This window comes from Apus apus, chromosome 9 (genome assembly GCF_020740795.1).
Source record: "Apus apus isolate bApuApu2 chromosome 9, bApuApu2.pri.cur, whole genome shotgun sequence".
Classification (NCBI taxonomy): domain Eukaryota; kingdom Metazoa; phylum Chordata; class Aves; order Apodiformes; family Apodidae; genus Apus; species Apus apus.
The window spans coordinates 20,463,280-20,534,683 of record NC_067290.1 but is presented as its reverse complement, the minus strand read 5'-3'; the positions used below and the strand labels follow the sequence as shown (position 1 = coordinate 20,534,683).

Below are 71,404 nucleotides of genomic sequence, written 5' to 3'. Positions count from 1 at the left end.
GGGAGAGTGTAACCACCCTGCAGAGGCTGCGGGGGGACGTGAGGATATTTAAAGATGAATTTGTAGTGCAAATCTAACTACTGTGTCACATGCAATCCAGTAATGGAAATGTACACTCAGTACTGGGGATGAGAAGGAATAATCAGAAAGGTAAATGCCACTTGTGGCTTTTTTTTCTACTTGTGACATTTGCAGTAGCTCGTGTTCTTCCTCCAGCTCAAACATCCCATTAGGGCAGGAGAAGTGGATGGATATTCTACGTGTTCATACTGCCAGAGCCTCCCAGGAATTCTGGGGGAATGAATGAGGGGGGGTCACTGCAGATGAGCAAAACATTAAAAATGCAAAGGACAAAGCCTGGAGATTCAGCAGGACCAGTGGATTCTGGGGGGAGCCAACTCCGCCTCGTGTGTCAGATGTCCTGGCAGCACAACCCTGTTTGTCCCTCCTCAGTTCTCAACAGCCATTCACATCTCTGTGTCACACTCATCAAACCGGTCTTTGAGATCTTCTCCTTTTGTCTACATCTTCTCTTATAATCAGTTCCTAGGGCTCTGGGGAGGCAAAGTTTCTGGCAGAAAAGGTAAAACCTGTTTCTTGTACTGACCTTTCTGATTAATAGATGGAGTTAGGTATAAGATCAAAACATAATGACTTGCAAGACAACAAAAGGGCATTTCAATTTTTTATCAAACTTTTAGTGAGAGCATAATCCCCCAAGGTGAACTTCTTGGACAGCCCAAGTAGCCAGGAATGAATAAATATCTTATAACTTCGCTGTTAATGGAGAACTGACTCACAAACCAGCAGGGATCATTTGAAGGAGCCAGTCACTTCTTATCCTTTACTTTGGAGAGCAGCGGCTGGCAGGAACCTGTGCAGGAAGTAAATGAAGTCAGAGGCCAGCCCCATGTGAAGATTTGTTGGGCATTAAGGCAGGAGATGTTTCAGTTTGTATGCCAAACCATTTGGGCAAACTCAGAAACACTCTGGATTATAGTTTATAACAATGTTATCAACTATACCTCCACTGGACTTCATATTCTGAAATTTTTCACTTGAACCTAATTAAGCAGACATTAATTAGCTCACGGTACTGTCTGGCTGTGCATTAGCCTCTAAAATACGCCAGCAACCTTCCATTCTTCCCACACTATTGCATGAAACCTGTTTCCCATCGTTTATCAGGTAGACAAATTCCCAGTGAAAGCACAGAATCGACTTCTACAGACACCAGATTAAATACTTAGAAGATTCAATCATCATTTAATAATCCAACACACATAAAAGTTTGCCTGAGTTATAAGAACACTTTCACTTTTCCACTCTCTCATTGGATCACTGAGCACTCCCTACGTATTGCCAGCTCCCCAGCTGTGCTCACAGTAAGGAGGGAAAGCAGATCACCACGGGCAAGGTGTGGGACAGAGGGAGAGGCAGGGGAGGCAGCCACAGGCCACCAGTCCCCACCTTGTGACCCTCAGGCACCACTGAGCTCTGTGCCAGCACAGGCTGGACTGGGAGCTGTAAAACATGGGTAGAGAACAGGCTTATACTGCATTAACCAGTTACCATCCTTTTGCTGACCTAAGGACACCCTGCACGGCATTTCCCTTCCACAGGGAGATGGCCCAGGCTGGGCTGGAAAAAAAGCCCCAGGAAAGGACCAATCTGTGATGTTGTTTCACTCTGGGAGAAGTTGGGCAATTATTCAGAGACAAGTAGAATGTCACGGTCCCCAAACACGGCGCAGTTCAGCTCAGCAATAACGATTCTTGTAAAATATGGACCAACCTTGAAAGTATCCAAAACTGCACATCTTCTATCACGTTGGCTGCTATTACAGTAAATTGAAAAGGACAAAAGAAAGCATCCAAAGCAATTCTGCTGCCAACAAGCCCTGATACCACCATCCCTGTGCAAGGGACCTGAAGACAAATTCCCCAACAACAAAACCTGGACCGGTTTTTCTGCAGACCTTCCCAGGCTAAGGAGGGGATTCTCTTGAGGAGAGAGAAGAAATGAGTTGTATTTTTAACCAAACATTAATCTCTGAGCTCCCACCAAGCTACATGAAGTCTCTTGTTTGTGTCCAATGAGCCAACACGCTTCACCAACCCAACCCACAATTAAGAGCGATCCATCCTCAGAAACACACCAATTAGCACATCAGGACCCAGCTCCTGGCACCTGATCCTCCACATCAGGAGCAATGCCTTCTCTTTGCTCCTTTGCAGCACACAGCAGACACTTCATCCTGATTTAAAAGTTATCCAAAACTCACACTTCTGACCCCAGACCTACCAGGCAGAGGTTTCTAGCTGAAGAAGGGCTGTGGGTACAGAGGTACTGAATTCTCCCAGACATGGGAAAACTCACTGTCTGTCTGAGACCTAATTACCTTCCATTTCAATGCATCATGATGATATGAACAGAAGTGCACAGATACAGCCATGTAAGGCTTCACAAGGTGACAATATTTTAAGGCAAGAGAAGCCTTTTAATGTTTCTAAAAGGCACAGCATGGCTGAGATCCCAGGCTGTCAGAAGAAAGCCAGCTCCTTCACTCAGCACAGGGCTGGAAAGGGCATCACGTCAGACGGCGTTTTGCCGCCTTCATACCCATCAGCCTTCTAAAAACAGCGAGAGCAGATGATGTGGAAAGCAGATATAAACCAAGGGCTTCCTACATGGTCCGTAGGTGGAGAAGGGTGGGAAGAGGCTGCAGTATCTGGGGCACCCCTGGGGGTTTGGCTCCCGAGGGTTTGCTCCCCGGAGCTGGTGCTGGGCAGCCAGGGAGCTGCTGCTTCTCCTCCAGCTTCCAGCGCTCACCCACTCAGGGGCATAATTATGACAACTTTGGAAATCATTCCTCTCCGTGCATAATTTCAAACAAGCCTCCCAGGCAACCAGCGAGAAGAGCTCCACGGAGAACAGTGGCAAGCTTTGAAGTTTGAGTCTCTGTTCTGGTTCCAGATAGATTTTGATTTAATGATAGCTGCTATACCCTGCCAGGAAAGAAATTCCGTAATGGAGAGCAAGTTACCCAGGTATGAACATCATACAGGTCCAGAGCTGCAGTGCAGAGCAGTCCCCAGGGAGCAGACAGGACTTTGGTCCAGGGTAGGTTTAGACTGGACATTAGGGAAGTTTTTTTACAGGAAGAGTGGTCAGACACTGGAACAGGCTGCCCAGGGAGGTGGTTGAGTCACCATCCCTGGGTGTGTTGAAGGGTCGTTTGGATGTGGTGGTGGTGGAGATGGTTTAGGGGAGAACTTTGAAGAGTAAGGAAGATGGTTGGACTCAATGATCCCAAGGGGCTTTTCCAACCTGAACGGTTCTATGATTCTATGATTTCGTGGAAGCCCAGGTGAGCTCAAGGATGGGCTCGGCCACCCCCTGGGGCTAGACAATCTTCTCTTGGCTTATTTTCCATGGCTATAAGGGTAATAAAGACAGTAAGAACCTGAGCACAGTTGTGAACCCGAAGGTTTGCCTGAGCTGTGGGAAGCACAGGTTGATGCCAGTGGTCATGCAGCATCTGGCCTGAGCTGGAACCACTGGTTTGCACAAGTTTTATTCCTTGCTGGGGACCTCATACATACACCTCAGCTAGTCAGAACGTGGGATTGCCTGTAAGATGTCAGCAAACCATTTCATGGGTATTGTAAGCTACTTTTTATTACTGCTTCAGTAACTGTAAATTCCATTTGGTAACATCAATTATATTAATATAAGCACCCTCTGTTTACTCATTATAACTAAAGCAACTCCTACACAACTAACTTAAGAAGAAAATTCCCTTCTTACCCGAAGTAAAGCGGAGGGTCTGGGTTTGTTTTGCCTCTCCCTAGACAGTCAGTCACTTTATTAAGCCATAGCAAAGTACGCCGGACTAATTAGGAAAGCAGTAGTTCTGAGAGGCACAGCTCTCCACTAATTTAAAACACACCGAGCGATCAGAGACAACAGAGACTTCGCCTTTACTAAAGGCATTTTGCAGCCACCGGGCAGATCCCAACAAAAGGTGCTAAATGGGTGATTTGGGAAGTGATTGGCAGGCGGTGGCTTTACCTGGAAAACAGGGTTTCAGCCCATCATTATTTAGATCATGTTTATATTAAGAGCTTTTCTGTTCCCTTTCTAGGAGACAGTTTGGGACCATCATCTTCTTTTAAAGAGATAATTATGAAGGAAACAAAAAGTGCTGGTAGGACTTGCAATGTCCAAACTAAGCAAGGGTTAGCCAGGCTTTGCTGAAGAGCTACTCACAGATTACAGAGCAACTGAACAGGCATAAAGCCAAGAAAATGAAGCCAGATCTTTCCCTCTTCTGCCAAGGATTTCGACAGTATTAGAAAAAGATCCCCAGATGATGCAGGGAAAAAATACTAATAATATCAGTATTCTTCACATGAGCATCAGTACCTCCTGATTTCAATAACAGCTGAAGACGAAGCTGTCAGACCAGGGCTTTATAAAGGAAATGGTATTTTGTGGCAGTGGGCCAGGCCAGCATTGCTCCTTTCACACTCCGTTTTAATCACCTTTGATCCGCGGAGAGTAGAAAGCTTCTTTTTTGGAGAAATAGCCTAAGAAACTGCTGCAAAGGGGCATCATGAGCTGCCAGGAACTGGCTGGGAAAGAAACTCCCGATCCCCCCTTTTTCTCCATGCACAACTGTGTGCAGCTGTGATTGCGCTCGAGCTGTGACAGCGCAAAACACACTTTCCTGGTCTTTAAAGATGTATCTTCAGGTTCATGCTTGTGGTGCTGATACATATCTTAAATAAGCAACCTGAACCCACCATGACTTTCTCTTTTCAGATACAATGCTCTTGTCCGCAGCAGAGAGCTTAAGTGTTCTTTCTTTTCACACCTATTAGGCTGGAACAAGCTTTATAAACTAAATAACCTTCCCTATAGCAAAATGAAAGACCTTATAATAGCCTGGCATTAGTTTTTCTAATCTATTTACAAGCAAAAAGGTCAAACTTGAATTTGACACTGAGGAAAGGAGGCAGGACTCATTATCTCCAGGAAGACTCAGGAAAATGGATGAGCATAAACATGATAGTATTGGAACTTAAATCCATGTCCTAGCTTCTAATTAAAAATTATCCAGCAAAGCGCTGCACTGCAAACACCATTAGCAACAGGAAAAATGAAATCCCTCAGTATTCAGCAAAAATGTTTTGATCTCAACAATTTATTTAATTCAAAATTCATCTCAGCTGCTCCAAAAAATGCCTCCCGTTCCTTCCCCTCCTAGTTAAGATTTTGCATTATCGTTTCAGCACCAAAGGGTCAGCAGGACATCCCCCCCCACACAGAGCATGGCATTTCCCAGACATTGCATGGAGTGACCCCCACAATCCTAATCTTCCTGCCATGAATCCCCCCCATCCCTCCCTGGCCGAATCCCAGCCATGGACCCCTGGGGAACCAAAGCCAAAGCCCTGCCAAGATGGTCCAGCTGGAACACACAGGGCAGAGGGAGAGGAGGACACCGCACACAAACTGCCTTTGCTGAGTGCCCAGAAAGGGCATTTTTTGCCAAACGAATCTCACCCCAGAGCTTTGGGAAAGGGCTGGTTTTTGCTTTCACGTTGATGTAAAAATCTTTATGAATGTAATTTTTAAGTAACTTAAGGAACAAAAATAAGTAACTGATGTAACTCACCTTTTGACAAGACAGTGGGATAGAAGGGATGCACAGTCCTAAAACCAGGCACTAGAAACTTCAGCTGGCCAATTGCCCAAGAAGCTTGGCTGTATTGCATGGATCAGCTAAAAAACTGCCCTTTAGGTGAACTTGACTAATTTAATATGAAAACCACACCTCCAGAAGTTAAGAACCCTAACTCATTCCCAGTCAGGTCTGGGGAGAAGAGCTCTGCAAACACACCACGGAAAGGTCTGAAACACAAAACACTGAAACACAAAACCACTGAAAAGTCCTAAAATATTCTATGGACAGGGAAAAAAAAAAAAATCATTTCATGAATATTACTCATTTTATTCAACCACTGGTTAATAATATTGAATTTTGCCCTGCCTACAGCCTTCCCAGCTGCTTAAGAATAACACACATTCTTAAATACACAAGAAAGTGCTTGAGGCATTGGCCACTAATAGCCAATGACTGTAATAAGTCTGGGATAACCCAGCAACCAAAGAAAACAAACCCTCCTTGTAATAACCCATCTCCCAAAAAGCACCACTTGACACAAATAGCTGCATTCATATTCCTTGAGCAGCAGGCCACACTCCTTGGACATCAGAGGGACCCAACGGGCAGGAAGACTGTATTTATTCTGTGTGTTAACTGTATTTGTATGTGTTTATTGCATTTATGTGTCTACTTAATGTACTTATTTAACTGCCTGAAAAATGTGCCAGGAGATTTTTCCATTCGTATCCATCTTCACCAAAGGTAAATAAAACCACCCTCATGATGAGCCCTGCTTAGAGCAGCTTCCACTCCTACTGAGAATTGATGCTGCCGATATTGATGGCATCTTATTCCTGCCACAAGAATCAAACTAAATGATGTTGCCTAACAAAGCAAGGAATAAACGGGGTAGGAAAACAGTGTCCAGCGCCCCCAGAATTGGCAGTACAGCCCCTGCAGAGCCAAATACACGGTTGGATACAGTCCCTACTATAAGAAATATGCAAGATGTCACTTATTTTTATGAGCTATTTCTTACCGGTGTCAGGCAGAAGGAAGGGGCTACTGGGAGCACCCAGGATGCGAGTGCATCTCATAGTGCACTGCATCCTGCAAACCATCTAGGCAATCATATAGTAATGCAAACCAGGTGCCTTTTTTTTGTATTCTCCTTTTTAACACAAATATTCACTTTCTATGCATTTGAACAGCTGATCTTTGAAAAGGATGGGACAGGATGGCTGGGTCTCCACCGCCCTTTGCCCGAGGAGCTGAAATAAAGACCATGAAGCAAGAACTTCTCCAGCTCCAGCCGTGAGATCCTCTGCCCTGTCACTCGGCAGGGATCGATATCACCCCTCGCTGGAAAACGCAGCCACAGGCAGCAAATTCCTCATCTGCCCAGCTTCTTCCCAAACCCACATTGCTGCTCTGGGTGTTGTGGGGGGAGCTGAACTGCACAGAACGGACTACAAGTGCACTGATCTCCAAAGAGAAGCAAAACATAAACCACCCATTTTATTACAGCCTATGGTCTCCCTCCTCCTGCCTTTCTCAGGCTCTTATTCCCAGAGAATTTAAGTACCTGGAGAAAGAGATGAGGAGCTCAGTAATTAGTCCTTTGGCAGCCGCATCGGGTTTTGTTCTAAAGAGCTCTTGTGATTCCTTAACACCAAAGAAAGGAGGAGGGGGGGAGTAAAAGTAAAAGGGGGGAGGGAGGGGGAGGAAGAAAAAGGAAAGAAAAAAAAAGAAACCCAGGAATCGTGCAGACTTTTATGTCCCAGCCTAAATAAACAGGCAAGGATTAGAGACACTGCTGAGCCGAAGAGGTTTCCTGTCTGAGGCAGGGAAGGAAAGCAAGGTGAGAAAACTGTCCTACAGCACATCCCCTGGCCTGAGTCGGAGCGGCTTTCAGGTGCAATCTGTTTTTTCGGGCATCACACACCTCTGGAGGACTGAGTCTGGCCCCACCGCTGCTTTGCTGGACACAGAAATGGGACTATCGAGCTACCAGGCAGGTGTCTGGATCTACCGGAGAAATTGTACTTGCGAAAACTGCATTCCCGCTGCGGGCATAATCAAGGGCTAATTAGGACTTAGTGAAGCCTACAGCCTTTCTGCTCTCCCTCTTTCTGTATTTCATGAGAGGGAGAAGATAAGAGCTTGCACAGCATGCCAAGCTCTTTTCCTTTGTTCCTATCACCTTGCTAAATACTCTGTGGTTTCCAAACCAGGCTACAGAGAAAGGCTCCTTTGCCACCTCCTCCCCACTCCCCCCCTCCCGGAGCAGAGTAAAACTGCAGCACATTTCTTACGATGATCACTTTTTCACTTTCTAACGCGATCGCCACTAAATGGCTCTCAGTAACTCTTTGAAAGCATTTTCAAAATTTACTTTTAAATAAGATTTATAAAGCCCATAAAATTCCTTTACAAAATCCGGGCATCATTTGTGAAAGAAAACAAGTCGCTTCTGAAATAGCCCGTTACCACTATTTACACCGGTTTTTTTGCTTCACAGCTCCTTTTTTGACTTCTCTCCCATGCCAACCGAGAGAACCAAGCCCAGCAAGCAGGGCCAGATGCTGTGGGGCCAAAGGAAGCCAGAGGACCCAAATCCCCATCCCAGAGGAGCACAGAGCATCCTGGAGCAAAGGCAGAACTGTTACCCGAGCAGCGCATGCATCTCTACACGTGTCCTTTCCAGCAATCCTCTCTGCTGTTCCGGGCTGTTAGGATGGCTTACATGGTGTTTCAACAGTTTGCCTGGGCCCTCTGGAAAATTGTAATGAGCTACAGCCTACCAGCCCCCCCTCTCCATAATGGGATTCTGCTCATGCTGACTTATCTGACTGCAGCACTTGTTCTGTCTCCTGGGAATATTTACAAGGAGCAAGGGACCTCTTGCGAAAACAGAAGGAAAAAAAAACAAACAGAAAAGCAGCAGCCGGTGGTGGCTGCTGGATTGCTATCCCATCTCCCTGCCGACTTGCCATCCCATCTCCCTGCCGACCTGCCATCTCCTGCAGCCTGGGAAAACCCACTCCAAGTCACAGCAGCGCGCCCTGCAGCAACACATCTGCCGGTTACAGCAAGTAATTTACTGTAAAGATCCTTTCGGGATTGCAAATCCTGAATGTAAAGTGACTATGAATGTGAACTGTTTGCCTCTTAGAAGCCTGAGCTCTCCGTGTCTGCAAGTCACTTCCCTGGCAGCCGCCGTGCCCAGGCCGGGGAGGGTTTGCAGTCCTTTTCCCCTCCTGCTTATCTGCACTGCTTTGCAGCAGAGGATTTTTCCCTCTGGTTTTCCCGCGGTGGCTGCTCCATCCGCAGGCTCTGGAGCTGGGATTGCCTCCTTCCCCTGGGCGGGGAGGGCCAGGGCTGGCCCCTCTCCACAGCCCGACCCAAGGCACCGGCTGCAGCATCTCCCAGCCCTGGGGAAACGTGCAGCTTCCTCCCGCCCCAGGCAGAGAACAGACTTTATGAGGATCCTTCCTGGATGGGTGGTTGTGCTGCAGGAATGGGGCTCCAGAGGCACTAGGAATCATGTGATTCCTGCAGGGATGAGATAGCATGAGGACTTTGCTCCCACCCAGGCACCACTGCTTTGGGAGGAAACTGGTTTGATGGAAGAATCATTCAACCTACATTCAGAAACATACCAGCAGGCTCCAGTACTGGTTAAGATGATTTGGACGTGGTTTTCCCACAGTGGGCCACCTGCTCTTAGCCAGGGACTCAGAAGAGACAAGAAAATGTGCTGTGGAGTAAATTAGCTGGCCAGGACCAAGACAGGGCACAGAGATCCTTTTACAAGAGCAGGGAACACCAAAGGACATGTACAGTGCTGCAGGACCAGCAAGCAGCTCAGCCCATGCAGTGGTGGAACCCATGATTATTATTTTTCTAGAAGTAAGGGTAGGCATGACATACAGCTGGGGACAGGATGGCATCCTGCAAAGTGCAACAGCACCATTAATGGATTTGGCTGACGAGGCACTAAGAAATAATTCATCAACATTCCCTATCCCCATCCTCCTTGGCCAGCTATAATGACTATATTACTATAGCATAAAGAGCAATCCCACAGATGTATGATATATGAAGCACAAAATGTGTTTTCCCAAACATCTGCAAGGCAGGCAAGCAACAAATTAACTTGTAATTAAGTCTGATAATGCAATAATTTGAGCATGACCTTTGTAAAAAGGGCAAAAAAAGTACCACTGTTCATTAATGTTAATAAAGCAGTTGAGCTCTTTACTAAATAGATGTCCATCAATGGTACATTGCCTAATTGCTACACAGGTAATCTTAATTAGTGTCTAGCAGGGCAGGTCATGCTACACAGGGGCTATGTAGTCAAGCAGAGCTCAGTTTGAGGCATTAAGGATTGTTTTGGTATCTGACCCAAGATGAGAGATTCACCAGCTTGGCACCCAAGTCCAGGTGGAAATGGCTGGGGTCACCCTCTGCAAACACCCCCAGGACAAATCTGAAGGAGACAAAGGGAGAGCTGCAGCTGAGGAATGGGCAGTAATTGGTGAGGGGACCAGAGTAGGGTTTATGGAGGTAGCATCATCCATCAAGTGACCAAGCACAGCCAACACCAACCCTAGGCAATACAGAGCTGCTCAGATCCAACAGAGATGTCTCTGCGGGAAGTCTTCACATTTTCCTTCTTGAAAAGCAGATGGGATGTGGCTCATTTGTGCCACAGAGCATTTTAAGAAGAGCACAGAAGCTACCCAGACCTCTCCCAGCTGCCACCCCCAGTGGAAGGTGCTGTGTCTTGGGCAGGGACTCTCCACATTGTCTGGAGACCACAGAGGACCACACAGAGAGGGGGGGAAGACAAACCAGCAACATGTTACTCCTGTGGGAGCCATGAGACAACCAAAACTGGTCTGAAACACCTGAAGTCACACCAGCAAGGCACCACTTCACCCCAAAGCTGGGTCTTGATACTTCTCTCTGCCCTTCTCTGCCAAGTTATAGCACAACACTTGCCAGCACAGCAAGAAAACCAGACAGTAAAAAAAATAAAAGCCATTTCTGAAGCATTGCTTCCCAGCTCAGGTCCTCAGGTCCAGTGCCCAGGGCTGTACCAGGGACCAACCTTCCCCTTTGCAGCCAGAAACCACGGATGGCAAATACTTGGGCACCAGCCAGAGAGAGCACAGGCTGGCTTAATTGGCAGCAACATCCTCTCTGCGTTACTCAATTCTGTGGGACCAAGGTGTGACTTAAATGACGTTTAAGGGGTGAAGAACTGAGGAGAACTACAGAGCTATTAAAGACACCAACCCGTGCCCAGTGGTGCCGCAGCATCACTGCCCGCAGCGAGCGCAACGTGCTGGGGAAGCACAGCTGTGCTGAGAAACAACAAAAAGGGGCACATGAAATCCCACCTGTGCTGCCAAGGGGTGCAGCAGGCTTGGAAAGCCTGGTTTCTGGAAAAATAACTTTGGCTGATAGAGCAGAAGGGCAGCCATGAGCCCCCTTGGTAGGAAAGTTCTCCCCGGTCAGAGCAAGCGAATATTTGTTACTCTCTTTCCCCCCCTCATTTTCCTGTGGCATTTCAGTGGCCAGCCAGGGCTATAAACAATAACAGGGGTTTTATGGCCCAGCTTCAGAGATCTCTCGCCTTCCTTATTGCTGACTCTTTTATTTTTTTCCTACTGGAGAGGGAAGGAAATGAAAGTGGTGGCATTTACAACACAAACACAGCACTAAATTCACCAGAGAAACGCACCTGCCGGGATCCTGGGCTGGAGTCACAAGTGCTGGAAAGTAAGAATGAGGCAACTAAAACAGCAAATGAAAATAATTATTTGTGCTCAAAATGAGAGGAAAGGCATTCTCTAGAAATTTAATAGGTTCACAACCTCAGGTGCAAAACAAAAACAACTTTTAAAAGGGTGCTTCGATGCATACACAGAAAATATATCTAAATAATTCTTAATGATTGGAATCACTACTGTATTTTACTGTGTTAATGCAAACCATACCTTACCCTAGAAGGCTCCTTAGAGCTCGAAGTAAGCTGAGTTTTGTTATTCATTATTTTAGAGCAGTAACAAGCATCTGCTTTTCCTTTTCCACAGCCAAAACCCAACTGAGGCACAGAGGCGGCTGCCTGGGAAGTCCTGGAGCAGCTGGGGCTCCTGGCTGCCTCCCTGGGACCGAGCCCTGCCATGGGGGGAGCACGAGGACCCTGGGGGGACACGGGGATGCAGATTGCTCTTTCCAATTCCAAAGCAAACCAGGCTTCGGCTGGTGTTCTCAGCCACTTCCCAGCCCCGCGGGAATGCTCAGCTCCCGCCGTGCCTGGATTGGAGAAAGGAGCCTGCTCGTTTCCTGCCTTGGGGAAAAAAAAAATAAAACAGGAAAGAAAAACGGGAACGTTGCAGATTTAAAACATTTTCCCGTGGCTGTGCTGAGCAGCTTTGCCCACCCCAGGGCCCGGGGAGCTGCGGGCCGGGGGGTCTCAGCCCGTCCCCGCGGGAGGACCGGAGGATGCTCGCCCGCATCCCTCGGCAGGGGCTGCTGCCGCGTCCGGGAGCTCCGCTGCCCTTCGGCACCGCCATTCCCAGCCACCGCCATTCCCAGCCACCGCCATTCCCAGCCACCGCCATTCCCAGCCACAGCCCCCACCCCCCCAACCACCGCAGCTTCCTAACAGCCAGAGGCTGAAACTGGCAGGAGCAGGCTAACATCATTCGAGAGCTGCCCCAGGGGAGGTTTGGGTTGGGTATCAGGAAGCACTTCCTCATGGGGAGGGTGATCACACCTTGGGATGGGCTGCCCAGGGAAGTGGTGGAGGCACCGTCCCTGGAGGTGTTCAAGGGAAGGCTGATGTGGCACTTAGTGCCATGGCTGATGTTGGTCATAGGCTGGACTTGAGGGTCTTAAGGGTCTTTTCCAGCCTTGGTGATCCTGGGACTCTGTGAAGAAACCCGCAGAGGCGCCCGCGGGAGGAGCCGTGTCCCAGCGCCAGCCCAGCGCTCATCCGTCTGGAAACGCTGAATGAGTGCAAGGGGCTGAGCCCTTTGCTGTCTCTCACAGAATATTTCTACAGATAAACGTGAGGAGGTTGAAAACTTTTCATCTTTGCAGCTTGTTAGGAATACAGATTTCTTAAAAAAAACAAAACAAAAAAAACAAAACAAACAAACAAAACAAAAACAAACAAACAAAAACCACACGGGTCTCTGCAGGGTGTTTTCCTAAGACTGACTTTGCTGCAGGAAAATGCACACCCAGCCCTTTGCCTGCCCTAAGATCGTGAAGCATTTCCTGGATAAGCTTATTCATTATGATTAGGATTCAAAATAACTGATGGAAGGAGGGCTGTGGACATGCACTGTCACACAGACACAGTGCCCCCCAGTCCTCACCAAGACCTGAGCCAGGCTCTTCAAGATCCTTGGGCATCAGGGGTTTGCAAATCATCCCACCTTACCCGGGACATGGTGGCAAAGCTGGAGAACAGAGAGGGGCAGGTCCCCCGTGGGTGAGGATAAGTCCCACCAGTGCACCCCAGTGACTGGTGCTGTGGGACAGATGCAGCCAGCTCCTCACATCACAGCCAGGGCTTGGTATGCTCAGTGCTTCCCCAGGCATGGCCCAGACCATCCATTTCTGCAGAGAAGATAGGCCTACATCATTCTCTGTCCTTTGCACTGCCAAGCAATATATATTAAAATGTTTGAACAGAGAATACTGCAGTAAGTCCAATTTTGATTTCTTTTTTTGCCTTCTGGAAAGTGTAAAAATGAGAAGCTAATATAACAACCAATAAATGATAAAAATTCTGATCTTCCTTCTTTTAAATTGGAGTTTACCTAAGTTACACAAATGCAGCATTTTAGCAGCACCTTTTACACTTCAAAGGATTTCTATGTTTATATTAAAACCTTGATCAGTGGGATTTATTATTTAACTAATTCCATTTGCAGGAACAAACCAGAGATAGACCAGTCTTCATTTCAGTGAGTTTTTCTTTATAGAAGGCTTTCTGTCTGGCAGACAGAGGCAGGGCAACCCTCAGCCACCAAGCCCTACAGCTCATTTTATCCAGCTCCCAGAGCTGTGCCTGAGCATGGGTTTGTAACACTCTGCTCCCCACGCCTCAGGAACACAACTGCTAAAATGACTGAGCGTGGCCCAGCCACACAACCTGACTGACTCCGCAGGGAATCACATCCAGCCTGTGCAGTGCTTGAGGCTTTAATTTGGTACAGAATAAGCAGCACTTAGTGTGATGCACCAACAGCCACCAAGAGGCTGCCTCTCCTGCATAGGTCAACAGGAGCATCCCAGCATCCCAGCCCAGCAGAGCTAGCACTGTACAGCTTTGCTGTAATGCTGTATTTGAGGAAATAAGCAATTTATAGATTTGTCTCTTGCTTGCACTAAGCTTTCTGTGAATGGACACTTTTATTCTGACATAGCAGGTTAGACTTGTAACAATTCTGACTGAAAATGTAAAAAAAACAACAAAAGAACAGAGCAGAAACTAGATAAACCAAAACTTAACACGGGGCAGTCAACACAGCTCAGCATAGTGCAATTAATCTCACTCCACTTGCCAAGGCTATTGTTAACCACAAGCTGGCCTGTTAACCTAGTTTCCCAAGCAGGTTGTCAAGAACACCTGAGGGAATGGACTGCGGACGTTCCCTGAGGCTCAAGTCACCCCTGTGCACATGATCAGGCTTCCTCCACTGCTGGATGACCCAAGAATATTTTGTGATGAAACACTAATGCCTCATTGTTACCTTGGTCATAGTTTACCTCCTGGGAAGGACTCTTCAGGCAGGATTTGCCCATGGAAAAGCTGTGCACACGCTGAAGTCCTTGCACAATGGGCCTGGGAGGTGGGACGGCACTCGTTCCCTTAGTCATTAACAAATGTTTCCCTTGTCCTTGAGCTCTTCCTATTAGATACACCCCTGTCTCCTGCAGAAAGAAAGCTTGACCTTTTCTATAGAATTAAGAGCCAATTTATTGCATATTTTAAATTCATAATGAGATCAAAAAGGATAATGCTACGATGACCTGGAGATCAGCCCAAGACATGAGAGATAATTGTATCCTTAATTGTGATGCCTAAATTAAATTCCTTTTGCACCCTGTGTACTCAGATTATACATGCAATGCAGGCCTGGGGTGCCTGTGCTCAGTAACACCCCCTGGCAGCTCCTGCAGGAGCAGGGGCCTCACCTCTGGCAGGGTTCAGGTGATCCCTGCATGTCCACACTCCTCACCAGCTTACAGACACATCCCATGGTCTTCACTTTCTGCTCCCAACAGCCACTCACTGGTGCAGTCACTTGTGCCAGAGCCACCCAATCCCAGCTGGGGACAGCTGCGTTTCATGGAGTCATGGATTCATGTCTCATCATTTGAGAGCAGGCTCTAAAACAGAAATCCAGCCCACTGGTGACACCAAGCCTCTTGCCCTTTCCTTGTTTCATCCCTCTGCTTCCTCGGTTGTCCTGCACCTCCCCAGTTGCTTGCAGGACAGGCACCACATGCATGTGTGCAGTGAGGTCTCAGTCCTGCTTGGGACTGTGAGTGCTGCAGGGTGACAGCCTGGTGGCTTTTCACCCATCAGGAATCCATCAGTGGCTGCCTGCCAGCTGACAGTAGCAAAGTGGTATTTTGAAGCCATTCATACCGGATGATTAGCTAATACTTGTTGAGCCAGCAGTGTGAAAATGAGATTATTTGGCTTCGTATGGAAGCCAACCCTTTAATCAATGTGCTTTAGTTCATGAAACTCATATTGAATTCCTAAGTATAACAATAACTGGTGGAGATTAGGGTGCTGTACCTGACAGCTCACAACAGCTTTACAGTAATAGGGCTGGGGTTTGAACAGCCTTTCAAAAACAGCCCACTGCTACCCTCCCAAAGAGAAGCAGATCTAAGAACATTGTTATTTTTAATGTTTTTACTATTGATCATTTGCATGAGAGCAGATACAGCAAGGACCTATTTGTCCTGGAAGGAAAACCTCCTCCCCATCAGGGGAACAGGACCAGAGTGACTCCAGCAGCACATCCTTCACACCACATGTTCTCCTGCAACTTGTCATAAATCCCTGGTGACAGGAATTACTTGGCTTCTTCCAGAAACTTGGCTTTCACTGACCAAACCTCCCAGGAGTTAAACCCCAACGCCAGAGAACTATGGTTGCTGCCTTGGCTGCTGACAGCCAGAGCTGGACCAACCCAAGCATTCCTGCAGAGCTTGGGGTGACATGAAAACCTTTCAGACCGTCTCCCATTTGAGTCCATTAAGTGGCTCCTTTTGTTCCATAGGACAGAACAGTGTCCTTACTGGTTATTACTGTGGCTTCTCTGGGACCCAAAGGGGACGTCAGTCTTGAAGCAACTTCTTTGCAGAGGGAGTAGAAGCATCCTTTTTCCTCCTAGGACAGAAACACTGGTTTCCTTAACCCACCCCCATTCCCAGCCAGCAACACACCGACTGGTGTCAACGATCCTTTGGATGAGAAGCTGCTTCTGTCCAACTTTTCTTTCAACGGGGTTTGAGGGTTCAGCACAGGACTGCTTTAAGAGTCCCAGCTGCAGGGAAGCCCTCAGCATTGCTGCCAGGTCCTACCTCATCTTCAGCATCAAAGCAAAGAGGTGTGTGTTGTGCCAATTCCTGCGTCATTCTAGGTCGGTGACGGGGACACCAGTCACTGGCAGTGAGGGGCAGGAGCACTGCTCACAGTCAGCTTGCCCTCCATCCACAGGTTGCTGTGAAAGGGGGATAAATACACTGATAGGCCTGTTATACTGGTTTTTATACATTATTTAGAAGTAGTTAAGAATTTAGAACTGTTCTAAGCACCAGCAAAGGTGAAGAGCTCTCAGCGCTCAGAGCTCTGAGCCGCCAGCTGCTGGTCACGGGTTTTACTGTAAATAGCTTATGGATTTGCTGAGCTCTCTAACCTGCAAAAACAATTGATCACTTAATAAAACCATTAATGTGAAGTGCAACTTCAAGTTGTTAATGTGAATAGGAAAACATATTTAAACTTTGTAAGAAGGCCCAATTAAAGACAGAGGAGACGTAACAGCATGTGGCTGCCTTTCTGGTACAGGCAATTCAAAGAATAAAGATACAACATTAAAATGAATAATATATGAGCTACCTCTTGCATATGCCAGATTCCAAGCTCACACTAGTAGGCAGCCAACTAAAATCTACTGATTTGCATCCATTTACACCTTTGCAAGGGGCTTGGCCCCAAACAAATGCACAGAACTTTCCACTCCCGCTCTCATGGTAGCAGGAGCGCTGGGGTAGATGAATGAGCTGTGTGAGGACTTCTGAGGTCAGGCAGAGCCTGGAGGGAGCTGAAATGAACCTGCCAGGTGAGAAGAGAAACCAACAGGGGGGTGACAGCCAGGGAGGGGTGATTGCTTGTGTAAGTAGTTACAGACTAGAATACATGTATAAAGATGGGGTAAGTTTGTCTTTCCTTACACAACGGCACCTAGGTAGGGAAAGGAACACTTCTTTACTGGAAATACAGCCATAAAGGCTCAACAAAGGTATGATAGTGTCTCACAACCCTGCTGGCAGGGCACGGGGGGGTGGAGTGGGGGATGTGAGACCACAGGTGATGCAGTTGCAACACACAGGAACAGGAGCTTGGCCAGCTGAGAGAGGAACCCATTTCATCTCCTCCCCACATCCAGGCTCAGCCTCCCATTACCCTGTGGCCACAGCATTGCCCCCTGAGGCAGCTGTGCTCCACCTAAACCTGGGAACACAGGAGTAACAGGTTTAGCAGGAGAAGCAGGAGCCTGGCATTGATCAGCACTGGTGGAAGCCAACAGAGCTGACACCTGTCACCTGCTGAACATTCGTCCCCCTGAGCGGCCCGTGCAGCCTGTGGGCACAGGGAGCTCCATCCCTGCCCTGCACTCTCACCTTCTGCCACTCACACCTTCACAAATGCCTTGAGGAGTTGTGCAAACTGCAAGCAAAAATTCCACAAGCTGTCCGTTTTCTACTCAGAATTGCATTTTTGTTCATCTTCTGTATCCAAAAGATGCCTTTTATACCCCCTGTGGTGGGAGCACACACAGCCCCGTGTGTCACACGTTTCCACCCACATGGACTAATGAGAAATCATTGAGATGGAAACACCCAGATCGTATCTTACAGCTAACTGGGTGAACAGCTGAAACCTGGAATAATAAACCTGGAAGCAACATACAAAGAAGGATGAATATCAAGTAAATTAAAATGTTTGCAGGAGGAAAAATAAATCACTCAGACAATTACCATTTAAAAAAAAAATAATAAAAAAGCCCAAAGTTTCTAGCTCAAAGTTCAGCTTCTGTAGAGGAAGATTAAATCAAAGCAGAAAACAAGATTGGTGGTTGTAAAGAGCAGAGAAATCTGTTCTAAATCAGATAAAGAGGCTGAGGTCCCCGGGAGGATGCCCTCTGGGATCATTCACCCACCGCAAGGAGGAAATAATTGCTTTAGAGGAGGTCACTGCAGAGCACTCCAAAGCCCATTCAACAACACAAACCGCATGAAAATGTGATGGGCCATCAGCCCAGGCAGCCCGGGTCTCCTTTGCACAACCCGGCACCAGAAGAGGGAAGGCACAGGTGGCAGCAGAAGACAAAAGGCAGGTCAGGGCTGCTCGGGACCTGGGGCTCCACCTGGGAACCCCACAGTTCTCAGCAGCATCGTTTCTTCCCAGCTGCTTGCAAAGCCCCAAAAAGGTATATTTACTGAAGCTGCAAAACCAAGCAGCAGATCTGCTGGGTAATTCACCACACCCCACAGCCTCCAGATCTGGGCAACAAAACGCTGCTTCAGCCTTGAGCCCTCTCTCTTGCAACACCATGTGTAAAAGCACGAACATGAGAACTGCTCCCTAAACGGCCAGCAGAGATGCCACTTCATTCCGGGGGCAGGGTTAGACACACACGCACCTGCAGCAATGTTGTCTCACTTTGGCCCATCTGCATTTGCCACGACAAGAGAAAAATCATCTTTTTCACCAGCTTTGAGTACTTCATTCCCCTGACCTTGACCGCCAGCTCCTGTCCCCACGTGTTCACTTTAAAGAAATCTTTTGAGTCTACAGAGGAGCAGCTCCAGCCAAGTCTTCTAAGACATGAGCTTCTTCATTGATCTCACTGCATTATAAATAATTTCCATAGAAACTGGAAATATTCCCTAAACCAACAGAGGCTTCCTTATTTCCAGCAATTATCTTAAGGTCTGATTTGCATTTTAAATGTCACCTGTATAAATTAAAACTGTTTACTGCTAACACTGTCATTACTCTGAGGCATCTGGCACTAGCCAGCTACAGACAGGTTTTGTTTCCTCCAGAAAGCTCCACCACAAGAACATCCCCTGAAAGGTTCCTCATGACACCAGTGCTGGCCCTTCCTGCAGGCACTTCAGCTGTAAAACATCCCATTTTTCCCTGGCTCCTTGTCAGCTCTGGCAGTACAAATATTGCAGAGTGTCACTTGGGTTACATTTTGAAGCTGCAGATTGAGCAGCTGATCTTCACTTGGGAAGGACACAGAAGCAACCACAGTCTCCGGGATTCTCAGGATTGTCCTTCAACTATTTTTTAGGTTATAAATACAATTTTTTATTCTACTGAACTTCTGTGACACCCAGAAGGTCTTCTCATCTGAAAAGTTTGAAAGCCATTTCACTAAAATAAATTGGGTAGCCGAGAGGCTGTGCCCCTAACAGACAGCTGTCAAACTGGCTGTCTCCCAGTTCAGATTGGAAGCCCTGTTCCAATCCATGGTGCACGCAGGTCAGGTACACCTGGAATTACATCCTGTTCCTTGCCAGCCAGACTCCTCTCACCAGATCTGGCTCATGGAAAAACTACCTCTGATCTCAAAAGGCAAGCTGTTCCCTGAAATCCTGCTGTGCTCAGAGCAGTGCTCTATAAATTTCAGGTGTGGGAAAACAGAGCCCAGCCATGTCTTCCTAAGAACAAGCCCCAGTGGTGCTTTGCAGTTACACAACAATAATTGCTCAATTATTATTCTGGTTTTTCCACCCTCCGGAAAATCCTGACTGTTTTACCTGTCTGCACCCAGGACTGAAAACTGAAGAGGAGCTGCTAAAATCACTAAAAATTGGGAGGGGACAAAAGACACTTTCCTTAAATATTCACAAACTAAACCTTCCTATTAAAAACAAAACAAAACAACAAAACCAGAAACACTGAAGATCTCTGAGACCTTCCCAGGAGGTCTGAGACCCCCCTTTGCATCCAGATGTGCATTGGACACAAAATGTTCCCCCTCTCCTTCCTGCAAAGCAGCAGCAAGGCTTTCTCACCTCTCCTCCCAGCTGCACACGAGGTATCAGAGCCCCACAAGGTTACCAGCTGGTGTCCTTCAGCATCATTGTTCAGCAAAATTATTATTCCAAGGAAGTTGATGAAATTATTATTTTGTCCAACTTTCCAGTTCAGCTTAGAGATCAATCTAGGTGAACTAATTTCATCTCCCTAATGATTAAATGCTTCATATTAATATAACCCTGAGAAGGCAAGTTCAAGCAGCCTGTTTTTCCATTCCCTGGAATAATTAGATCTTGAGAATTATATTGTACCTCCTTGGCTTTTTCATTATTTCTCAAAAAAAGCTTTCCTGCACCTTCTGTCAGCAGCTGTTCTCACAGGCAAAACAGCATTTAACGTGGGGTTTACAGAGTAAATACATGGGAAAAGCAACGACAAGCAAGGCTCAGGGACATGAGGCAATTGACACCAGCAGAGCCAGGACACAGTCAGAAACCTTCTCCCTTCTGCAGCAGCACATTGGAGAATAACCCAAGCCCAGGCTGTTTTCTTTGCCATGGAAGATATCAAGAGATCTTGCCAAGCAGAAGACAACTTTGGATAGCTAGGACCTCAGAGCACAGCACTGCTGGTCTTGCAGGGAGGAAGGGCAGAGCACAGGCTGGGAGGACTCAGGAAAGCCATCATCAGTGTTTTCAGGAGTTAGGGAAATTAATCACATGTGAGATTACTAGAGCTAATGAAGATGCTGTAACGAGCTGGAGGCTGTGGGGACCAGCACAGAGCAGACACTTCTCCACCTACAAACACTCTGGACCTCCAGCTCTGCACAGACCACAGTGCCCTGGACAAGCCTGGAATGAAGCATCATCACCACCACATTAAACACAGCCCAAGGCAGCAAAGTGGTTTCCTTTTACCCCAGCAGTGGTGGGGCTGCCAGCACCCAGCCTTGACCATCCCGGTCAGGCAGAGAGCAAAGAAGGGCAAGGACAGCAAGGAGGCTCTGCAGAGTGGTGCTGCTATGCTTAAAGAAAAAAATAATCACATTTGTGTTATCTTTTTAAGCTATTAGAACAGATACAGAAGTTGTTAATTATGCCTTTGTTTCCTTAGAGGGCTCTCAGCTCAATTAATTTGTATAATGCACTGAGGTTGCAGTTCAATCTTAATGACAAGGTCTCCCTTCACATACCACTGGTTCCAGCCAGCACTTAATTTTAATGATAGTTAAATGAGGAAATGACAGTTATATACTGCACACACTCTGCTCAGGAAGCACAGCGTGAAATTTCCACTGTGATTTACAGCACTGTAGATCTTATCTCTCTGACATGAAGCTCTGGTGGTGTGCAAGTTAATTGCACTGATTTCTGTGAAGAAATATTGCCCAGGCCTTGGTGGGAGCTGCTTCCTCTCGCTGCTGTCCACATGGAGCCCTCCCACAGCACACATCTCGACTTGAGACATCACGCGCCCGCATTTGTGCTGCCCTGTAAGCCCAGGGTTTCTTAATAACTTCAGTGTGCAGAAAACACTACTGACAGTTGGGGAGTTTTTCTTTCAGTAGTTCTGGGATTAAACCCGTGCATAGAGATAGGGGAAAAGCAGGGCAGAAATCCCACTTTTCCTGTGAATTGTCACATGGAAGAGAACATTAGGGTATATTGGTCATCATGGCCTCAAGCCTGTTTTGCATGACTAGGACAAAACCAGAAGAATAAATATATATACACATATCTCCAATATTTACTTATGCTCAGTTTAAAAACTTTTAAAGTCAATTTTTTGCTCCAGCAGTAACAGGGAAAGCTGCTCCCTACACGCAGGCTTCTGGGCTTAAACGGCACCACGTGTGGTTCTCACAAACCAGGACTGGCACAAATGGCAAGAGCCCAGAGCTAGAGGAGCCTTATCACTTGCTACCTTGCTGATAAAACACCATTTTATATAAATATATCCCCACTACACGACCCACACGGGCACGCATGTTTCCACCACAGGAGCCCACCCCAAACTGCAGCCTAACCAGAGGTGAACTCTGCTCCATCTCACTGTATAACACCCCCTCAGATGTTTATGTTTCACTTACCTTTCATTTTTACTGTTACTACAAGGCAATGCCACTTTCATAACCGTGCATTCATTCTCACTTGAGCTGCCCCTCCAGGAAAGTACACTGGAGAACCTGAGAAGCAAAGATCAACCACACACTCTGGTTCCAGGGGTGAGCTCACTGCTCCAACAGCCTGGAAGCTGCAGACACAAGTCAGGGCTGCTCATAGCCACAGAAAATAAGGGCAGACCACAAAGCTTCACCAGCAGGGAAACAGAAATAACCACGAGTGGGGCTCAAGGGGAGTCAGAGCAGTGCCCTGGGGAGGATCACAGTTTGCTTCTCTCTTCAAGAAGGATTGCACAGGAACAGATTTTAACTCAACCTCCTGTCAAGTGTTTCCTCCAAAGGCCACTCTCTCTGTTTGCACATCACACTGTTGAGTGCAACTGAAACAACATCCTCGTGACCAGGTTTTCTGTTCTTTTTTTCAATATTTGAGTGAAATACAATGGGTCACACTGACATTTTCTTAACAACCCCTCAGCTGTGGCATGTCTGCTAGTGTCACCACACCCCTCCCCTTGGAACCAGCACTTCCCCAGCAGCACCAGCAGCACAAAAGCATCAGAAGCACTTTCGTGTCTAGCTTATCCCCAAAGTCTCTTCATTCACCTCCCCAGAAAATAAACCCCTCCTGCTCTCAAGCTGGACTTGATATTTAGAAAGCAAATTATAAAAGGCCCAAGAATCAAAAGTAAGCGTGTAATAACTGGTGTAATTTGGGAAGGGAAAGTGGCTGCAGAGCTGGGAATTAAAGCTCCTTACAGGGCCCAGGAGCTGCCAGAGGAGCAGGAGCCACCTGAGACTCCACAGCAGCTCCCAACATTTCCTTCTGCTCAATGACTGTTGCTGGAAGTGCAAAGTAACCTTTTCTTTTCGACCAAGAGAAGCACCAGCAAGAAGACCTCATGGCACAGACTTCAGAGAAGCCCTTAAGCTAATACTGAGGTTCAGAACAGCGTTTAAAAATCATAACCTCTAAATTAAAAAGGCAAGTGTACTCAACCTCCAGTATTGATTAAACCCCACAGCTTTATCACCAGGTAATTGCTTCACAATCAGCTTTTCAGCAGCAAAAGCCTCCCACTTCCCAAATAGGAAATGTTAATTTCAGGGTTCTGCTAATTGCTGGTGTTACTGCTGCATTACAACAGCAACCCAGCATCTCCTCAGGCCAGACACTTCTTCTGGGCTTCAGTTCCATTAATTCCCCCATTTCCAGGTGACAAAACCTACACACTCCTGTCCCTGCTGTGCAATCCTGCACTTACACTGCTCTGCACTCCCACCATCTTCCTGACATGCCTGAAAAAGCTGCGGAAGAGAAACAGGTCCTGGGGAATGCTGTGCTCCAGCCCTTCTGGCCAAGGCACCTCCAGACAGTGTTCTGCTGTTGGGGCTGACAGTGACACACAACAGACCAAGAGACTCAGGAGCATTTCCACATGTCCTCAGTTGGAGCCCTCAACACAAGAAGGACATGGAGCTGTTCAAGAGAGTCCAGAGGAGCCACAGAGATGTTGGGAGGGCTGGAGCAGCTCTGCTCTGGAGCCAGGCTGGGAGAGTTGGGGTGTTCAGCCTGGAGAAGAGAAGGCTCTGGGGAGAGTCGTGTCCTCAAAGAGTACTTGGGTGTCAGAAAGGTCAGAAATTCCTTACCTTGACAGACCAAAGGCACCAACACCCTGTTCTCCCAAGCAGTGACAACAGCAGCAAATCCCCACACTGGAGTAAGTGGCATTGGAGGAGATGGACCCATGGAAGGACTTTCCCTCAGTGCAACCACAGGGCAAACGACAGTTTTCAGCAGTCTTACACATGCATTAGTTATTTATATGCATTTTTATACATTTCTTAATTAATCTGGGTTTCTTAGCAAAAAGCATTGGATCTGTGGTGATGACATTAAGAGCTGCAGCACTTCAGCATCACTGTGGCATTTTTATCCAACAGAGCAGCCTACCCAGCAATAATATCTTTTGTTTTGAGGTTCTGTGATAACTAGTGACACAATTACAGTAATTTATGCAATGATGAGGGGTTTAATTGTTACTTTGCAGTCATTTACCTTTATTTTAACACTAAGAGGGCTATAGCCAAAGATAATTACTCAGAAATAAATGTCAAGCTGCCTAATGTGTTGATTATTACTTTTTTATGACCTACAATATTTTCCCTTTGCACTGCCAAGGTTCCAGTACAGTCAGAAGCAAAACCACCTGCTGACAGCAAAGGGGACATAGTTTGGAAGACCTCATGCAGTGTCACCAAGATTATTTTCCTCAGACCACCCATATGGCAAACTGTAGCACCAGAGGAAAACAAACCTTGTCTTGTTAGAGCTTAGAAATGCCATCTCCCTCTGGAACGAGCAGTGATAATGACAAACCCCCCTCCCCAAGCACCTGAGCTCCAGGGTTGGAAACACTCACTGAGGTCAGGGACCACGGGCAGAGGAGGGATCCTGTGTCTGCACCAATGATTCATGTCATGGCTCCCTAGGGATGAACATTAGAGCTGGTTTGACTTCTGGGGCTGGAACACTGATACAGCTTCTGGTTTTCACTCATTTTCATTGTTTGTGTTTGTTGTGTGTTTTTTTTCTTTCCATGCTGCACCCACTTATATCTTTTTAATTATCTTTTAAACAGAGATTAGAGCCTCCTCCTTCCCTCAAAACCAATTCAGCTGCAAGCTGCTTCTCCAGAAGTCAGCCAGACCACAGGCTCAGCCTAAGGAGTCTCCTGCAACACTTACCCACCATGTCACCTGGGTGCCCCTCTGTCCCCAGGGAAAACAAGCTCTGGATTTCCAAACCTGGAGTCCTTGTGCAGCTGTTGGTCACTGAGCCCCTCTCCAAAATCCCTCCATGTTTCTGAGCTACCACCAAAAATGCTTTGACACAAGAGGGTGAAGCACAGTAGAAAAGATCCCCTGCACTCTGTCAGTATTAAAGCCTCAAAACTGCTCCTGCAAGGAATTCACTGAACTGTTATCCCAGCAAATCCCAGGGAAAGCCCCAGGCAGGAGGAAGACAAGGCCAAGGAGATACCCTGCAAAACAGAGGCTTGTTTAACTGCATCCCTCCTCTGACCCAGGGAGCAGCACCACTCCAGCCAGCTCTAACCCTTTCAAAACCTCCAGGGACCAAAGTAAAGACACAGCAGAGAACAGCGGGTCAGGGAGGGGATGGAGGGTGCGTTCAGACTGTGCAAGTTCTTCAAAATTTGGTCTTTTTTGCAGCATACCCTTGGGCTGGAGGCAGGTGTGGTGCCCAGGGTGCTCAGCCCCAGGGACAGGACCAGCTCTTCCCCTGTGGATGAAGCTTTCTTTCTTTTCCCTATGAAAACTGGTATACATGGTATCAGACTGGACTTTTTTGAATAGTAATACAAAGTGTCTGGAACAAATTGATTTTGCTGCTCCTGCATTTATTATGCAGGAAGAGGTGTCCCTAATTAGATAATATTAGATTTCTTGGCTCACACAAAGCAACTCGGAAATAAGACTCTCATTATTGATGGGACAAACCATACAAAGAAACTGAGCAGGGTTTAATAATGCAGAAAAATATTAAAAGCAGAGAGGTTTTAATTCTTAATAAGTAGATCCATGGGTTTCATTAACCAGTGTTCAAGATTATATTTTTTTTTTAGGGTCACTTTTATTACCTAATTAATTAAAGCCTGACCAATAAGATAGATTAATCTAATGGAATCACATCTTGTATTAATAGCAACACTAATTAATCACAAAACAGAAACATTCCTCACTTGCTGAAGAGAAATCTTTCTGCTGTTCAGCTGGAGAGATCATTGAAAAAGCAAAGGAAAGGGTGGGCTGAGCATGGTTTTCTTCCCCAAAACATGGTTTGAGGGGAGCTGGGAGGAGAAAGTAAAGCTGTGGCTCTGCCAGCGAGCGGGATGCGTGAGATGGGCAGTGACACACGTGTGACATCGTGCCCTGCCATCACACAAAGGTCCAGCATCAGCCAGGGCAGATGGACACAGCCAGCTCAGCCAACCAAACCCAGCCCCACAAAAGCCCCTCTTCTCTTGCCAACAGGCAGGCAACCAAAATGAGCATCCATCCCCTTGGGGCCCTGGGAACCACAGCACAGGTGACAGTGACATTGCTGCTGTGCCTGCTGGGGTCAGTGCATGCTGCCAGACAAGGCCCAGCTCCCTTCTTTACCATCACACTGATCACTATGTCACCTCCTTGGTTCAAAAAGTTCTGGGGCTCATTTGTGCTGTGCCAGTGGCCAAACCAATCCAGGTGCAACAATCCTTCAAACCCAATAACCGTGTGCCAACAGAACAGAAAGGCTACATTTTTCACATGATGACTGCTATTCTTCTCAGAGCATTTTCATTTCTGAACTTGAAAATATAGCACCTTCCACCTCCTTCCTCAGCCCCATCCTTGCTGTGCTCCTGGCACAAACCCACTCCCAGGATGGGGGCAGCCATGGATACACCAAACTGTACTGAAACACTGGGGACTGTGTGTTTTTGGAAAAACAGTGTGCTCTCTATTCACACACGAACTGCTTGAACTTCAATGAATCTCAACATGAACATCAGCCCTCCTGCCTCTCTCTTAGTCATAGATTTTTGGCCAGCACCAGATGCTGAGATTTCAGGATGCGTGAAGATGAAGGGGGGAAAAAAGGGAGGGGAAAGGAGAAAGAGGAGAAAGAAAAAAGAAGGGGGTGTGGGGGGAAAGCTAGGAAAAAACCCAACTTCCACTCTGTTGAATGTGATTTTTCTTTCACTGGATTATGGATTAATTATTCTTACTACACTGCAAAGCACCAAACTGCCTAATGATGGCACAATTCAAATGGCAAGAAGCCTGTTGCTTGATGTGCCTAAAATGCAGATCCAGGCTCAGTGGTATCTGTGCTGCACTCAGCTGCAGGGATGGAAGCAAAAAGAAAGGAGACCATTTGCAAAAAATAAATAAATCTGTAGCTACCATCCAATTTGGTTTTTCAATAAGCAGCATCCCAGAGTAAGGGGATATTTGTTCTATTAAAAATGCTTATTTAAGAACTCATTTTAGAGTTAATTTTTCATCCTGAAGGCTGCTTTAAAAATCAATCTCCTCTGTAAAAGAGGAGGAAAAACCCCTTATTTTTTCAAAACAGAGTTTTGTATTTCATCTGCAGTTAACAGAACACAGCTCCTCAAGCAAGCCAGATGATGCCAGATCAGTAGCACTACCCTTACATGATGAAGATAATTGAGTCATGGTACTTTTCAAGAGCTAATAATGTTAAGAATTACTTATTCCACCAAATGAACATTATCAAAAATTAATAGCATGCAGATTGTCATTATTGTGAAAGCCTCTGGACCTTACAGGGCAAGTAGCTTCAATTATTCAAAAATATTAACAAGTAATTTTAGTTTTTTCCATTTTTCTAACCTGGTTTTCCCATGTTTTCAGAGCACCTGCCTCAAAGAGTGTGCAAATTTTGTGATCTCCCTCTAAATCAAGCAAATGTCCTTCCAGGGGAAGTTTGCCAAGGGAGCCACAGGACCATCCCCACTCTCCCAGCCATACAAATTGCTCCTCACAGAGCCTGGAACAGCTGCCCCTTCCCCAGCCCACTAAGACCACACCTGGTCAGAGAGCACAGACACATGGGCCCAAAGAACTACTCCCAGTTCTCCCAGTCCCCATGGCAGCTCCTACCCTGGGTCCATCCTCTGGTGACTTGTGCAGCTCACAGGAAGCCAGTGCATCTCAACCAGTTATGGGCTGGGACCTTTTTCAATCCTAATAGCACAATCTAAATAAAAAATGACTTCACAGAACTTCACAGTTACTATTTTAAGCAACAAACCTGCTGTCTCCTCCTGGAATATGGGAGCAACCAACTCTCATCACTGGAGTGCCAAGTTGTGCCAATGAGGCTAGAGGAGCTCTCCCAAGCTGTCACCTTCTATAGCCACACAACATTTAAAGGCAACAGAAATTCCATTATCTTGGGGGGAAAGAAAAGAAGATGCATTTCAGTACCATCTCTCCAATCAAACACCCTTCTCATCACTATCAGTTAAGTGGGGAACATACAAGGCAGAAGTGGTGCAAGGCAGCTTTCAGGGAGCACCTATTGATCCCTCATAAATGATACCAGATACAAAACTTCTCTCTACAAGGTTTTCAGCAAGGACAAAGGTAAATGTCTCTAGGAAGTAGGAGAGTATTTTCCCACCCTGGTCGGGAGAGGCTGGCAGCACAACACATCGCTGCCTTCCCCACTCATCTCCAGCCCCCTGCAGCTCCCCTCCAAGGAGGAGCGGTGCTCCACAACGCTCTAGACCTACATCTTCCAGCACTCCACCTTCAGGACATTCCTGCTGCCTCACCGCAGCTCAACGGCCAGAGATCTTCAAACAGCGGCACAAGAGTGGTCTCTGGTGGAAGCTGATCGGATCTACAGCTCTGCCACCAAACGCACGGCCACCCAAGGCAAAGACCTTCACCCACAGCTGCCAGCAGTCCCTTCTTCTGAGCTGCAATACTGGGGCAGCCTGATGCACTATACCCTAAAAAGTGAGTTCTCAGACACACTTTTGGACTATTGATCAAGCTTCAATCACATCCCACCTTACCCCACCCAAATCTGCCAGAAAACTGAGTATGGGAAGAGCAGCTTTTCTGAGGTGTTTTCTTAGATGTGAACTGAAGAGAAGCTACAATGGAAACACTCAGTACCCCTTCAGAGCTGGAAGACAATCACCAGCCATCTGACAGCAGATAAGGAAGCAAGCAAGATAAGCACAGGCAACAAATGGTTGCTCAGGGCAGTGGCCCCACTAGTAAATGTGCAACCACAGTGAAAACATCAGAGCTCAGGCTCCTTCCCCAACATCAGGGTTTCAGTCCACTCATGCTTACTTCAGAATTGACACTGAGCAGTCTGAACCCAGCAGAAGTAGCATGAGGGGGGCAAAAATCTCATCCAAAAGTTCAGAGGAACTTGAAAACCATTGCAAAAATCCAATAACTAACATTCAATAGACCTTTCCTTGTCACTGGGGAGTTTGATCAAGCCAGACAACAGCAAGTGCCATGTTGGCTCCAACTGTCTTTAAATCAGGACTATGAAACAGAAAACAGAAGGGATAATGTCAATCAAAGAAAAAAAGAAAAAAAAGAAAAAAGAGAAAATCAAAGTGCTGGTCAGACAGCTTGTTTCCTTATTCCTGCTTTTAACACAGCATGAGTGATTTCCCAGTATTCAGACTGGACAGAGCCAAGCCAGGTTCTCGGGGCAGAATTCCCACCTGCACTAGGTTCTTTATAGACTAACTTGGAGAAAGTGGAATTAGGGAACACCAGAGGTAGGTCAGTACTTACTCAGACTCAACTACCTGCTCACGAGGCCAACAGGTGGATGCTGCCACGTTTCATTTCTTCCTTGCACGCCAAGTCACTGCCTTCAGTGCAGGCTGCCCCTCCAACCATTATGCAGGGGAAATTAAAGGGGAACGTGGGGAGAAGAAAGAGGCTTTTTGTTTTGGAGGTGGGGTGTTTTTGTTGTTTTCCTGGAGTAGGAAGTCATCCCTTCTAATTAGATGAAAATCCAGCACACATAAGGTGGCATCTCATAGATCTCATTTGATCAAAACTGGTGGGGGACTTTTCTTACTGAAGTCTGAGGTCTTGAGCTCCTCAGATGGGACAAGACATGGAGAACCTGAGTCAGACTCACCAATCTGCTTGAACAGAACAGCCTTTAGGTGTGTTTTCCTCTACTCACCCCTACTCTCAGGTCACCCTCAACTGCTTAAGTTTTCCTGCCTGGTGAATGGCAAAGATTAGGTACACACACTCAAATTCACCTTTTCTCTGCATTTTGGAGATCACCTGCAAGTTTCATGATGGCCTTACAAGAACTACACTCTAAGAAAAACACACATAAAAGTGGTCAAATACACCATTTTTTAATGCAGATTTGTAAAGTTTAAGCTCAGTTTTGAAAATTTAGGACATTTCACGAAAGAGCATTTGGTCCTCTTAAAAATTTCCCATTATCAATTAAATACTTCATGGAAAAACAACAATCAAGCATTTTTAATTAGGAAAAATGGATATTGCACATTATACCAAGAAATACAAAAGTCTGTTTCAGCAAGTTATTCCAGCAGTGTTATCAATTTCATCTTGATATCATTGACTAATACAAAAGTTTTCAGTTTAGTCCATAACATGTGCCCTGTCATTACAGAATAAAAATGTATCAAAGCATTTTTAAAACAAAGAGGAAGAAAAATTGGCTCCTTCAAGAACACAAAGCCTTCTGCCACGCAGCCAGCACCAGTCTCCTGGTAGATAAAACCCATTCCTACGGACAGATGCCTGTCAGATCACCTTACCAACACAAACTCCAATGCTGCTGCTAACGAGAAGCTGACCATACAGTATTTGGCACTGTCATTAAGGGTGCAAGTCACTGAGGGCTGCAATACCTGCCCACACTGTTCCCATTCTGCAGCTACCTCTCACTCTGCTTCTGGCCATACACCAGAGGGAAAAACACATGGTGGCAGAACCGTTGTGCAACTTCATTACAGTTGTTTGATTCTCTGAGGAATACCCTGGAACAGATTTCTGTGCATAACACTGGGTTGGAACCCTTAGCAGGGTTCAGGTGCTTCAGAAGGCACAAAACACTGAGGCAACTGCAAGGTATATAATGCACATCCAAAGAGCCAAACTGCCAGCCAGGGAAAAGCTACTACCAGAAGCAGCCACCAGTACACCCAGGGCAAAGACACCCTGGCACAGGCTGTGTTGTGGAATGTGCAGCTTGGCTTCCCCCTCCCTGCTGCCCAGCATCTCTCACTACAGAGCTGCAATCAGCAGCCCTGGCCCAGATGCAGCACTTCACAAAGCTCAGACATCTTTGCTTTCTGCCTCCCACAGCTGGCAGGAAGCCTCCCCTAGTACATCCTCCTGCCCTTCTGTGCATGGTTACAGACTGAAGCACAGCTGCATGCCCAGGCAACACCCACTGCTTAAGAAGCTGTACCTTGGACCTCTCCCAGTACCTCTTTGGATTGTTACACCTTCAATTTATGTTTTGCTTTGGAACAGACAACAAAGACATTCCAGTAATAGGTTTGCAAAGCCAATTCTACAGGGGCTGAAATTGCCAGCTGCCTCAATATCAAGGCAACAGATTCTATTGCCATGGTTTGGGAAATCTTAACATATCTCCTCCTCCCCCCTTAAAACACACACAATAAAACTCAGATTTTTTTTTTTTGCCTGAATACAAGATTCACCCACCATGGAACAGAAGATTCTACAATGAAGTCCCTGAGATGCATCTGTATGCTAGAAGATACAAACAATAACCTCTTCAGCACTAACTTTATATTTATTAGAAATGTTCTGCATTGCAACACATGGTTTATGAAAACCAATGCAGTTATAAAAAGGAGAAAATACAGCAGATCAAGTTTGCCCTTATATTTAAGCCTTAATTTAAAAACAATTAACCTAACAGTAACATTCAACTACTTCAATTGTAGTCAAAAGTAAAAAGCATGTAAGCAATGGGGAGCCACTGAAAAAACCCTACAACCTGTTCTAATTAGAGCAAGTTGTTTTGGCCTCAGTTTGTTTCCATCTCTCAACAGCCCTGCCTGAATGTAACTGTTTACTCCCTTAAAGGTCATAGACAGTTATTCCTCAAATGTATCTGAGCTGCATTTCAAGATGGTGGGATGAAGCAACAGCATTTTCCCACCATTCCTCACTGGAAGCAGGAGGAGCAGTCGAGGTACAGCACAGCCCCACAGTCAGCACCAACTGGCTCCTGGCTCAGACCTCTCACTGACTCCATCCCCAGTCTGGTGCAGAGGCACCAGCCCCATTACTGACACTGAGAATAAATCCAGCCCACCAGGCTTCTTTGGGAAGGGCACAGCAGCTGATATTCTTCCAGTATCTTTTTGTGTGATTTTTTGTTTGTTTGTTTTTTTTAAAAAAAGCTATCTCATATATAAATTACATTTACATTACTTTGGGATCCACTGGATTTTGGAACTAGCTGATGAGAAATACTTTATTGACCTTCCCAAGCAAGCTGAGTTTTTCCTGCTAGTGAAGAAAGCTTAAGGCACTAACACATTAATGCTGTCAGGAATGTGAAATAAGTTTGTTCTTCATGTACTGTTATACCAGTTCTTAGCAACATCTCTCCTGAAAAGGCACTAGATACATGGCAAACAATGGAGCTTTTGGAACTTCTGCTCAGCTAAGCTGCATAAAGTTAGCTGTTTGGACAGCTGAGTGGCTTTGCAATTTCCCCTTCTCTCCCTCCCCCCAATTCCCTACAAAAAAAGGCACCTATTTGTTTTATTATTGGTTTTGTATCCACAGGCTCTTGCAACCATGCAGTTCTATACAGCTGTGTATATGAGGGGTGTCATGACTATACTGAGAGCTTCTTGTATGATCGGTTATCTTACCTTCACAAGATACTGTTCTAGATACACAGATTTTGTGTCAGCAAAACCCATTACCAGTGGGTTCCTACCTGAGAAGAACTTAAGGTTCTGTATTGCTAGTCAGAATAATTCAATGATTAAACCTGGTGTAAGAAATTGCACTTTCCCATTCCTTCCCAAATCCCAAGGTCATTTCAAATTAAATACTAGACCCTTTTCTAAAGGGACATTTGTAATACAGCTACAAAGAGGTAGCTAAGTGGCACATGCCCATTTGATTTTCTTTTTTTCTGAAGTATACTCAGCCTTCATTTGCAACAACATTTTTTATAGGAGGTCTTGAAAGAAAAAAATCTCTATTCAGGTGGCACATGGAGAAACCACAGCCTGGAAGACAGAACTTGGAGGACAGCCTAATCTCCCTTCATGTCCATAACTGAAAACCAACAAGCATGGGGGATACCCAAGTGACTCAGCATGTGCAGGTGTGTAGCTGAAGAGGAGAGGAATGTCTACAGGCAGATCCCGTGCTCCTCCTGACATACAATAAGTTACTCTGAAGAACCATTCAGATCAAGCCCACCATTCGATCGATCTGTCTCATGTAGTTACTCTTCAGTGGCAGCAAGTACCTCCTCTCATCAGGAACTCTGTTGCACTGTTAACAAAACGAGAAGATTTCTAAGACCTCAGACAACAGCAGGCAGTGTCATACCCTCTGCCATCTCACAGGTGTTTCAGCATCCGTAACCACAGATTTCCTCCCAGTACAGAAAGCTGTACCCAGCAGTCCCTCCCTCACTGCAAACTTACAGCACAAACTACTCAAATGAGCAGCAAGTGTTTCCTCAGCCCAGGCTGCAAGCTTCCAAACACACATCAAACTACTGCAGCTTGTTGTTCAACTGAGACTTCCTTCACTATGACAACTGTGAATGTTTTTTAAAATAATGCTCTTTTTCTGCAGGACTGGGGGGAGGAGGAAAAGAACCACGCTAGAGCCTACCAGCAGAGATTTAAAAGAACTGTTCTGTATATAAAAAGTATCTATTTTAGTTGGTCATAGGCACTGGCTCCACAGCTCTGCACTCAGTTGATGCTTAGCCAAGAAAGGTCACCCCTACGTGCCTCAAAACCAAGCCATTCCGAGGGAAAAAAAACCAGTCCTGTTTAAATGACCCTCTACTTTTCTCTCCCCATCACAGCAACTTGGGAAGATTTTAAGGTCAAATAAAAATGGAAGGGAAAAATTACTGGAAATAAATGAACAAACTAATCGCTGCAAAATACTTAGAGAGGAGGAAGGTTTCACCTTCAACATAATCACCCTCACACTATTCTCATCCATTCATTCCACTGCTGAAAGTGTTTTTCACAAGGGAGCTTCTCAGATATTTGACATTTATAAAGGAAACACTGCAGAGCCCTGAAGTAACACTTTCTACTGCCTAACCCACTTCAACACACATCCCTTCTCCAGCAGCACTACTGGGAGCACTCTGCATTTTACTTACATTAGAACTGAAGTTGCCAGCCTTTAACTCGTTAGGTTTAATTTTTTCTGTGCTGTCTTCTTCTCCAGGGAGGATGTCTTGCCACAGTGAGTTCCGAAAACGTTCATCCACAGACACAATGTGTCCCTCAGTAGTAAACATATACTTATTTCCAGATTTATGCAGTGGATTTTCTTCATCAAACAGCTGAACAAGAGATGGGAGAGACAGTTAGAGCACGCATGCAACATTCTTCATGCCCCATCAACAGGAACTTAAAACTCATGCATGCATTGGAAGGATCACATACAAAGCACACTTTTCAATGTTAAATGGGCAACTGCTCTTAGAGCAAATGGAAATAAATAGCTTCAATGCAAGGGATTTATTTTAACAGTTAAAAGGGAATAGCAAAATAAAAACTTCTCTTACAACTTAAAGGGCCCTTATTTTTCTAAGCTGTGCTGTGCAGGCATTTCTAGGCTGGCATCCACTGTTTCTATTCAGTCACAGATTTATTTGTTTTTCCACACTAAAGGAGATTGAGAACAGTAGCTTAAGCAGTGTTGGCTCAAATGCTTTTTCCTGTGACTGCCAAAGCCTGATGGGGAGAAATAGGAGGCTGCTGCAAGGCAGGCAAAATGTCTGCAAGCAGTAATTTAGCTCCAAGCTGAGCAGCAGATTCCTTCAGCATTCAGTCTTGCTTCCTCTCTTTCCAGCTACCCCACAAAGAGCTGCCATCTCCCCAGCCAGCAGCTGCCCAAACCTCCAAGGTGAGGGTAGGGCTAAAGAAAGAAGAGCAGCACATTCTGGTACACTCTGATACCTGAACCCCTCTCTTCCCTGGATCACAGCACAGCTTCCAACTGACAATGTCCTGCTTGCTTGCTGTGCCACGTCTCTGCACAGCAGGTGCAGGAGAGCCTCTGTGAAATGAAATACATACATACCAGGTACAAATATTTACATGTTTCACTAAGAAAAAAGCTCTCCATTCGATCTTCCTTTGTCTTCTCTACAACATGGTGTAAGGTAGCATAGCCACACCTGCAAGATTTAAGATCAGTTTGGGCTTAGTTCCCAGGCATTCTGATTTCAAAGTGCTCCCTACATATTCCATAACTTCAAACCATTCCTGTTGTCACCAGCAGTGAAGTTAAAACGAAACAAGTCTCTTGTACAAGGAAGCACTGACTAATTATTGGTTTCTGGTATTCTGGTGGGACTGTCACCAGTGGCACGGCAGCTCAGCTATTGCATCATGCAGATTCACTAAGAGTTGTTCAAAGCAGCAAGGTGCTCTCCAGGCAGCCTGCACAGAAGGTGAGCAGGTGAGAAGCCCAGGTCTGGAAGTCTGGCCTCAGGCAAAGGCTTCTTCCCACGCTTACAAACGACAACTCTGCAAGCTGTCACACAGGGCACTTGTCATTCTTTCAGCCAACCCCCCCAGCATCTAAACCCCCCTTCCCTGCAGAATGGTGCTGGTTTATATCATCCTATGGTCAGTGCAGATTTGTCTACAAAAGCAGTAAATACCAACAGGTAAGTAAAAATTCACCCTTTGAGACTTTCAAGAGATCCAGCTACTCAGAATGAGCTACAGGATTCAGTTACTGTGTTGAGAGGAAGCTGATGTGCAACAGTGTTTAGCTTCGAGGCCATGACCCCAGGTCTGTTAAACACCACAGGGCCACGAGGTCAGAATTATTCTTACAGCAGCCACAGCAAAAACACCCCACAAGTCATTTTAACAGTTTTTAGCAACCAACCATCAACCATGCATTTGAAAAGGTAGTTAAAAAACAAGTTGTCACTGGACTAGAATTTCATTTTCAAATGAGAAAGAAATAATTGTTCAATAAATAAGTCACCACTTGTGGAGGGTTGGGTTTTCTGGTTCACCTACATTTGGTAGACTGGATTCTAGATAATATTTATATGATCAAATATATGTGTATGTCAGTGAGAGAAAACAAAGAACACTGAACACTCACTTGGCTTTTGTATATTTTTCCAAACTCTGTAGAATATCCATTCCAACATGGAGGTAAAAAGGGTTCTTTGTGGCCTAAATAAGGAAGACAGAAAAGAGTTAAGAGTCATCTTGTAAAAACAACACTTAAAACAAAGGCCTACTAGTATTGGACTCCTGTGTATTACAGCAAACTTATTTTCATAGGAACATGACTTAGATTACTCTGTGCAAGCTTATCACATTTCCTTTAGTGCAAATCCTAATAAAACTTGTAGTAAATTTAAACTCTTTGATAGGTTTCTTATAGCCAGAAAGTTATTGCAGTTTACTGTATCTTCTGCCAGCTGGAGACAGTGCCTCATTTTTGCCTCTCTTACTGAAAAGGCTACTTTCAAAGCAAACAACATAGCAACTAAATTGCGTAACAACCTACTGCCTAAACAGAGACCTTTGTAAAAGAGCAAGAAAATACAGAGGCACCAAATTTTAGCAGCCTTCTGGTGACCAAGTATGTGCCAGTGGCTGGAGGTAGAAAAAGTGACTTTCTGAACAAAAACCTTTTTTGCCAAAACATGAGCTGTAAGCTGAGAAAAGACAAGTACCTGATAAAGAAGGTATGTGGACTCCACAAGCTCTGGCCTCAGTGGGTAAAAGGGCACATCTGGAGCTTGCAATTGCCAGTTGTACCTTTCTGGGAGGGCTCCGTATCGTTTCCATATGGCATAGTAAAAAGCATGGAGACAAATAGCATCTTCCACATCTCCTATCAACACCTAGGCAGAACAACAGCTGTAAACGTGCACACTTAACACTGCAAGCCAGAAAATTGCTTTCCAGTGTATAAGAACGTGCCATATAATAAAACACACCCCTCATAATAAGAGAGAAAACCCCCCCGAAAACCCCAAGTGAATGTATCCAGTCCTTTGCACTAAAAGCTTTAGCAGAGCTCAGCCTCCCAACACAGTACACAAATGCTGAGACTAAATTAGGGAAATTAAAACACAGCAGAAAGCAGGTCAGGCCTTCCAGTATTGTGATGCTACTGCAGAGGCTGAACTGCCCCAAGACCCCCTCATCAGAGTGGCCAGATGTAACCCTCAGGTTGAAGCTCATCTTAGAATAGATCCTCAGGTTCATTCACAGCCTGGGATTACAACAAGCCTTTCTGACACCCCCTCTGCTGTGGCATTTATCTTTAACAGAATGAAAGTTTACCTGAAGTCCAGGAAAAAAGGCTTGCAAAGAGTCAATCCATGTGTTCATCAGCTGTCCTGTGAACATGTTTACATTAACATACAAAGGAGGGTCACCTTCACCTTCATTGCAAGCTTCTCGGCTGCCAAGTAACAATAAGCATGTGTGAATACTCACTGCTTGAGAAGAACACAGTGTATGTTTCATTTCACAGCACTGCCACCAGCAAAAAGAATGAGCCACAGATTTGTTATGCTAGGCTCAAGGTCACTTTGAAAAGCACCAAAATGTCAGTCATGCTTTCAGAAAACTAATTCATAAAGGTATGTACATCACACCCTCAAGTTATGTCAGCAGAATCTCTACCAAAAAGTCATGCTAGGTAAGATCACACCTTAAGTAGTACTAAATCAGCCAATTTAATATATTTCCTTTGCAGTTCTAGAGCCTTGTCTCAGCCTGACACTTACCAGCCTGGGCCACGTGTGCAACCTTGCACCAACAATGCTAAATAAATCAGTTGACTTAGGAGTGAAAGGGAATGATAAAATTTATTTCCATGTTCACTACCACAGAAATAAGATTTTGCTATAAAGAAAAAAAGAAACTACAGATTCTCCTAGGGTGACACAAAACACTACACAATCTTTCCTATCCTGTTGGGGTACTCAGTGCTTAAGGAACTGATCCTCAGGTGAAATGCCTTACCCTCTTCTTAAGTGGTTCTGAATGTTCCGATAAGCGTTGTTGAACATCTCCAAATCTTCCTTTTCTCCAAAGAGGATGTAAGACTTCAGAAGGTATTCATAGAATGAATCCGACCCTGCTCCCAAGCCACTTTGCTTTCCAACCCAGTGGCCAGTGTGAATATTCACAACATTTCCTTTCAGAACAGATAAAAAATTTAGTTTGAAGTTGCCAAGTACAATAATCAAGAACCAGAACTTAGAAATACATATTCAAAAAGTTTTAAGGATAAGTGATCAAAGATAATCACCCAAATAAAGTGTTACAGTGCACCCATCCAAGGAATTAGCACACATATGCAGGTTTTTAAGTACTTTTAGTCATCTCCCAAACTAATTATATTAACAGGGATACAAATGCAGTAACTTCAGTTTTACTTCCTGCTTCCAGGACAAATTTTGTCTTTGGAAACCTGTGCCCTAAGAAGTCATTCAGATACACCATTTTTCTTATGAAATTCCAAACTGCCATTTGGTCAAGACAAACCACAAGTACACAAGCAGAGAATGACTCAACAGCTACAGAAGCAGATCAACAAGGTTCACAGAACAAGAAAGAAACCTGAAGCATGATGGCCTCCTGCTATAGGAGACTGAGGAAGGTTAAAACACAGAGCCACCCAACCCAGCATCACCTCAGAGATTACCTAGCAGTCCAGTGTTGTTGCTCCTGAGACTCCAGAGTGCTTTGACAGCTCTCCTGGCCACCCACTCGAAGGTGGAATCTCCGAGCAGCCTGCTGAGGATACCAAACTCCACCAGCAAGGAACCAGCTCCTGCAGTGCAGGTTTCATTGTGGCTGTCTGGAGGAACCCCCGTCTTCAGATTGACCTGTGAGGCAGGGAGACAGCGTGCTCACAGGAAGCAGGCAGGTGCCCCTGGAACAGTTGGGCTCCCGGCTGCAGTCTTGTACTGATAATGAAACCTTTTCATTAGTTTTTGAAATAGGTAGCAGCCAAAGTGCAGATGATAGTCAGAATGGCAGCATAACGCTGCTTGCTCAAAAAGCTTTCCTCAAGTATTCCTGAAATTCATCTTCCAACTTTGTAACATCATGCTCAAGGTGGGCAATCCTAATTTTGCTACTCTTATACTTGCTAAACCTTCCAAATTTCAGTCCTTTTTTTCATAATTTCTACTAAACATTCTGGCTCTTCCAAGGGTGATGCAAGTACTGCTTCTCTTCATGTAGTGCCCTTGAAACCAAGAGCTTCCTCAGTGAATGCTCCTCAACTTCCCCAAGGAACAAAATGCTGAAGGGGAAGTTACACCACCCTCAAATGCTTTACTGGACTCTGAGGAGAAGTGGAAGTTACTGTTTCTACAGCCTGACAGGTCTGAAGGAAAAGCAGTGCTGCTGTCCCTAGAAATTAGAATTAGTCAGGCAAGAGCTAATTAGTTTTACAGCTCAGAGTTGCTCCACTATAAATAACATCCTTCTCTATGTGAACTGCATCTGCTTAAAACAAGATGGAGTATTCAGGAATACTGCAGTACTGAGTAATATTCCATAAAATTACAAATTCCAAGACCAGTATGACAAATACTTTAGATGAGCTTTATTTTATCCCAATTCTCTTAGTACCAAGTCACCAATAAAGACACTTTCCTAGGCTATTTGCCTTTAAAGTGCTTCTTGTTAATCTTACTGACAGCAGTGTTTGCTGCTGCATGATGTATAGGAAGAAAGTGCTTGGCAGGGCACGTTCCAGCCAAAGAGCAGGGAAACAAATGTCTCCTGACCCATGGGGAACAATATACACAGTGAAAAAACAGCCTGAAGAAAACATTTACTAGACATAAGGAGCAATTTATGTATTGTCCATGTCACCATAACTTAGCACAGTTTCCCCCCCCGGCCATTTAATGTGCCTCAGAGCATGTTCAATACCCCAAGTGCAGGTACAAAAGCCCACACTGAGCACAGAACTCCAGCTGTGGGACAGGTGAATTCCTGCTTTTGGATTATTTCCCCATGGTGTTGGTGTGCTCACTTACCCGAGGATATGGAATTCCAGTTTTGGTGTTCTCAAAGGCTGGAAGTAGTCTCACTGCCAGGTCATGAGCCATGTGCAACAGCTCATTATCATAATCCTTAATGGTCATATCACCAAAAGGCTGTTTGCTGTCTGTTATTATGATGTGGGCAGAAAGCAGGCTTCCCAAAACCCTACAGGAAAAGACCTTGTTTTTACATCTGATCTGAACCTAGCTAGACCCTTACCATTACCATGTTTAACAGGTGCACCTTACAGCCACCACAGAAAGAAATCTGCTTTATTCACCATCAGTAGTGAAAGCATCTAGAAGTCTTGATGCTTGTCACCCACAGTAATCCCAAAACCCAGTTCTGCAGAATTTACCTAACCCAGCAGCTCCTCACAACACATCAGGTCTATTTATGAGTGAAGACCTCCTTGCCCCAACTGTTTTGCTGCTCCAAATGACAGTAAGGTAGCTATATAAAGTTAATATTTGGAAAAAAGAAAGCCTAGCCAAGTTAAGCAGCAATTGAATAGACACTGATTAAGACATTCAGATAATCAAGCCATTTAAAAATCAGACAGCATCTAAAATTAATCTCTGAGACAGAAAGGCCTGTTTTTCATCTAAAATAAAAGTGAAAGCAAGCAGAAGGTCCCAGAAGAAAACCAAAACAAGGAAAACCTGTCAGCAGGGTTGTTTGTTGTGCACAGACTGGAGTCTGTGCTGCAAGAGCAGCAACAAAAACGCAGTAGTCTGCAAGCCAAAGACAGCTGAGACTCCTGTTGTACCACTGCTTCAAGGCACATGGGACTCATTGTTTTAATTATGAAAGGATGAAACATTTTCATAAAAGGTTAAAAAACCTTACTCAAGGAACAATTATGGCATAAAGCCTACCAAAGACATCCTTCTCAATTATTTTTCTTTGGCTCTTCTACAGATGCCCAGCAAGCCTTTAACCTTGGTGCTGTTCTAAAGACAGAAACTTGGACATACCTGATTGTCGCCTCAAAAACTTGGACCGTTGAGTCTTTATCAAATGAAACTGTGTCAATCACCAACTTCACTGCTTTCTGGAATTCCGAGGAGTTTCCCATTACCTTTCACATAAAAACAAAGTGATTTTGTCCAATTGTTGCTTCAGAGGAGGGTGGCAGAAAAGAATGGCAAGCTCACATTTCAGACCAACAGACACACTTCAGCACGTACAGCACATAGTGCTTCAAGCTCCTGCTAAGACGACTTCTCAGAATGTTACCCATCCTACCAACACATAAAAGTACATTTTTTTAAAGTGTGTTAAAACAGGGAAATCCATAAAGATGTATTTTTGTCCCTTTTACTAATCTATGCACTCATGTATTCTTCCACCCCCAACATCAGCCTTGTAGGGGTGATCTAGTCACCTTGTAGGTGACTCTTCAGATCTAGTAGACCGAGTGTTTTATCTGCTTAAATTATCAGTTTAGGAGTTCAATTTAGCTTAAAAGATAACTCAACTTGCAGGGTGATGAAGTCTGATTTGACATTTACTTGACCAGGGGAGTCCAACCTTTCAGGCTTCTGACTCAACACTGCCTGCTGTGCCCAGGAGCTCCCTCAGGATAGTGTTCTATAAGTAAACCTTAGTAATTGATTTCCAGTATATCCAGAGACAGATGGAAATTCAGCCCAAGCTTCAAGGAAGCGGGATTGTGGAAGGAAAACACAGACTCCTGACTGCCTAAGTTCATGGTAAGGCTGGGAACCTACTAGGCTCTTTGACCATCCAAACCCCAGGCACCAGCCAGTCTGCTGTTTCCAATACACAGATCCAGCAGGAAAGCATTCCCATAGATCTGAGCAGATGCAGAGCAGAACAGGCTTTCACCACGCAGAAGCTTCTGAAACATGCGAGATTCTAAGAACCGCAAGTTCTACATTTGAGCCAAAAAGTTCTGTGCTGCCCCAGAAGGTACACACAGCTCAGGGAGCCACCGGTGCACGCGGGCAGGAGGGCAACTGTTGGGCCAAAGCACCATCAGCCACGTCGCACAGATCCCGAGCTGCTGTTTCGGTTAAAAACGTTTTCCTCACTTCCTGGTTTCAGTTCTGTTCGTTACGGCCAGGTTCAGCTTAACAGCTGAGACCTTCTCACCACAGAGCTGCAATCCCACGCTACAAATGGGAAGTGTTTTCCAAGCCAAAGCACACACGCAGGCCTTGCAGACACCACCTTCTGCACCAGAGGAGGGAAACACACCACAGATCCAGGGCGTCAACAAGCCCTGAGTACAGGCCAGTGGGCCAAGAATCCACTCTGGCTGAAAAAATGAGCCTGTGAAACATAAGGGGTCTCTAAATATCCTGAAGGAGTTCAGGGAAGGGGCTCCTCTCCATGACACCATGCTACTGGAACTAGTAAAGTAAAAGTGAGTTGATTCTCATATTATCTTCAGATTTGAAGAGAAACGCATACGATGGTGCAGGCAAGAAGCAGCTTTTGGGAAGCAGCTCTTCAGCTTTCAGTCAGGCCCTCTCTGCCAAGCAAAACACTCAACAGCTCTTTCAGTCTCCTCAAACAAGATGAACACTCCTCCTGACGCATCTCTCAGCAACACATACATGTCCCAACTGAAATCCACCCTTCCTGAACACCACAGTACAGCAGTCTTCCAAAAGACAGCTCAACTGAGCCCTGAGGAAGATCTCCAAAATGTCCTCCATCTCTTTTGGGAATCTCTCCTGATGCATGCCCATGTACTCTGACCCAGCACCACCTTCTTCTCAGAAGTGAAGGATTTAATAACCTTGAATCTCTATGAAACATCAGCACTTTCTGTATTTGTAACATTAACACACAACAACTGAACAGCATTTAAATGTTCCCTTAGGCCAATCACAGCCATAGTGGCTGAGCTGAGCAAAATGTTCACAGAATGGTTTGGGTTGGAAGGGACCTTAAAAACCGTCCAGTCCCACCCCTGCATGGGCAGGGACACCTCCCACCAGCCCAGGCTGCTCCAAGCCCCATCCAACCTGCCCTTCAACACTGCCAGGGATGGGGCAGCCACAGCTTCCCTGGGCAGCCTGGGCCAGGGTCTCACCACCCTCACAGCAAAGAATTTCCTCCTAATGTCCAACCTAAATCTCCCATCTTCCAGTTTAACGTCATCCCCCCTTGTCCTCTCCCTCCCTGCCCTTGTCCCAAGCCCCTCCCCAGCTTTCCTGGAGCCCCTTCAGGCACTGGAAGCTGCTCTCAGGTCTCCCTGGAGCCCTCCCGCCCCCAGGCCGAACCCCCCAGCCCTCCATGACACGACCCTGAGCTGAGACGTGGCGGGCAGCCCGGGCCAGGCCCTGCAGGGGGGTCTCCCAACCCCTCCCCGCCCGGGCACTCACCGCCAGCGTGTCCAGCGCGTCGATCAGCGTCAGCGAGTAGTTTCCCAGCACGTCGTTGATGTTGAGGTTGGAGCTGGAAGAGCAGAGTCGAGCGTCAGGCCGCGCCGCGCCCGGGCCCAGGCCCGGCCACCGCCTCCCTCCCTCCAGCCCGGCGCACTCACGGGTCGCGGCGGTCGGGGCCGCGGCCCCGGCAGTGGAGAGGGTCGAGCTCGTCGCGGGGGAAGGCGTGCTGCATGTAGCTGTCGTAGCCGAAAACGAACATGCCGCGGGCGGCATCGCGCAGCCGGGCGCGCAGCTGCGGCGGGAAGGCCCCGCTGTACCGCCGCTCGTACTCATCGCCCGCCGGCCCGCCCGGCCCGCGCAGCGAGCCCCAGTGCCGGGAGCCGCCGGGCGGCCCGAGGGCGGCGGGCGGCGGGAACGGGAAGCGCAGCCGCAGGCAGAAGCCCGGAGCCAGCGCGGGGAGCAGCGCCAGCAGCGCCTGCAGCCCCAGCCTCAGCAGCAGCAGCCCCAGCAGCAGCGACCGCCACTGCATGGCCGCGCCGCCCGCATCGTTCCCTCAGGCCGCCGCCCCCGTCTCCTCGGGCGGGCGGAAGGGAAGCACGGAGGCGGGGCCGCCGCTCGTCACAGCGCCGGGCACGGCGTCACCGCGGGGCAGAGCCGGAGCCGCGGGGCAGAGCCGGAGCCGCCGGGCACCGCGGGTGCCAGGCCCGGCTGCCAGCCGCCAGCCCCGGCGGGACTCCCCGCGAAGGCCGGGGTTGATCTTCCCCCTCTCTCCACTCTCAAGACTCTGGTGATAATTTAAATTTTAGATTTCGCACGTGACAGCTTTTCCTCTCACCTCTTGGCGCTGTTTGCTGAATAATAAGGGTCGTGAACTCCCCCCCCGGCAGATCGTTCTAAGGAGGAACACAGATGGGGCCAATAAATGCGTTCAGCAGCTGGAACGAAGCCGTCACCAGGAACGTTTCACAGAGCGGCTGCCCAACACCAAGCACAAGGCTGAGGGCGCTCCCAAAATGAAGTTATGTCATGAATGCTCCTACCAGAATCCAGAGAACCCACTCTGCTCACTCTTTCTCCACCAGGAAACAAAATTCAACTTTTTTAACAAAAATATGAAATTTGGAATTAGCCACATTCATATCCTCAGCATCACCCCTTTATGACAGCATTTAAAAAGTGAAGTTTCCTAATTATATCAAGAAAGAGTTCTTGAATTTGCTGCTTAACCGTATCTGCCTGCGTGGAAGTGATACCACCCCTTCTCTTCATTGCTAGAGGAGAGCTCCAAGGAGTTAACCTGTAGGTCATCTGTCAGAGAAGCAAAAATAATTCCATTTTGGCATAGATATATTTACCTGGAGTAATTGTGTTCTCCACAATTTGGTAACGAGGACTTTTTACATATGTCTAACAGTAATAAAAGCAGCTGTACAGATGAACATGCAAAATAATGGTTTTCAACAACACTTTATTGAAGCACTTCCAAATGATCACAATGATAGATGTTGCCTTTAACAGAATAAAACCTGTCATGTCATAATTAAAAGGCACTAATCCTGGCACAAAGGTCTACTTACCCACCTTCCACTGTGATGGAAATAAACCCACCAATTTTTTACTTCTCCTTTCAAAGAGTGTTTGCACACCCCCTTCGAGTGCCATTCCGTGTTTGTCATGGAAGTGACACGTAAAAGAAAACCCCGATGTTTCACCAAGGCATACTTCACCCTTCAGCTTCTGTAGTCCTAAAACAATGGACTACTCAGTGAAGGCTCATGATTCAGTGAGACGAGTCATTCCACACATGTTTTTGGGAATAAACATCCTGAAAAGCACATACCAGTCTCAGGCATTCTCACATTTACTTGTCCCTTCACACAACTCCCTGCTCTGCTGTTGGTGCAACTGCCAAGGCCCCACTCTCAGCAAGACAGCCCCGAAACCCCCCTCACAGCCCCTGCTCGGGATTCACGCCGCTCCCGAATCGGGGTAAGGGCAGCAGCAATCCCAAGGGAGCAAGGCTGGGACATGCTGAGGGGGGAAGAGCAGCTCTTCCATTCAGGAAACAGGCACAAAGCAAACCATGACATGCCATTGCACAGCCAAAGGAACTATCAAATTAAACCTTTGAAAAGTCAAAAGCTTGATAAACCCGCTAAGTCCTACTTCAAGTTATTATAGATCCCTGCACAACATTCCTATATTAATTGAACCAGAGAGACTGTTTAAGGCATCTTCTTTGGCCTCCTTTCTCCTGTCAGAAAGATTATGCACTTTTATGTGTCGGCATCCAAAAAGCACCACCTTTCCAACCTATTTCCATAAAGATGCAAAGAGAAAACACAGATCTACAAGAAACTAGCCACTCAGATCCACAGCTCATGAAACAGCTCCACACTTGGGCACTTCTCATGTTGCCAAGTGGTAGGACAGAACTGCTCTGTGCAACTGCCAAGACACTCAGCTGTACTGCAGGTGATGATGATGAGAATCATGCTGCCCTGTAATTGCACTTAAAGAAACCATCCACGCTGAAGGTGACAGGACATTAACACCCCAAGGAAAACCTTCACACACCTGGTGCTGTGGGTGCACACACAGACATTCCTTCCCAGTCTAGTCTAGAGACGTACTGCTCTATCATCAGGAAAAGCCATCACATGTACTGAACAAAACTAACAAGAATTTAAGGGTTGACAGCTATGTTAAATCATCAGGATGCCATGCAATATATGAACCAACACATCACAAGGTCATAAAGGTAAGACTGGTGTCTCCTTGCATGCATATTCATGACCAAGAGTTCTCTCTGCCTCAGTATCTGCCTTTTCACAAGACCCAGTTCTCTTAATATGCTAAGAGTTGAGACCTGCTGCAGATCAACCAGAAGACAGTTGCAGGACTACAGCTATTGACATTCAAGTACAATAATTTCTGTTACTAAAATGCATCCCCAAAAGCAAGTCAAGAGAATTGGAAATTGAGTCAGCCTTTTTACTGTCCAGGCTCACTGCAGAGCCTGAGACAAGTAATTATGACAGCAGATCAGCCCAATAGATTTCTAGGAGCAGAACACAGCTGTAGCATCCAAGTTCAGCAGACAACACTGCTAACGCCGATCTTAGGCTCCACAGAACAGAAAAAGGTTTAACCTTAGAATTAGCTGTGCCAGATGAGCAAGTAGTTTTCCCAGTCCAAGGCTGAAAGGTGGAGAGAACAGCCTCATTTCTCTGGAAAGGCTTTCTACATCTCCCTCTGTTTCAAAATGAAGGCAGCTGGCAAGTTAATCAAGCCCTGAAACAGAAAAAATGCAATCCTCTGCACTGGACTTGAAGAGCCTCTTCAAGGTCTACAAATCTGCCACGTGAGCAACTAAAGGCATCTGGAAGAACAGCACAAGAGTAGCCGTGAAAACCTAGTGGAGTCATTCTGAAGAAATGCAAATGCACTTTTTAGAGTACACGTCACAGGTGGCCAAGATTTTGTTCAAGACCTCAGTCCACAAAAGCCTCTTTCCAATGAGATAAGAATCTTTCTGCTTTAATTGGCAGTGAATGACCAGGCACTGCTAGATCTGACACTCATGCTAGAAAAGTTCTAGACTTGACAACAAGAAACAAGCTTGTAGACACATGCATTTTTCTCCTGAAGACTGAGCTCTAGAAGACTGCCCCTACTGAAGACTCTCCAGCTGACTAATTAGTGCTTTTCATAAACATAATAAAGCACTGAGGTCTGCTGAGACTGACCAGCCAAGATCGCTCATGTGAGCTGAGAAAGGCCCAGGCCTGAAAGGCAGTTTTATAAGCATTTCCCTTGAAGCACAGACCATAGAAAAATTCAAGTATTTACTGAGCCTTCTGCCCCCACTGTAATCTTGTGGGAGAGGAGACAGACACACCATCACGTATTGCCATGAGTTAAGCCACACCAACTCAAGTCAGTCAGTTAAGTGTCAATACAACCCTCAAAACATAAGTTTATTGAGCAAAGCTGAAGAGCAGTAAACCAACATATGCATCCACCTAAATAAAAAAAATCCACATATTTACAAAGTTCAGTAATTGTATAAGTTGTTCACATGCAGAGAGTAATGCACAGGTTAACAATTGGTAGTGTTTGGATGCCATAAACGCTGAAAGCAGTGAAGTATATAAACACCAAACACATCAAGTTTAGCTATAGGCCAGTTAACTAAACAGTGACCTGGTCCCCCACAAAGATTCACACATTCTAGTTTAGATTCCTTATTTTAGGCACAAGCAAGTTTGCTAAATAAAAGTAACTGTAGCAGTTCCTGGTGAACTAGGGACTACAGCAGCAAGTTAATATACCCTCTCCTCTACAGCACCAGAGTATGAATTAATTGAAATCATGCTTCAGAGAATTGAAAGGGGACAAAAAGTTAAAATGCAGGTACAGACTGGATGCAGGCAGCATGTAGTGTCTGTGCAACAGTACGACAGTTGGTACAGGACAGTAAGGCCATGGCAGTCTAAATTAAAACTGGCTTGTCATAACCGAAATGGACTGAACAGTGTTTCCAACCAAAGAGTGGGACACAATGCAACTCTACATTTAGGTGAAGAATCACACACAGTGTGAGGCAACACAAGCAGGTATACCATGTATTTGCATACTCTAGTAAGCTACGCTGACATTACTGTATGAACAAACCAGCCTTAACAAGTCTGTCCCTTTAAATATACTGAAGTCATTGAGAAAATAAAGCTACAAAAACATTACAATCTTTTGTTTACACATACTTCCCTATACTGTAGGAACTAGTCCAGAAACAGGATCGATCCATTGGCTCTCTTGTGCTTTGACACAGCAGAACACTTTGTCTTGCAACTTACAGACTCTGCACATGGTTACATCAAGGAAGCAGGCAGGTCTAGAGTTGTCACAATAGCCTAGATGTTCCATAGCACCAGGTGAAACTGTGCCCAGCCATTTCATGAGCAGGGGAGACACCAGACAGTTACACAGATATTGTGCTACAGGTCAACAACTGACTCTATACAAAAACATCAGTAATTTAAGTGTCATGCAGCTGCTCAGAATGTGCGTTCTGGTTCCAGAGAGAGACTACTAGTATCTGTAGATAGAAAAATGTATTTGAACAAAGTCTGATGTTCCTAGCAATTTGTTTTCATGCTGGAATACTCCAATTTTTGAAAGCTTGACAGAACAGTCCACTCCCATCCCCCACACAAATGTTTAACAGATGCAAAAAATTATTTTAAACAGTTGACTCTTTTCTAATTAATCATGAGTTTTCTTGATTTCAAGTGAGTGGGTAAGATCTCAGCTGTAGGTTAGTGATGCTGATCTATGCCTTGTGCTCCCCTTTGCAAACAGTTTCCATTTCTCTGCTTACATACACACATCACATGCATTTGTGAGATAATTCAGTATCCCACAACTCACGCTTAAATGTTTTCTAACTACTGTATGTGGCATCTTACAGAATCTTAATGCTGTCAAGCATCAGCATCTTCAAGCCACTAAACACTAGAAATAAAACACTTGCTGAAAATCATATAAAAACCTGGCCCTGAAAAACCAGAACAGAGTATACCATCAGAGTTAACATGGTAGAGAGATTTTTTTTTTAAAAAGCCCCCCCACAACCCTCCCACCACAGATGGTTGTAAAATAAATATTTGTGCTGACTTCATCATGACAACTCTAGTTGTTTTGTGACAGAATAGGAATACAAGTCTTCAGCAGTGCACATGAGAAATGAACTGTGAAAAGGCAGATTCTTGATACAGGATTTTTGGGTAATATCTCATTATGGAGGGAAGTGGACAACTGAGATTATGGCCAACTGGTACTGGAGATTCCAGGAAGACTTCAGCTTCTTCTAGATTTTGAATGCTGAATAAGCCACTGAAGCGTGATATCTGAAGAGAGAGAGAAGAGAAGTTCTACATTCAAGTGTCTGTCTGTATTTGTATAGCTGGCATGTCTGTGGTATGCCAGTGCCCTCATACACAGGACAGGAATATTCAGCCCTTCTCTAGAGGGTGGTCAGAGACAGATCAACACAGTGAGTTTTTTAAATGCTTGCTGTCTGTGCTCTGGTCCTGTAACTGCCCAGCATCCTTTAAGTGACATTTGAAGAAACTGTCCCAGACATCCTGGTTCCTCAGTCAACTACACCTCTAGGACAGAGACATCCCTCAATCTTTAGTAGGATTCACCGAGGCAAGAGATTAATGTTGCTCTATTTAGCCAGTCTGCTTCCCCTCACCTCATAAGAACAAAGTTGAGCTCTAAAGTACAAGGCATCAGGGTCCTCCATGCTTGAAAGAGGGTCTCCTAAGGAGTGAAATGCACCAGCATCATACCAGCCCAGTGCTTCCCACAGCACCAGTGCTGCTCAGCTGTGCTTTGAGCCTTGTGAAGGAGATCTGAGAGAAGGGAGTATCTGCTTCTGCCTTCCACCATGTCTGAATCTCTGACTGAAGGTGACAGCAGCTTCTTCAATACAAAGCCCAAAGAGTTCCACAAACTGTTTTTCCTAGAGTCCTTAATATAAAGCAGTTCTGGTATCTTCTATAGCTTGTTCCTGTGACCACCAACCTGAAGGTTCCCTTATCCCTACACTAGTCTTAGCCCACCAATGAACCAGGGTTAATCTCATGGCAGCCACAAGAAGACATCAGGAGAAGGATGGCAAATGTAGTTAAGCAGTGTGTTTTAATTCAGTGGAGATTACCCAGCTTACTTACAATACTAGTATCAAGTACTTGTTATGACACAGTACTATGGTTTCTGCCTTTGAACTCCAGAAATTCTAAAGCAATTGAGGTCAGCACCAGCAAAAAAGTACTGTTTGGCTGCATGGAGCAGTGACTAGCACAGGCCACAACTGGAACTGCTTGGTAAAACAGCAAGGGAAGGGGATTATTTCGAGGGAAGGGGATTATTTCAAGGGAAGGGGATTATTTCAAGGGAATGTCTGCCAAGGAAAAACCTGCAAGTACTTGCTAACCTTGTTAAGTGAGGCAGAGTTCAGAGTACCTGACAGAAGTATGAAATCATTTAAGCCAAGCTAATTGTGAGACTACTCAGCTATTTTCTGCAAACTAACTAAAGAAAGGCAGCAGATCTCACAAAAGACTGATATCTGTTTTGGTAACTACAACCTCTACAACTTGAACGCCAGTCAAGTTTCCTCACTGCCATCAGGAGTTATACTGAATTTAACCAGTGCACTTACACATTGCTCTTTGATTTGTTACCAGTTTCCTCAAGACAGGAAGCTTGGCTTTAAGCAGTCACAACCCCCCCCAGATCCATCTTCTGACAGCTCTTCAGAATGCTTAGCATTTTAGGTTAATAGTTACCTATATTATCTTTCTCTTTGCAAGAAATTGAGTAGCAGCAGATTTCTCTGTCTTGAATAGCAGCAAGGTTCCTAAGAAAGAGAGAACATTTCAGCACACACTTCAGTTATAACAAGGCCTCTTACAATGAAAATCCAAACCGTTCCCCTTCATCTTCTGCATGTAACTTGTTCCAGCACAATGTTTCAGCTACCTCCCATGGCTGGGTTTTCTACTTACAAATGCAAGTGTCTCGATCTAACATCCCTATGTCCATGAATTAATTTACTGGATGAAGCAGCCTTTAAGAAGGGTTAGACTTACATCTTTTCAATTAGCTGTTTCTCATCCAAAGCATTAGGAAGGTCTCTCTTATTTCCAAGTACTAGAACCTGAAATACAGAAGAGAAGGAAATAGTTGCAACTTTGTTGTTTGTTTTTTTAAAATAAAAAAGCCCAAACTAGCAACTAACTTGAAGCGAGTCGGACAAGCAGTCTGCACTAGGCTATTTAATCCAATGGAATGAGGCACTCACTATTAAACCAGATCAAAAAGGAAGACTGACCTAGTCACAGGGAAAGAGGGGGTACAAATAAACTGTTATGTGCAAAAAGCAAGCATGAGAACACATCAAGTGGTAAAACTGAAAACAATCCCAGTAGACTTTCAGCTGAGATTCCCCAAACCTACTCTATACCTAGTTACTACACTGGTTAACCTGTACTATATAGTAGGCTCCACTCCTACTGTGGAATACTCTGAGCTCCTGATTTTTTTTTTGTGAGCACTGAACAAGAATAAGATCACTGAAGGACTGACTGAGGTCACCAATTTGATTTAAGGCACGAGGGCAGGTATTGTTCACTAACCAGTAAGGTCAGGTCTTCAGTTGACTTAAGAGTTCAAGCCAGACTTCAGAGTTGCTGAAGCTATGCACATTCCTCAAGCAAGTTTAATGCTGTGTAAGTCAGTCTTACTTACAGGGATTCCTTGTAACTGTGGCTTATCTAGAAGGTTGTGCAGCTCATTTCGAGAAGCTTCTATTTTTTCACGATCTGCAGCATCTACCATGTAGCTTGAAAGAGAATTTAAGTTTAGGTCAGTGAGAATTAACTACATCAGAAACAGCAGTCTTTACACTGTCAGTTCTGAGCACATTTAACAAGGCTTTAAACAAAGCTAGGTTTTCTGAGCAAAGAAGTTGGTTATTTTAAAAAAAATCTCTAAGATCAGATGAAAGATCCTTTGAGTTAGTTAGCACTCAGTTCCACAGGAAGTGGTTAGTGCTCCAGATCAGACACTAATAAAAAAACAACCCATCTTGAGCCCTGAACTTAAGGTTAAAAACAGGTCAATCTGGTTGCAGTACAGTTTCAATATTAAAACAAGCTCTGCAGAGTCAAGCATGCACTGTTGGAAGGGCCACATGCAGCAGGGACCCTGCAGTGAAGCAGCAGCAAAGGGAGGTGACACTCACACAATAGCATTGACTCCTCTGCAGTATCGCTCCCACATGCTTCGGAATCGCGGCTGCCCTCCTATATCCCAAATCTTCAGGCAAGGGGAAAAAGACAATTTAGCCACATGCTACGGTTAAACGTGTCACACAAAGATAAGACAAAAAATCAAAGCAGAGGTTTTCCTTTCTCCTGAGGCCAGCTGCAAGACCTCTCACATATTGGAACAGAACTAATCCCTTGCACAGTTGCTCAAGGCTTCCAGGCCCAACAGCTTAAGATGTAAACTGTGGCATCTGAATCCAGATGCAAGAATGCACTTGTATACTGAATTTCCTCACTGTGGAATACAAGAAAACAAAATAAGATGCATCAACTTAAAACTTTGCTTTTGATCCAAGCCTTCTCTTAGGCAATATTGCTGAGCAGAAGAGGAGGATCCCTGGGCCCTAATCATGTGCAAATTAACTCAGCTGAAAGCCAGCCAGCATTATCACAACACTGCTTTAACCAGTCCATGAACCTGGAAATCACACCCAGCTTCTCATTTAAGAAACCTCATCAGCAAACACAAGTGTATTCTTAGGCTTTCTGACAGATTTAGCTGAGCCTCTTCAGTTTCCTATATTTGTCCCAAAGGTGGGAGAAAACCAGAGCAAGCACACAGATTTTAAATTAGATGCTGAAGGCAACTTTGCATGGGTTTAAAAAGAGGAAACAATGGTAACATACCTTTATTGTAACATTACCCTTTGTAACTTTTCTCATGTTGAAGCCCACAGTAGGAATCATATCTTCACTGAATTGACCTGACTGGAAAAAAAAGAGAAAGTTAAATGTAGAGTTTATCTGATGCAGCTAGTTTACATAGTAACCTATCAGAAGATATTTTTTTTTTCTAACCATTTGGCTTCCAGTTGAGGGCTTACTAAGCAAGAAGTCATAGATCTTATACTAATGTGTATTGAAGCTTGTGTGAAGTCAGTCAAGTAATTTCTAAATAATTTTTGAAGCCTTGAGGCAATCAGGGAGGCAAAAGTACTTGGGGAGAAGTGTTTTGCATAGCTTAACAGCTGGACATCCAGGGCAAGTACAGGAAGAGAGCCATTCACCTCCTCCTGCTGGAGCCAATTTCTGTACGGCAGGACCTCCTAGTTATCTGCCAGCTAGAACTACCCAGAAGATTCTCCTCTGATGCAAGCTACTCTGTGGACAACATTTACAGTAATAAATCACTCTTGTGGACTAAGTCTCCAACCCACAGGCATAGGTTAACTCCCTGAGGAGTATTAAAGGGCTGGAAAGTGGAAGGACCTGACAGGTCTGCTTCCCACTTGGCTACACAGTGTCTGACTTGCTCAGCAGTGCAAGAGGCAATCAAAACGCAACTGGAGAGTATTTCCACCCATTTCCACCAGAAGTTCAGCATCGCTATGCTCTGACATAACTGCTGCAAAACAAGGCTGTACTAGAGAGGTTTCTCTAGTGGCAGATGTTTTCCTATCTGTTACACTTTATCTGCAACAGCTTGAGAGCCAAGTTCACAGCTATCTCCAGTAGCTAACCCAGGAGCCATAACAAGCCCTATCAACAGTAGCAGATTCCTCCCATGCTCCCCTGCCTGTTTGGCAGCAGGTGAATCTCAGCTACACTGGTCATTATCTATCTCACTACATCCATTATGTGTAATAGAACCAGACAGTTGACCAGACTTGGAAAATAAAGTCGACTCAAATGCTTTCAATTGTTTAATTAGGGTTTGATATCACAGCAGCAGCAGGTCTGCTTCTCCCCCTGATGTTGCAAGAGAAGCTAGCCAGAGTTAAAAGCCCTTTAGGATCTGTGAAGCAGACATCCCCCCCATCCCACAGAGTTAGGGCCCAACTGCTCACAGGCTGGAAGCAGCAGCTAAGTCTGACTGGACGTGCTTTGAGCACATGCTGTTCAGTGTGCAACCAGATCATCAGCTTGTACAGCCAATGCTTTGTCATGCAGTTCTCTGCCTAGAAGGACACTTCCCTTAGCTTGTCTCCCCTACCTCACTCCCCAGAAAAACTGTGATCTTCCACTAGCAAACCAAAGCTGGTAGCTTCATCTAGTATCATGCTGATAAACATTAGTAGTCAACTGAAAACATATAGATGATAGCAGCCTCATCTGGGCTTATTTGGCCAAGTCCTTCAGTTAAGTGGCATGTTGGTCTCCTCCAAAACAAAAACACAACCAGAGCTTGGATTTTAAGCCAGTAGTCCCCTGAACAGGTGGTGACTTTTATACATTTCAGATCTGCTTCCCAGATGCATGTTTACACAGACTAACAGTCTTTTAAACGGAGTAAAAAAAAAAAAAAAAAGTCCTTGAAGCCAAGGAATGCAACAGTCAAGACAGTGATGTCCTGAAAAATAGCTTGACCTTTATCAGGCAGGTGTTCTGCATTCTCATCTGAGAGAAGCTTCAACTGTTGAAGCTACACAGAAGAGCAGCACTGGTTCAGAGACTAGTCTACCCCTTCTGACAGCTTAGCAAGGTGGGTGCACACCCTGACTGCCTGTTCACCAACTTCCCATTCCTGCCCTGACAGCCCAGTGCATGAGCTGTCCGTTTGAGCCAGCTGATCCTGTGCAGCCCAGCGGCAGATGGTGAACTGTGCCTTCCATGCCTGACACAGCTCAGCTCCCAGAGCATGCTCTGCCAATCTAGCCTTTGAAGGGTCAGCTTCCCACAATTGCTCAAGAAGCACAGCATTCCTGCCTCTAGAGTCACACCCTACACCCACATCACCTAACCAAATATCTCCCAAGCACTCCCTGAACCTTCATCTCCTTGTGCTGCTTCAAAGTACTCCACATGCTGTCAGCTATTCCCACTCAGGTACTTCCAGATCCTTCACTTGAGAGCTGTTTCTATCAATAGCTTATGCTCTCCCACTGCTCTTTTAGGATACCCATTCCTTCAGATTGGAGCTGCACCTCATTTGCCACATGTTTAATGTATTGTTGAAATTACCATGATCCACCACAAGGAAGCTTTTACAGTCTTCAGAAGAACCGCTGCACCTTATACTACTTTCCAAGTACTCTCTACCCACGCTGCACATCCAGGTGGCACAAAAACTTGTTCTGTCTTGCTTTAAAACTACCTACTCTATAGAGCTGCTCAGTTACAATTGGAGCTTGCTTTTTCTGCAGTCTGCAGGTGACACAAACCAGCACTGTCTGAAATCCTTCCTGAACTGTCCGAAACAGAAGGATAGCAGGTGCCCTCACTGAGCTGCCTCCAAAGCACAAGTATGCCCTTTTTCTCTATAGGAAGTTTGGAGGCTGTGGATTCTGAGACGAAGTGGGCACTACGTAGCTTTGAGAGCACATCTGACTGCAGGTTTTGAGACTACTGATCAACTCAAATCGTCATCTGAAAGACCTTACTCTGATATAAATATGCATGTTCCTCTGTTCATAGCCAGTGTACCTAAAGAAAGCTACTGGCAGTCACCTTAACTTTTAAGATAGTCAAAAAATGGTTAACACTACCATAATGGATTTGCTAGCAGGCAGCAATTTCCTTTGATAGGTTCTGCCATTGTATACAAATGTCCCAGCCCAGAAATGAGTTCTCTAAACCCAGAATTTAGAGGGCTTTTATTACCTCTATAGAGAAAAAAGCCAAGGAATTCAGCTGCATCTTAAAGAGTATTCATACGCAAAAGCGACTCTGAACAGAAGAAAAAGAAGAACATGTTTTTATTAGTACACAGTACTGATTGAATCAGTCCTTCCCCCTTCCTCAATTACTCAGCTCTATCCCTGTGTTCACAATACAATGCCTTCTTCTTCTAAAATAGGCATCAGCTTTAAACCAAGTTTGATAAGCACAGAAATATTTTCAATTCCCCATCTGAAAGTGCTTGGCTGTTGTCATACACAGTAAACACTGCTCAAACACTCATCAAGGACAGCAAGAGCAGCTGCTTACAAATCTAGCAATAGCATCTGTGCTCAGCACCTGTGAATATTCCAATAGGCAGACACCAGGCCTGCTGGAAGATCAGCCTTGTGTACCAGAAGTGATTATGAATTAAGCCATTATCTCTGAGGTCATGCAGACCATACAGCATGAAAACAAACTGTTTGCTGAAGGTCACAAAACAAAGTTAACTCTAGCCTCTATGTGAAAGATAAGAAAGAGGGAGACTAAACAGACTGAATTTCAGAGACCACATGCAGAAAGAACCTGCAGGACTAGTCTTTGAGCCTCCTGGCTTCGCTTCCAATACTCCAAGCTCCTGGAGAAGCCAAGCACGTGATTTTAGTGCAACATGAACCCATTTACCTGCCTGAGTACTTATGCTGGATAAGGATTGTTCAGAAGAGCAAAACTACCTCCAAACTGGAGTCCCTGCACTGTACTCCAGTACAGGCCCAACATCTACCTTCACAAATCAGCTTGGGGTCAGCTCTAGTGTAAGCACTAACTCTTGCACAAACTAGCATTTATGAATTGTGCTCTCCATCTCACTACCAGATCCAAGTCTAACCCACCTGCTACAGGCCAGCTAATACCAGCCTTGATGTGTGCTCTGAAACACCACCACACATGCCAAAACACAGCCGCCCCAGCCCCAAGCACAGCTCTCTACCTGTGACCCTAGCACACTGCCCCTTTGGGCCTGTGCTCCCTCCCTCAGCCCCCCAACAGGCTGGGGCAGCTTTGTCACCTAGCACCCACACAAGTCTTGCCCCAGGAACGAGCCAGCAGTGTGCCAGGTACAGTTCATTTCTCAGAAGGGCAGGATGAGAAGACTTCCAACAGCATTTAAGTTCCCATAACCTAACACTTGAAGGGGTACAAAGGATGCATGTTCAGTCTTTTTTAATACTCAATCAATATTGAAACAAGCTGCTTTCTAAACCTACCATTCCTAGTTGTCTTGAGAGTCAAAAAAAGAAAAGCAAACCATACCACACTCTGCCTACTTCCTCTGTCTCTCCGTGGCCATAAACTATGGCCAGCAGATTGCCAGCTCCCAGGGAGTGACACTTACCAGACTGTCAGCACCCAGCCCTGAGCAGCTTGATCAAGTAATTGAGCGTAAGACTGGATTTCCTGCTTCCTGTATCTTCCCTAACATTTCATTTCAACACACTAAAGGAACCATTAGACGCAGAACTCAAACTGCAGCAGTAGAACCAGTGTTCCTTTTCTCCCCAGCTAGAGCAGCAGCCCCCTCCTGCTGGCCCTGGAAAGCAGGCTGCCTACAACAGCCCATCCACATGGTGCTCAACCCCCCCATCCACAGCCAGAGCCTGATTCCACAGCCTGCACAAGGAGATTCTTTACAGCAACAGGAAAGGTCAGGGCAGCCTTCAGCCTGCATCTCACAAAGCTAACATGATTCATTACTGTTACAGGATAAATTTCTTCATATAGGCTTTGTTACAGCACAACAAAGATTTTTATTTTTACTCACGATACTTCTCATCGATCTAGAGGAGATCACAAACAAGTATAGCCAACTAGGAGACAGCATCATTGCAGTCTGGATTCCAGCCAGGACACTCCCAATCCACGTGAACCAGCATATTACTTTAAGCCCTCCTGTTCATCACTAAATTTATTTCTTTTCATGCTAAGAAAAAAGCCACATGTCTCAGAAATCTCTTCTCAAAAAAAAAAAAAAAGAAGTCATTTTAGCATTATGTTAAGCTACCCCTACACTAAGCCTCCTCTGCAACATTTGCAGCCTCAACCAAGAAGTGTATCATATATGGACAAATCAACTCTAGTTTCTGTATTCCAGGTTTCTTCTGGAAATACTTCAGTGTTTCAGCTACTTGGTTGTGATCACATTCAGAAGCTTGAAGTAGTTTAGAAGCTTCAGTCCTTGTCATCTAACAGCTCCTTGAAAGCACTTCTATGAATGACAGCTGCAGAAAGTGAAATAGCTTATTCTGACAAGAAAATGCTTTTTTATTGCCCCAACCCTGAGTTCAATGGACTATTCAAAAGGACATAGGCTGGTCCTCGTGTAACTACCACATAGCAGGGAAACAAGACCTAAAACTCATATTTCTACCTAGAAGTCAGTCACAAAGAGCTTAGGCATTTCATGCCTCTGATAGCCATGAAAGCTTCTCCAGGCGTTACCACTTGAAACTCTTCCCTTGCTTAAAGAGTGCTAATGGGGAACTTAAGACCACATGAAAAAATAAAATTCTGGTTTCAGTCACCTGTTTTAGACCATCTGGGGTAGAGCAAGCAGGACCTCAAAACAGAGTATTAACTGGAGTATGAGTCACCTCGTATTAGCTTTATTACCAAATGAAGTGATGCAATCAATTTCAAGAGACTTCTGTGATGAAGAAACACTTGGCTTTAAAATGTATCAACCATCTCCCTTAACTGCTATGTGAATGAAGTGACAACATAAGCTATTTATGACCTGCCTGGGTGTTTCAGAAGGCACTAAAGCAGCAGAGAAGCTCTTCAGAATATTTTTTCTGCACTTTTCCAGTGCAACTCCTTAAGTCCAAGTTTCTTGTAACAGTCATGAAGAAGGAAGTCACAGCTCCCAACTGGCCAAAGGAATCTTTTTTTTGAGAGGCACTTCAAAAGATGCCTTTCTCTAGAGACCAAGGCCTCATTCACCAGCTTGTCAGATACTCCAAAGTTAAAAAACAAACCACACCAATTCAGGCTTTGACACAAATCCTATAAAGGGACCTTCTTTATGCTTATCTACATAAGCAGAGTAGGTTGAGTTCAGCTCTCGAACCTAACATAGGCACTGGGGCAGTCTGACTCCCTCCCACCCTGCAGTCCCCCACTCCTGCCCGCTGCTTATCCAGCTTCAGTGTTCCAGTGCCAAATGTCTGGATCAAGGATCAATCTACCAGGCTTCAAGCAAGACTCCACAACAGGAAACACCACTCTTCCACTCCTGAAGCACATTTTAGGAAATGACCAAATGCCCCACTGTGCAGCAGCACACACTGCTCACAGATTGGACATTTACTTGAGTCATGTTTCAGGAGCAACACGTGCTGTGGAGTTCTGGCTTCTCCTGCCTCCCCACTCCAGCATGGCTGGGACTCAGCTTGGACAGCAAGTCTGATAAAAGCCTGTCCACAGCCCCCGGCTGCAGGGATGCAAGTGACAGAAGATACTGCAGACTTCAGTAAATAATGGACATTTCAAGCCCTCGGAGAAGCAGCTAACAACTCAAGATGCGATACTGGGATGACAAGCAATTTCTCTGAATAAGTGCCACAGGCCATCTACATGATGGAAATTAGGACCAGGAAGAAATTATATCCTCCCTTGTGAGCAAGTTTACTCATGCACACGGGAAACGTATGCTTAATATCTAATTAGAGACAGTGACTAATACAGAGCCTTAGCAAAGCAGAAGCTGCATTAGTTACATCCAGCTGTAACTAGATTTCACTGCTAAGTTTGGGTTTTCAGCCTTCTAGTCAAACTAAGTTTGGTCTGATTACAAACTAAATGCTTACTTACACTGGAGGAATAATTATGGGCCAAATCAGCTAGCAATCTAGAAAAAGATTATTCTAGAACAACTGGGCTGTCTGCCTTCCCTGGCCTTCCCACACCAGTGGCAGTCAGACATTGTATCAAGCCTGCTTTTTAAGTAGTTGGAGACTTTCCCCTTGTTACACATTGGCATGGGTTACATTAGAGATTTGTACTAGGTTAAACTTACTGCTGTCCAGAGACCTGTAACAACCCCCTGCCAGACTGAATGCAACCTTGTAAGCCACCCCAAGCTCTTGGTGTGCAATCCAGCTTTTAGAGCTGTGCACCTAGGGCTAGCATCTTGCTGTGTCATTCCTTTCATTTTACTTTCATGGCATCCCAACGCCTGACAGCTCCATCCATCCTGACCACTAACTGGCCTGCAGAGAGCAGCTGCTGTTTCCAGCTTTCATTTCCAGATGCACACACTGAATTAAAGTCAGTCAATGAAGCAAGCAACAAGAAGTCAGCTCTTCATGCCACAAGCAGCACGACTCCTGTAAGAATCAACATTATGCAATAACTGAAGCTCATGCTATTATTCTTTTAAACAAATAATAAAACCTGAGCAAGTCCCCTCACTTTTTTTAAGAGTCACTAGATAAAAACTAGAGTCACTAAATAAAAACTTCAGAAATGTGACTTGCTACTTCCAAGCCTCTAACAGCTAATTAGGCCATGTTATTATGCATAACAACTTCCTTATTTCACTCAGTTTTGCAAGGTGGTTTGAATGACGCTCAAGATAAAATTTCTGGGTGTGATCCTCATGTGTGGTTGAAACCTTGCAAGATTCAAACCCCAGCCAGGGAAGCTGGACGCAGGTGTCAGCTTCACTCAGGAGCACTTTTACCATCTTAGACAACATAGGTGGACTGAACTGACATACAGCTACGGCAACCATCCTGTAGTACTCCACACATCTGCAGCAGGGCTTCACAGAGAACTCCCCAAAGGGGATGTGCTGCTGGTAGCACACAGAGCAGCAAAGCAGCACTCTGTCCAGTGCCACTCTCATCCAGGACTCCAGAAGATAAAAAATCTGCAGAGCAACCTGAGCACCCAAAGTTGCAAGAACACAGCAATCAGCACCAGCTCAGCAGCCACAGATCGAGGTTGTTCAACAGCTTCAGAGTTCTAGTGTTAGAAATCCAAGCCCAGAGGTATCAGCAGCCACTGCTGTGTGTGAGAAAAGGCTTCTGGCAACTCTTGGCTTAGTCCAGCAGCTCCCACCTAACGTAAGTGGGAAGAGGAGGAGTTACCTGCTAGGAGGGCAGACCCATTTCACTCAATGATCATGAAGCCCACTGCGAGCTAACATCCCTGGCAGCTACACAAGAGCTTGGTTACGTTTTGACAGCTTGACAGTATAACAGGGATGATGTAAAACTGCAGGAGAATGAGTCCTTTCTCCTAACCTGACATTTAAATAGATACAGAGTAACAACAAGGAGACAGGAAAGTCTGCTCAGGTCTGAAATTGAAGACATCAGCTTTCTTGTTCTAGGAGCACCCTGTTCCAAGTCAGTCCTGCTCCCTGCAAAACCAAAAGGTACCCCAGTTTCTCACTTCAGTCCCCCTACAAGGTCTTGCAAACTCCAGTGTGGCTCTTTGAATGTTTTCTGTCACATTCATCCACAGAACGGGGCGTTGAGGAAGCAGAACAAGCCATTTAAGCAAGGCACTCTTTATCTTGTCCAACAATTGAAAGCTTCATGTAGGAGGATTCCCACACCCTTCATCTGCTCCAGGCAGATCACCAGACAAGTAGGCCCAAGTTCAGCAGCCTGCTGCTGTTAGGCCTGGAAGCTGCACTTCTTAGCACATACCTTAAGAGAAAGTGGATCGTTTAGTACAGGTTTCAGGCATGAGAATGAGAAAAACCTGAGAGAACTGTGAGTGGAAAACATTTCAATCATGTCCTGAGGACCACTGACAAACAGCCCGATGGAAGGAAGCTGTTGGAGGCACATTTCGCTGTCCCCGTGAGTCCGGACACGCGTGGACTGAAGCAAGCGCTCAGAGCACGCCGAGCAGCGCTCTGATGTGCTACCGGCGCCCGCACAGCTCCCGCGAGCACGGAGGGTTACGGAGGCACAGCACGGCGCCCTGGCCCGGCCGCGGGGACCAGGGCAGCCGCCCGCCCGGCTGGGACGCTGCCTCGGCGCCAGGCCCGACCCGCCGGGCCCGCGCAGGCCCCGCCAGGCGCCGCCGGCCCGGCCCACTCACCGCGATCACGTTGACGAAGGTGGTCTTGCCGGAGTACTGCAGGCCCACCAGCGTGAGCTCCATCTCCTCCTTCCAGAAGAGCGAGCGGAACCAGTCCAGCAGGCGGGAGAGCAGCGCCAGCATGGCGGCGGCGGGCCGGGGGCCGGGGCCGGGGGCCGGGGCCGGGGTCGGGGTCGGGGTTGGGGCCGGGGGTCCGGGCCGGGGGGTCGGGCCTGGTCTGGGGCCCGCGCAGGCTGGGGCGGCGGCGGCTCGCGACACCCGCGCGCTCCCTGACGGCCCGGCTCGCCCCCGCGCGCGGTCACATGACGCCCCGGCACGGCCCGCCGAGAGCGGCTGCGCCGCCGCCGGCCCCGCCCCCCGCCCGCCCGCGCTGAGCCGCCAGCGCCCCCTGCCGGCCTGCGCGCGCGCCGCGCCCGGGGAGGACCGGCGGGGGGGCGGGGCCTCGCCGGGGGGCGGGGCCTGGAGGGGGCGGGGCCGGGGGCGGGGCTGTCCCCGGGGCCCGCTGCACAGGTGCCTCCCCCTCACGTGTGACAGGTGAGCCGTGCTGTTTGAGCGGGTGCTATATCCCCTAAACCTCGTGGGTGCTCTTAGGACTCAGAAAACCCGCGGGCCAGCCCACGCGACCTCGTTTCCCTCAGTTACCCGCACGTAACCAGCCATGCCCTGGAAGCTCCTGTCAGGAATCCGTGCGTTTCGTGTGTACTCGTTCAGGTGATTTACTGTGGACCTCGCTGCTGTGCCAGTCAGGCAACTGTGCCTGGCTGTTTTCATTCCCAGCCACGCTAAACCTTGTTCTGTGCCATGAAGTCAATGGTGGAGATTAGAAATCCTCCAACTTCCGAGAACAGCAAAATGAGAAAGCAAAGCAATGCACACGCCTGCATGTTTTGTTTGTTTTCAAAAAAAAAGGAAAGGTGATTGGGATGCTACAGATCCACAAGCTCTAGACATCTTCATTTACATAATAAATTCCACAGACATCTGTCCTGCTGAGAGGCACTGCTGAGGTTCCCAGTGTCTGTATCATCCACACAGGTTTGTGGATTTTACACGATGCCCAAGGAATAAGGGTATTTCCCCTCAGCTGAAGTACAACCCGAGCTCACACGGGTGTGCAGGGCACTCACCCACTTGCTGCAGGAGGCAAGAGATCGGGCTCCTGTTCATATTTCATTCCTGACCAAGAACCTAGCAGCCCATCATATTTCTTGTTTGTTACACAGCTGCACGGAAGAATAGTATCTCCAGATATTATTTCTGGCTGTGGTTTGTGCTGGTACAGGTTGAAGATTTCAGGGCAGACAGAAGGTAGGCCAAGGCCCTCAGCCTCCGTGAGGCAGCTGAGAGGCAGCCTGCACGGTCCGTGCCTTCTGCATGTCCATCACAGCTCCAGAGATAAAAGATTCCTGAGCTACACGCTGTAAACAGCTGTGGAACAGGCAGCAGCTCACCCGATACAGCAGTCGTGTTTTCCATGAAATCATAAGTGAATCTTTTACTCCTGGGAGCAAATCCAATTTGCTAATTCACCCACCGGAACGAACCAGCGCGAGAGGCAGGGAGCACTTTCACAGCTGAAAGCAGCAACGCGGTGCCCCCTCTCCCTGTGCTGCCATTTTCTACATGGGCTGCACGTTCTGAAGTCCCTCCTCCTCTGTTGTGTGTTTTCAGGCAGCAGCCTGGTCATTTACTCTGAGCTACTTCCCGAGCCAGCAAACGGGGCTGCTGTGCCTGTTCTCTCAAGCTGGGGGAGTCGCAAAGTATCTCAGGTTCTCCTGTACCCATGTTTGAAGACCGCACAGATTTCTCCCAGTAAAATCCTGCTACAACGTGTAGCATAACCAAAGCCATGCGAGTGTGCCTCGGCGCAAGGGAGCGACAGCTAATAGTATGTTCTTGGCATTCACCTCAAATTATGGAACTCTCCAAAACTGTGATCAGAAAGGCAGCACTGAGCACACATCTGGGCACGTAATTCTGCCGATGGTTCCACACAGGGTTTCTCACAGAATCACAGAATATTGGGGGTTGGAAGGGACCTCCAAAGTTCTCTGAGTCCAACACCCCTGCCAGAGCAGGACCAAAAATTAAAATTAAAAAAAAATAAAATAAATTAAAAATTAATTAAATGAATCCAAAACCACACAACTAGGGCAGGTCACTCAGAAAGGCATCCAGACAGGTCTTGAAAGTCTCCAGAGAAGGAGACTCCACAGCCTCTCTGGGCAGCCTGTCCCAGGGCTCTGTCACCCTCACAGGAAAGTTCTTCCTCATGTTGAGCTGGAACTTCCTGGGCTCCAGTTTGAATCCATTGCCCCTTGTCCTATCACAGGGCACAAGTGACAAGAGCTTGTCCCTGCCTTCTTGAGACCCAGCCCTCATGTATTGACAGACATGAATTAGATCCCCCCTTAGTCTTTCCTCCTCTCTAGACTTCAAAGCCCCAGCTCTCAGCCTTTCCTCATAAGGCAGGTGATCCAGTCCCTTCATCATCCTTGTAGCCTCCGTTGGACTCTCTGCAGTAGATCCCTGTCTCTCTTGAACTGTCCTTGAGATTGGGATGCTGCTTCCCATTCCCACCATCAGCTGTCTGCTCATCTCCCTGGGAACCCTCGCCCCCCTTGGTGCAGCACTGCAGAGCACCCAGCAGAGCAGCTGCTGATGCTGTGGCAAGCAGGGCATTTCTGGCATCTGGGGAGGGCCAGTCTGCAGATGGCCATATCAGAAAAGAGCACATAAAAACAGGATCAGACCATCCCTTCCTGTGTCTAGGCATTTCCTGGGAATTCTCTGGAGGCTGGAGGCTACAAAACACAAGAGGAGAACCACCAGATTCACCCAGTCATACCGTACATCCTTCCAAATAAATGTTGAATGGGTACACGCTGTGCTTGGCATTGGTTTAAATGACAAACTACCTCAGTGACCAAAATTCTGTAATAACATGAAATGGTATTTTGCTTTATCCTCAGATGAAACTTAAAGTTCATAATGAAAGAAAAAATGCTCCGTTACTGCCACAAAGGACAAAAGCTTCAGGTTTTTCCATGCCCCTCCAGGAAAACTGCCATCACAAAAGGTAGCAGGGAGTATTTAATCAGTGTTACATGGTGCCAAACCAGCTCTGACCAGGAAGAGGTGTGTGGAGGGGGATGTTCTCCTTCTCCCTCAGGGTCCCAGGGCATCTCACTGAGCTGTCTGTCCCTGGCACAGTGCCACGTGCTGTGCCTGGGGCACCTGCAAAGGGCTCTCCCTCTGCATCGCTGCCAGAAGGAAATCTTCCAAGTCACACCATGAAATTTTTCAGAGCAAATGGAAGGGGGCAAATCTGCTCTTACAGACCAGTGCCAATCAGGGCTAGAAAAGCAACTGGGATGAGATGGGTGTAAAACCCCTGGGAGCACACGCTGGGCACGGCAGCCTGGTGTCAGCTCTGCTGGCCACATCGGGAGGCTCCACACCACCCTGCCCGCCCCTTCCTCTGCCTGGCAGCTCCTGACCTTGCAGGCTGAGCTGTATTAATTGGTTTCTCTCTGCAGGGTGTTATGCAGGAGGAATGCTAAGTGCTGCGCACTGAGAAAAATAAGCCTGTTTCTACCCTCAGCTGCCCGGCGTGCTGGGGAGCGACTGGGGAAGGTGCCTGCCATCAAATGCCACTGCTCTGCAGCACTGAAATTAGAAGTTTCCCAGCTCCCCAGTGGCAGCTGTGCATGTGCTTTTCCGCCCCAAAACATGGCTTTCCTTTGTAACCATAAAAAGCCAACTAACATGCTCCTTCCAATTAAGCTGTGACATGAACTGCACTTTGAAAGTTCTTAATCCATTTTATGGTTCATTAACTCAGAAAATTTCATACCCATGGTTAGCCATATCAAAGGGGATGGAATGCCTGGCACCAATTAGTTCTAATAAAGAGCTAAATTGTGCACAGACTTCTGAGTCTGTCGTTAGCATGAGAAAATAGGACAGCTCCTCTCAAAATAGAGTGTCTTACTGGACGGTTTTTTAATTTGTCTTTGGCCAAAGACGCCTCCCACTCGCTGATGCAGACAAAGAAACTAATTGATTTGATGAGTTTCAGAAGCCTGCTGTGTGGCACTCTCCCCCGCTGCTGAGCAAGGAACCGTGGCAAAATCATACTGTCAATATTGCTCTGAGAATTTTGCGTTTCTGCTTCTTCACGTTTTGTACTTCAAGGAGGCAAATCCACACGCCCTGCTCGTGCCGTCACTTGGCTCCAGCGCCGGTTTTCTTTCAAGAAGGACTGAGCCGGCCATTTGTGAAACATTTTAGAAACTGTGGGTGCCTTCCAGGGACAGAAATCATCCCTTGCCGAGGGAGGAGCGGCTCCTGGGGCAGGGGAGGGAACAAACTGGGCTGGCCGGGAGCCTCGCGCCGCAGCGCCCACGCGTGGGGTCTGTTTCCAGCTCTGCATCTTCGAGTCGCGCTTAAAGTGTAAGCAAAAGCAGCAGGGGCAGGTGATCGCCTATGCGAGGTGTGTGTCATCCTTGTTTACAAACGCTTTAAAGGAAAAGATAAAATTAGTGGTCACCTCTAAAAGGATGGACATTAAAGTAACTGATGGTTCCGAAATCTACCCCACAGTGTGCCTTCCCACAGTTTTACTCAGGGCTCACTCTTTTGCAAGACTTCTGGGTACTGCCACGGCATAAATAGTCATGAAGAACCCGAAGAAGTGAAGGAAGGGTTTCACTCTGTCTTCCCCACAGCTTTCCTGAAAAATAAATTGCTGCTGTGCTGTTGTTGCTTGAGCTAAACCGGAAATACTCCTTTCCCATAAGTGTGAGCCACGCCTTGAAAACTAAAACATAATTCTTATTTTCTTAGAGATGTTTGCACGCTGCTAGCACGTCTTTCACTCCTGCCTCTTCTCTGTCTCTCTCCTCCCCGGCGTATTGAAGGCTTTACGGCGTCCTGGGGAGGGGAGAGACAGAAGGGAGGGAGGTGCCAGGGAGGGAAGCACAGCCTGACTTCCCCAGGACCCTGGGGCTGCAGGCAGCAGCCTGTCTCCCGCCTGGAACCCGAGCTGAGCAGCAGCATCTCAGTTCCCAACGCCTCGCAGGTCTGTCCGAGGGACAGACTGCACGTCAGCGGGGTGCGTGCTCGGACCCGAGCTTTCCCAGCTCGAAGAGCACTGCCTGTAGGTGATCCCAGCTGGAAATCCGCAGGCTGGCACATCACTGAGGTGACCGGTGTGGGGTTTTCGGGAGGCATTACCTTTCCCTCACCTCCCTTACCTTCCTGTAGTCCAGCAGGCTGGAAACGTGGCAGCTCGGAGGCTGGCAAGCTGTAAGACTTTCCATCACTGACAGTGAAAATACAAATGATGAGAGTCGTTTCAGCATTTTGATTTGGGAGGTGCTGGCAAACGCTCTGGTGTGTGAGCTGCTGCATGCAAGTGATGACCTTCAGGAATGCTGGCGTCTCCCCGTGGAGAAGCAGCAGGAGCATGAATCAGCAGAAGGGAGAGGGGAAAAAATGATGGTTAAAAAAGAGCCTGCTGTTAGCAGTAAGTTAGAAACAAGTTTCCTCCTGGTACTCCAGTCAGATTTATTAGCAGAGACCTTGGCACTTGCACAGCCCCCTGTGCAAAAGCCAGGCCCATGCTTGCAGATTTATTGCACCATTAGGGCCTCTGCCAGCTCAGTCACAGCATTTCACCCTTTCCATAATTCAGATTTAAAATCCAAAAGGAAACAAAACCATTCTTCTAGTGCTAAGTCTAAGCACAGTGAGTCTCCAAGGGAGCCTCTGAAAGAAAAGCAGAGTCCTCAGCCTCCAGCTCTGTGCAGACACGTGTACTACCAAATTTAGAGGAAGCCAGCACCAAGGGGAACCTGCAGCAGCAGCTTCTCAGCGGTCCTTGGTTGGGCTGAGCCATGAGCTGCCCACCCAGGCACCAAGCACATGGGGCCATGGTGACAGATCCCTGCTGGGGGCTACCATGAGCCCTACCAGCTGCTGGGCAGGAGACCACTGACAGCTCTGCAGCACCCTTCCTGACAGATGTAGATGCCAATGGGTCAGATTTCCTTATGTACCACCAGCCACGGCCCCTCGGCGCCACCTGCCTACACAGCGGGGTCAAATCCAGCATCAAAGCACGGACCTCGTCCGTGCCACTCTGCTTCGCTACTCTCCTAGCTGCTACCAGAGCCGTCCCTGTAGTTAGGACCTTCCTGACCCCTGCTGTCACCAGCTCGGTGTCCCAGGCCCCTGAGCAGGTCCCCTACAGGGACCCCCAGCGCCCAGCTCCTCTCGGCCTGTCTCCCCTCCCGCTGCCCGGCGCCTGCCTGTATTTGCGGGCAGGCAGCACCCCTGGCCCTGCCCCGCTTGCTCATTCCCGTGACGGGGAGTGGGATTCTGCCCGGCACAACCGAGACGCGGTCCCCATTACTGCAGAGGCCCCGGTCATTCCCAGCAAGAGCCCTTCCATCGGGGCCCCGCAGCAGACGAACCCCCAGCAGCAGATGGGGCTGCCCGCCCGCCCCGTCCCCCTCTCTGCCCCCCTGCAGACCCCGGGGCTCACTCAGTTACTTGCACACGTATTACCTCTTTTTCTCACCTCGGTTTTCTCTCCCTGGCCACCCGGCGGGTGCTCTTCTGCCTTTGCTCGGCTTTTCCAGCAGAGGGGGATGCGACCTCAGCAAAACTGCCCTGCTCTCCTAAAGCCTCCCAACACCCTCACCCGCATCCGCACCTTCACCCAGGAATGACCGGGCCCCCCTGGCAGGGCCGGCCCCCACACCCCAGCCCTCCCCGGGCACCGTGGGGCCCAACAGATCTTTTTTTTTTCTTTTTTTTTTTTTTTTTTTCCCATTGCTTGTAATAAATCCAAAGGAAGGGATTTGATCTGCTATAAGCTGTTCACAAGAGGAGCGAACACACACAGCAACGTGATGTCCTCATACCCCGACCTCCACGGTGCGAACGTCTTGGGGTCCCCGGTGCCGTCACGGACAAGAGGGGAGATAAGCCTGGGAGGCGGGTGTCACTTTGAAACGAGGCAAACAGAGGGATGTTTATTCCCAGCCAGGGCGGCTGTGCAATGTACATCAAGCCAGAGGACAAGGCAGCCTCATTTACTGCTTTGTAACCAGTGAAATTCAAAGTCCTCCATAGAGCCCCGTGGGGTGGGGGCAGGGGCGGGAGAAGCGATGTGCCCGACGGCAGCGGGCCCGGACCCCGGCTCTGCAGCTGCCGTGCCCCGTGCAGGCGGCGGAGCAGACACCGCGGCGATGGGCACGGCAGCCTCCGCTCTTGCTCAGGGACCAGAGCTGCGGCCCTTCAGCACCGCCTGGAGAGCCCGCCCGAGATCCTGCCTCCCGGCGAGGGAGGGCCCGGCTTGCTCCAGGTGCCAGGGGCAAGTCCCAGGCCAAGTCCTTGCCTTTAGCGGGGGAAGAAGTAACAAACCTACAGGTACAAACATCCCCACGTGAACCAAATCAGTTGAGCTGCACTGATTTACACCAGCCAAAAACTCAACTCGTTCCCTCAGCACCCAGAGTCCTCAACTGAACAGGAGGAACTGTACGTATGGCAACACCAAGACCAGTTCTTGACCAGGAGCAGAAGGGAGCACCCAGCCCGCTCTGCAGTCTCTCTTGCTTTGAGTTTTGCGTGCTCTGGTTGTCTTTATTGTCCATCATCTCCACTGGAAGTTAGTTCCCCATTGGCATTTCATGGAGCACAGTCATCTCAGGAAGCTGGGCACCTCATGCGGTCGTGACAAAGAGCTGTGCTCCAAGGTTATTTTCTATTAAATATTCCTTCTTCCAGACATCCAGTTATTTTTCTCCGTGGCTAAATCATCTGAAAATAGAAATAGTCTGCAGCCATCCTAGTTCTTCCTTCTTTATATGCATGAGCAGGAAAGGGAAATTAGGATTTTACTGTAATGCCATACACAAAAGCCTGCTGGAGAGCATCACTCTGATTAGTTCTTCTCATACAACCAAGAAAACAAGAGAGAATAAAAATAAGGGAGAGCCCAGCATGCGGCTTCTGTGCCTTGCTGCTTCAAGGCTCCTCAGGAAATCTGCCCAGTTGCTCATCAATGGCATATTTGTCCATATCCCAATAATTGGTTGGGTTTTGTCCTCTTTGAATAACAAGGAAACAAAGGGCAGAAGCAACGTAATGATTTGCTCGCTAGCACATCAGAAAGCTTTATCTCTGGCAATAAAGGAGCCCAGTGTCTAACCTGGAGGCCTCCCCTTCACTGTGTCATTGCTCCTGGGGGCAGGTCAACACCTCTGGCATCTCAACACGCAACCCGGGGCACCACCCAGCTGCAACAGCTCCATAACTGCAAAGGATGCACCCCAGATCATGGAAGTCTGAGATGGAAATATTTGACTTAGATCTGAGAAAGAAATTAAGAAAAGGGATGAAAAAGAAGAAAAATGCCTCGCATCCAAGCACACATCTTTGGCAGAATTAATCTGGAAAGTAATGTTAGGATGTGAATTTTGCAGGTAGCTCTGATGCCTGAGGGACTGGATCAAACTCCTCATTCTAAACCCCCTGAACTTTGAGGATTTGATGCAGATCCAGATTTACAACTGCCATTGGGGCTTTTCACATTAAAACCAGAAGGATCCAGTTTCCCTGCAGAAGCTGCACCAGATATTAATTTTTCCCTCCTTCCTCTGTGTACTGTCCATCCCCTTCTTCATCCTTTCTCAGCCTTGGTTCTCCCTAGACACAGGGCACTCCCATTTCTGAAAAACTGGGTGACAGAATTTAGTGCAGGCATCTCCATATGGGTTTTTTTTTAATAAACTTAATCCCAAATAAAGCTCATGCAAAGCTGTGGGCACTCATAAATCATGTTTAAAACCACAGAAACACAGAAGAGACAGAATGTGAATGATGCATCCCTCCTTCCCACCCTGCTGGGCGAGCACCAGTCATGAGACTCGCACAGCCTAAATCCCACTGTTACACTTTCCCACCAGACAAATCCGACTTTATTAAACTAAAGTGCAAGGGAATTAGCAAAACTGCCTGTTTCCTTCACAATATAGTATATATAAGCAAGCTAATCCATCTGACAAAGCTCCCACTGCTCTTGAAACCTCTCAGCTGGGAATTCCCATCAGCAGCTGGCAGTTTCCCTCCTGTCAGCTCACAATTACCTTTCCCTTCTGAGGGAAGGGCAAAGAGGGAAATGCATGGGCTGCTGCTGAAGCATGTCCCTACATTTCTCCCTCCCCACAGCTCTCTCCCCCTCCCTGTGCCTGGGGGACCCCCGCCCGGAGGAGAAATGCACAGCCTGGGTGTGGGGTCAAGGAATTAGACACCAGACTCATTAGTGCTTGGCTTTGCTAGTTAAAAAAGCTCATTTGGCTAGCCCGACTGAATCTTTCCAACCACCCCGCCGCTGCTGGGATCAGCTGCCCAGGGAGGAGGGGGATTGGGCTGATCAGAGCCAAGAGGGATCCCC

At 46.7% G+C, this 71,404-nt stretch overlaps 2 protein-coding genes across 2 annotated transcripts; both read right to left on the bottom strand.

The window, feature by feature from the left end:
* Positions 1-30,064: 30,064 nt before the first annotated feature.
* Positions 30,065-43,945, bottom strand: EDEM1 (ER degradation enhancing alpha-mannosidase like protein 1). The gene is made up of 12 exons (XM_051627274.1): positions 43,534-43,945; positions 43,373-43,445; positions 40,991-41,094; positions 40,007-40,178; positions 38,656-38,839; positions 37,971-38,145; positions 37,284-37,404; positions 36,668-36,838; positions 36,085-36,158; positions 35,041-35,137; positions 34,112-34,297; positions 30,065-33,255 (listed from the first exon to the last, which is right to left on the bottom strand). The coding sequence occupies exons 1-12, from the start codon at positions 43,902-43,904 to the stop codon at positions 33,166-33,168; spliced, it is 1,818 nt and encodes a 605-aa protein (XP_051483234.1). The 5' UTR covers positions 43,905-43,945; the 3' UTR covers positions 30,065-33,165.
* Positions 43,946-47,318: 3,373 nt separating this feature from the next.
* ARL8B (ADP ribosylation factor like GTPase 8B) lies at positions 47,319-62,241 on the bottom strand. Its single transcript, XM_051627506.1, has 7 exons — positions 61,936-62,241; positions 52,906-52,986; positions 52,194-52,267; positions 51,698-51,791; positions 51,040-51,107; positions 50,737-50,807; positions 47,319-49,287 (listed from the first exon to the last, which is right to left on the bottom strand). Exons 1-7 carry the CDS (start codon positions 62,056-62,058, stop codon positions 49,238-49,240), a joined length of 561 nt encoding a protein of 186 aa, XP_051483466.1. The 5' UTR covers positions 62,059-62,241; the 3' UTR covers positions 47,319-49,237.
* Between the last annotated feature and the right edge of the window lie 9,163 nt (positions 62,242-71,404).

Coding starts and splice junctions, on each gene's coding strand:
- EDEM1 (XM_051627274.1), bottom strand. CDS start 43,904: ATGCAGTGGCGGTCGCTGCTGCTGGGGCTGCTGCTGCTGAGGCTGGGG. Junction 43,446..43,533: donor GGCCCCGACCGCCGCGACCC/GTGAGTGCGCCG, acceptor CTGCTCTTCCAG/CTCCAACCTCAACATCAACG. Junction 36,839..37,283: donor CCTTTTTTCCTGGACTTCAG/GTAAACTTTCAT, acceptor TGTTCTGCCTAG/GTGTTGATAGGAGATGTGGA.
- ARL8B (XM_051627506.1), bottom strand. CDS start 62,058: ATGCTGGCGCTGCTCTCCCGCCTGCTGGACTGGTTCCGCTCGCTCTTC. Junction 52,268..52,905: donor AGGGTAATGTTACAATAAAG/GTATGTTACCAT, acceptor CCTTGCCTGAAG/ATTTGGGATATAGGAGGGCA. Junction 49,288..50,736: donor CAAAGAGAAAGATAATATAG/GTAACTATTAAC, acceptor CTCTCTCTTCAG/ATATCACGCTTCAGTGGCTT.